At 37.2% G+C, this 72,089-nt stretch overlaps 2 protein-coding genes across 3 annotated transcripts; both read left to right on the forward strand.

The window, feature by feature from the left end:
• Nucleotides 1-2,413: 2,413 nt before the first annotated feature.
• Nucleotides 2,414-10,965, forward strand: Gngt1 (G protein subunit gamma transducin 1). 2 transcript variants are annotated; one of them, XM_090332347.1, is made up of 4 exons: nt 2,414-2,420; nt 4,784-4,818; nt 7,182-7,256; nt 10,837-10,965. In XM_090332347.1, the coding sequence occupies exons 1-4, from the start codon at nt 2,414-2,416 to the stop codon at nt 10,963-10,965; spliced, it is 246 nt and encodes an 81-aa protein (XP_090188473.1). The 2 variants fall into 2 exon arrangements, with proteins under 2 accessions (XP_090188473.1, XP_090188474.1); XM_090332348.1 differs by lacking the exons at nt 2,414-2,420; nt 4,784-4,818 and having other exon boundaries at nt 7,161-7,256.
• Nucleotides 10,966-17,029: 6,064 nt separating this feature from the next.
• On the forward strand, nt 17,030-21,350 carry Gng11 (G protein subunit gamma 11). Its single transcript, XM_090332349.1, has 2 exons — nt 17,030-17,553; nt 20,928-21,350. Exons 1-2 carry the CDS (start codon nt 17,458-17,460, stop codon nt 21,051-21,053), a joined length of 222 nt encoding a protein of 73 aa, XP_090188475.1. The 5' UTR covers nt 17,030-17,457; the 3' UTR covers nt 21,054-21,350.
• The last annotated feature ends 50,739 nt before the right edge of the window (nt 21,351-72,089 follow it).

Here is a 72,089-nt window from a genome sequence, read left to right on the forward strand (position 1 = left end):
TTCCTTCCTTCCTTCCTTCCTTCCTTCCTTCCTTCCTTCCTTGCTTCCTTCCTTCCTTCCTTCCTTCCTTCTTTCCTTCTTCCAATCCTGGAGCTTCAACTCAGGGCCTGGGTACAGTTCCTGAGCTTCTTTTGTCCAAGGTGGCACTCTACCACTTGAACCACTTCTGGCCTTTTCTTTTTATGTGGTATCAAGGAATGAAACCCAGAGTTTCATGCATGGTAGGTAAGCACTTTATCCTTAAGCTACACTCCCAGCCCCTTATCTTGTCATTTTCTTGTGCTCTTTTCTTACTTAAGAACTGAGTTCATAGAAATACCACAAGTTATCCCCAGAATTCTTTGGCCTCAGGAGATTAATCAGTATGTATTTACAGAATAAATACATACTTGCCTACTGATTCAATTCCTACGTGCCACATACATAGAAAAAGCCGGAAATGGTCCTGAGGCACAAGTGGTAGAGCTCTAGCCTTGAGAAAGCCCAAGGATAGCACTCAGAACTTGAGTTCAAGCCCCAGGACTAGCTAACTAGCTAAATAAATGAATAAATAAATTTTATCAGCAAAGTAGAAAAAAAGAAAGAGAAGCTATGCAGAGAGACATTGCGAGACAGTGTTCTCCAGAGACCGATAATCAATGCTCAAAATCTTGTAAACTCATATCACCATTTAATCCTTAGGACCGGAAGCTCAATCTTACTGGTTTGCTTCATCACTTCTCTCTACTGGTGTTTCAGAGTCTAGTGCTTTGTTCTCTTCACTGTTTTATTTGTCCTGATTGTCCCTTTCACATAAAGTCCTTCAGACTCCAGTAGACCATGTTTCTGACACCTGTGTTTATAATTAAAACGTTTTTTTTAACACTTCCTCTTTTTACTCCTTTTCTAATTTATTTTTTGCCTTTGTTATTATTCTACTTAAATATGATATGTTGCATTTCTATATTATCACTATCTCCCCTAGTAGAATGTAAGTTCCTAGAGGTATTTCTTTCATCCATTTTTTTTTGTCAGCCCTTGGACTTTCTCAAGGCTAGAGCTCTACCACTTGAGCTTCAGCACCACTTCTGGCTGTTTTCTATGTCTGTGCTACCAGGAAATCATATCCTGGTCTTTGTGCATGCCAGGCAAGCACTCCACCACTAGGCCAAACTCCCGGCCCACCTTCATCTATTTTTGTTTCTGTAACTCTCCCATAAAATATCTAGAAACATTGCTGGCAGATAATAAACACAGCACATATTTTCTAGGTGAATGAACAAAATGTTAGCTGCTGCACTTCTATTGTCCCAAGTAGAACATTAGCATATTATATAAAGAATAGTATAAAATAACTTTACAATCATAATAATTTCATCTTTGGTGTACATAATCCAGTGGATTTGTTTCTGAATAATCCTATCAAAAAGAATGTTAATAAATAAAATACAATTTAGAGTGCACTGGCAATATTTCTATTTCAAAGAAACTGATTATTCCATTGAATAAAACCATTGATTTTAGACAACAGCTTCAATAATTTCTCCCTAACTTAACCTTTCAGAACTTGAATATTTTATTTATTCAGTATCGTTACTTATTTACTATGGTAAAATGAACAGAAAACAGGCATCCCGTGAATATTAGAGTAGCTCATTTTAATTTGAAAATAAATTATCAGAAACTTAATGGAAATTTTGAAAAGAGATGAAGAGTAATCTAACCCACTCTACATAGTTTTATCTTCCCCAAATCTTTTTTTTGTCAGTCATGGGACTTAAAGTCTGGGCCTGGACACTATCCCTGTGCTCTTCAGCTCAAGGCTAGTGCTCTACCACTTGAGCCACAGTACCTGTTCTGGTTTTCTGGTTATTAATTGGAGATAAGAGTCTCACAGACTTTGAACAGAGATCCTCAGATTTCAGCCTCCTGAGTAGCTAGGATTACAGGCATGAGCCACCAGCATCTGGCTTCCAAAAATCTTTTGAAAAACACTAATGCATCGTAAAGCAAGGGAATTTCTCTTCCTTTCTGTCCACAGTTCCGGGGCCTTACTTTTGTTGCAAGGTAGATCTACCTTTCGTCGTTATGTTTTTACAACATAAACTTTTTCAAGAATTCTGAATAGGTTGAGATATAGTCATAAAAATATTTTGCATTTTTATAGAATTTGCCTTACTGACTAAAGTGTGCTTAACTCCAATTGTTCACAGGTTAGCCTTTTTCTTTGAATTCCTTTCAACAGATATCATTATTGTTGATCATGTTTAACTAGTAAAAGTTATCTTAATATTTAAGACCCGGGGAGTCAAAGAAATATGTATATGCTCCCCTTTTCTAGTTGTTATGACCTTGATTTATACCAAACTTCAGTCTGTTTGCATAAGGAATATTTTTAAAGGCCTATTTAAAGCCATTAGTATGGTTAGTGCCTATGTTATGTTTATAGAATACAAAAATAGAAAATTATAATGAATGATGATGGACTTCAATATGAAGTGGACAGATCACTTTAAAATGTTGAACTACCAAGAATGTAGCAGTGAACATAGACAAGAACATATACCACGCTCATGGGTAGATGCTGTGAGTGATACCATTTTCTGAAAGAATATATAATTGCTGCTGTTTGGTATAACTTTTCTTCAGAAAATATTTTTAAGATTATATTTTATAACATTATATATTTATAAGAATATATAAGAATATATATTTATAAGATTATATTTTAAGATATATTTTATGTTTATACTTAATATGAAGTTAGGCTCGATTGAAATAATTATGTTTTCTTGTCTATGTAAGTGCCAATATTATATATACCAGTTATACTGCATGTGGGACAACTTTTCTTTCATGTATTAAACTTCAGGTAAATGAAAAATATCTGATGTTCCTCATACACTGTTTTTAGTTATTTATTTTGTTTTTGGTTGTTTTTTTTCCCATCTGGTTTATTTCCTGTAGTCACAGTTTGATTTGAGTACCCTTTATCTTGTATATAGGTTTATCTGATTTGGGGAAGGGAAAGGGATCACAGAAAGAGTGAGATGAAATGTGAACCAATGCAACAGTGATACTCACTAGACAGTAAGTTGGAAACGAATCATAACTTGATAAGGAAGGGAAGGTGGGGAAGTGGGAAAATAATGAGTGAAGAGATAACACTGTTCAAAAAGGAATGTACTCATTACCTTACTTAACTGTGACTCCTCTGCACATCACCTTTACCATAAAATAAAATTTAAAAGATTATACAGTATGCCAGGCACCATGGGTCACGCCTGTAATCCTAGCTACTCAGGGGGCTGAGATCTGAGGATAGTGTTTCAAAGCCAGCCAGGGCACCAAAGTCCGTGAGACTCTTATCTCCACTTAATCACCAGAAAACCAGAAGAGGGGCTGTGGTTCAAGGGATAGGGTCATATGTGTGTATATATACATATATATGCAGGAAAAAAATAGAAAATTATAATAAGCAATTTAACCTTTTTTCAAGTGTCCCCTAGGGGTCAGTATCACCCTCACTGAAAACTACTCTCTGACTGGGGTAGAACTGTGATTCTTCCTTCTTCTCCCCTCCCCTTTCCTCCCCTCCCCTCCTCTCCCCTCCCCTCCCCTCTCCTCCTCTCCTCTCCCCTCCCCTCCCCTCCTCTCTCCTCCCCTCTCCTCCCCTCTCCTCTCCTCTCCTCTCCATTTCTTCTCTCTGTCTTCTCCCTCTTCCTCTCCTCTCCTCTTTTAATTTGAGATAGGAATAGACACTGGACCAATAAACACTTGCATTGGAAGCTCAGATTTGCTATCTTTTCTTGTGAGAGTGAACATTTGAACTCTCTGGACCACATTTATCTCACTTGCAAATAAGGTAGAAACCTTGACAAGATGAATTCTTTAAATCTTTGACTTTGATATTACTCTGAACATCTGGAATAGTCATTCAAACAACATATACTTTGTGTCTGGAGGTCCTTGATGGGGTGAAACTTGGATTCTCACTCTACACATTACAGAGATTTTCTTAAAAGATCCATATCATCAAATTTGCAAGTTACCTAGAATCTTTAAAAACACACTTCAGCAAAATGAAGTATTTTTCATGTTAAACATTACTCAATAAACCAGTCACAGATTCTTAGACTTGAGAAATCATTTGTTGATAACATGATGCTTGATAATTTGAAGTACTTCTATATCTAGGCAAATACTGATGACATAAATTAAGTAACGTTGGCATCACATGATGATTTTCTTCTATATACTCAGCAGTTGAAGGTATGTCCATCCTCTCTTGTGAAGGCCTTAATTGTACATTGTAGCTTGAGATCCTAGAGATAGAGCCCAAGGCTCCGACTTTTGTCCAAATCACTACTTTCATCTTTAAGATGTCTTAAAGGAATGAGAAAAAGTGGAATGAGATAAGAATAATAATTTAAAAAGACAAACATAGTTTCAGAAATCTAATATCATCTGAAGTTTCTGGAGTTCTGGAAGTTTCTCAATTACAACCAGAAATTTCAGCCCAGAGGTAAAATGTCTATATGTTGCTATGAATTCTGTCATTGACTTGCCACACATTTTTTTCTACAAGTTATCCTCAGAGGCCAGATGGGAGTTTAATATCTAGGTATCATAATCAGGCAAACTGTTTTCCATTAACAGCAAGCCAATTTGTATAGGTCTATCTATGATAGGCAATACTTGCTGCTGCCAAAGATTGGAAGAGGAGGTGGGTGAGACGATAATAGAATTGACTGTGTATCAGATAAAGGAATCTGAAAGAATCTATAAAGCCATCTATCAGAAGTGCCAAGTAAGAAATTGCAATCTAGAGGTTCAGAGGTACAGGAGTGAATGACGTCAGCTTTGTTATATAGTGCATCACATTGTTATATAGTTCTCATCTGCATTACTAGTCCTCCTTTTTTCTCAAATAAATCTGCAATAGAGATACTGCTATTGTTCTATTTTCCAAGAAATGAAGGCACATCTATGTTAGAAAACTTGGTCAGGGCCACACAATTAGGGAGTGTTGGTGAGAATTCATTTTGTACAAAATACTGTGGTAGGAGTCAGAGACTGGTGGCTCACACCTGTAATCCCAGTTTCCCACAAGGCTAAGGCACAGAAGATCATGATTTAAAGGCCTTGTAGGCAGAAAAGTCCAAAAGACATTACCCAGAAAAACAGCTAGCCTTGAGGTGTGGCTCTAGTACTAGCTGTTTTTACCCGCACTAAGCCTACTGGCAAGTGAAGTTTTCCAACGTGGACAAAAGTTGTCCAAAGGACAGTATCAACAGGTAAAGATCATCAGCAGAAATACTTGTAAAGGTATATATACATTCTGAAAGGGATAAAAAGTAAGCCAGACTTAAAGGAACATGGGCCCAATAGTCTCCCTCATTTGTCATAATCAGTAGAAACCTTTGGCTCTCCTAGCAGAGATTTACAATAGAACAAAACCTAGATACTTAAGGCCATATAGTATGATGCTAGATGAAAGGACCTCCAGGATATAGAAACAAAAGCCATATAACAAGTGATTGTTGTCCTTAATGTTATCTCTCATCTCTTTTACTGTTCCTTGGTTATCTCATATTGTTACAGTATTTTACCTTGTTATCTGCTATATTGTATACATGCTTATTTGGTTATTTGAAATAGGGTAGGGAAGGGGGAAAACAAGATGAGGGGTGGGGGTGGGGGGAGGGAAATGGAGACAAGACATGAGAAAGGGTATCAATGTTTGTGAAGTAATGCACCTTCTACCTAGTGAATATAATGTAACCCTTCTATTAATTACAATAAAAAATATATGAAAAAAATGAAATTGAAAATGGGTTTTCAAATAATAAACTATTACTGAATAGGAAAAAATAGTAAGAAATTGCTTTTTATAATCATGGTATATTGAAAAAAATAAAGAACAGAATAACAAAAACTAAAAATGTCAGAAACACTGGACTCAGATACTCATAGGCTGTTCTTTTCCTGAGCTCATCTGTGGAGACATTTGCCCTAAAAAAACAACAATAAACAAACCAAACTAAACCAAGGCAAAAACATAAATTGTGTCTTTCCAAGAGAATAATGTGACTTTATGAATTTCAGAAAGGAAACAATATTTCACTAGAAAATAAAAAGACTACATAAATACAAGGGCATGCAGGCACTTCTAGTTTTGATGTTGTCAGGAAGATCTGACATGTGATCTGATTAGGTCTGTATTCATAAAAATACTCATTTATAAAAATGAGCTGGAAAGATGGAAGAGAATAAAAGAGGAAGAGAAACGGAGAGACTGAAGTCATGAAGCCATTTGGCTACAATGATATATTTCCCAGGCAATTTCATGAAGTGCTACAGGCAACTGCACCATCTTCCCCAGAGATGTAACTAAAGAGAAAAACGATGACTCAGAAAGGGAAAGTTCATTCTCTTTTGGTGATTTCCTTTGGTAGCCCAGATTTCCTACACTTTTTGTACTGGCTACTCTATGTGCTCTGACCTATGAATTTCAGGTATTATTTGTAAAATACTGCTAAGAAATATGTTAGTGTGTTTTTTATTCTGAAGGTTGCTTATTTATTATATCTCTATCTCATTGGTTCATATTTCAATCTGTTACAATAAATTTGTAGTGATACTTTTTTGTTTAGCTCTCTGTTAATACCAGATTAAGTGCTCTATCAATTTAGGGGATTAATGGGAAGTCTCTAAGATAACCTTCAAGTGACATAAATAGCATAAATAGCATATGACAATGCTTTGACAATGGTGATGAAGGTTGAAGACTCAAAAGTCTGCACCACTCAAAAGACCAGTGGAAAGGAATAACAGGGGAAAGGAGGAGCTTTCCGATTCTATGCTCACTAAATTATATATTAACTGATCCCCCAAGCTCCTGGCAAGTATTGAGATTCAAATGCTTGGCATAATCACATTAATGAAGATTATGAAGAAGCTTTAAAACCCTGAGCCTAGTGTACAGGGCTAGAATTGCTCAGAGATAGAGACAGAGCTCAAAAGAAATTGATTATCAGAGAAAATTTAAAACAAGCCAGTCACAGTTTACCTAGTAAGTTAAGAGGAGAGGGAAGAGCTGGGTAAGATGGACTTCCATAGAGTCTAGCAATTCAAGTATATAATAGAGGCTGACATTCTACTTTTTCAGCAGGTAAAAGATGCCAGTGATCAATATTGAGGATCTGACAGAAAAGGACATACTGAAAATGCAAGTTGACCAGCTCAAGAAAGAAGTGACCTTGGAAAGAATGATGGTAAGTAGCTGAATTCCTGAATTTTTATTTTGATTGGCTCTGGGAGCACTTGATTGTAAAATACAGAACGATCTTTGTGATGTATTTTATTATCTAATGGAAAATGTACTTAAAACTGAACTGTTTACATAGAATTCACCAGAGGTTAAGAAAATTCATCAAAAAAACCCCAAAACAAAACAAAAAAAACAACCCACCACCACCACCACCACGAACAACAACAAAAATGGATTGGGAATTTGGCCTAGTGTTAGAGTCCTTCTCTAGCATGCACAGAGACTGGGTTTTATGCCAGAAATGGTGCTGTGGCTCAAGTGGTAGAGCTCTAGTCTTGAGAAACCCCAAGGACAGTGCCCAGGCCCTGACTTGAAGCCCCGGGAATGGCAAAATTAAAAAAAAAAAAGAAATAAAAAACCCCTAAATTTCTTGACTTAGAAAGGGTTGGAAAACTTTTCTTTAGGTCAAATCTAGCCATTTCCGTGTTTCTGATGTGATCAATAAAGCTAAGACATGTGTTTATATTTTTATAGAGAGGGGAGAGAAAAGGAAAGAGTGAGACATGCAAGACAAAGATCTTATTTTAGCCAAGCATTAAAATAAAATAGTCTATATAGGCCTTTTTGTCTCCCTTGTCAAATTGATAAACTTCTCCTTATTTGATGAGCTATTTGATGGTGCTGATATACATTAAACATGACCTTATCTTTTCCATTCTTACCAGGTCAATAGTAAATGCAGAGGTTCTATTCTTCGATTGCAAATAAAGATAAGGACAGGCACAAGATCTCACTGATTCTTGGTGAAAATATTTCACAGTTCTGTTAAAATATAGGCAGCTAAAATTACAAACCCTTTCTATCCAATGGAAAATGACTAAGATATGGAAAAGAGACATCTACTTTGGATCTCATTATTATAAGGAAAGAACAACAAAAGCTCCACTGCAAGTGATGGCATACATTTTTCAAAGATCTCTTTTGTTAAGTAAAATTAATTTTGTTTTCTTCTCACAGGATTCCCTCTATTAATCCTTAGGGCCTTCATGCACAGGAATGGTAAAATATGGTATCATTAAAGAAATTCTTGATTCATATGCGTGGTAAACAACTTGTAATGAGAGGTAAACACTGCTTATGTATACTGCACTTGAAACTGAGGCTGTAGAAATATAGGTCATATTATCTAAATGTAAAAAAAATTAAATTAAAAAATTTAAAATAATGTTTTTAAAATTAATGGCCAAAAACTGTGGTTTTCAAAAGGTGAGAAGTTTTGAGTGTCATAATAAAGCTAGAAGGAGGAAATGCAGTTGATACCCACTGGGTTGAAGCAAAGTATTGGGGACAAAGTAAAATAGGGAATTTGTATTCTTTTCATACTTTCCTAAACTCTTCTAGTCAAATTAGGATTTTTTAATTTCTCCTATCTTCATAATTGTCTCAAATTTTCCAGTTGCCCTTTCCACACAGTCAAAGCGTGTTGAGCTGTAGAGATAAAAATAAAACCCAGCACAAAAGCTTGCAACACACAGCAGACAAGTTGAAGTCTTTATCTTTATAATTTGGAAGAAATAAATTTTCAGAGTGAACGTTACTTTCATTCTTTGCTTGAAAGGTTCCAAAGCTGTTTCATTATTTTTACACTTCACAAGTCTTCCTTTTTGTCAGTTGTGGAGCTTGAACTCAAAGCCTGTGCACTGTCTCTGAGCCTCTTTTCCCTCAAGGCTAGCACTCTCCTACAGGGACCACAGTTCTACTTTCCATTTTGAGTGATTAATTGGGCTGGTTTCCAACCATGATCCTCATATCTCAGCCTCCTGAGTAGTCAGGATTACAGGCATGAGCTACCAGTGCCCACCTCCACATTGTTTCTTGATCAGCAGGGTAGCAGGCCTCACATGATTCTTTTCTGGAAGCTTCCTCTTGGGAATTTTCTTTGGGGTAAATATATACATCACAATTCACCTGGTGTTGGGAGTCATTCATTTCCCCTATCATTCAACATCTTGATCTTAGAATCCAAAGTAATTTAATATTAAACTTAAAATCTGTGCGTGTTTTTTATTATTCTAGATAGACATTTACATGTGGCTATAAACATGTACACCTATCCCTCCGGCATACATGGCCTACAAGCACACAGATATACATGTATTTTTGTAGTCTGTGTAGGTTATTATAACAGAATATCATTACAAACAATAGAAATTTATTTTGGTAAATGCATTTTTCTCATAGTTCTGGATCCTTGCTCCCTGTTCTCAAATAAGTTGACCTCACATGAAAGAGGTGAGAGGCCTCCCAGTAAAGATGCTAATACTTTCAGAAAGGCTCTGCCCTTGTGACCTAATTACCTTCCAAAGGCCCCACCCCTAGTATCATCTTGTCAAGGGAAAGGATTTCAACAAATGACTTTTAATAAATGTATATATATATAAGATATATAAATAAATATGTAATAATAGATATAAATATTATCATCAAATCAATTTATATTTATTAAATTCATTATCATTATTAGCATATTAAATACATTAATTATATTGCTATAGTATATATTAATAAATATATTTATTATTAAATGTTATTTTCCATGTAATAAGCTTACTATTTATAGATCAACCAATAATTATGGAAAAATTATATATTGCAATATATTATGGTGTAAGTCTTATGGTATAAATGTCAAGTAAAACTAAATTAGCTAAATAACTTACAAGAACAGTCACTGCCCAGAGGGAAGTTGTTTCTTCTGACTATCATGCAAGACATTAATTGAAAATGAAGTGAAGCACTGCTAAAAAGCATTAATAATTGAATTTGTGTGTGTGCATACGTACACCCATATTTATCTTTACATATAAAGAGAAAGTTGGCTTTCTCTGTCTTGGTCCATTAAAGAACTAAAGTTTGAGATTTCCCTAAGCCATTGCTATAATAGTATAAAGCAATAGGGAGCAAACTCCTAAACCAGAGGTATGATTCAATTCAGCCCTTGTTTAGTTACTATGCAAAATCAAGTGTAGGCCATGTTTCAGACACCCAGTACAGATTGAGCAAATCCACCAAAGTACCTGACTCCTTGGAGTCACATGGTATTTTTTTGCATTGTGGAGATCAATCACTGCACATGAGTTTGAAGTAAAATTGCATGTATAGACTCTTGGGAATCCAGGACTAGTGATTTTTCAAAAATTTATTCTCTTCTATCATTACCAGTCACATTGTTTTAGAATGAGGAAAAAGACTCTGTCAGTATTTATTCTGTTGGCCTTCTTGATTTGTGTTCCCAGCTGTGTCCCTGTCTCTGGAAGGGTCTCCTGGCTGAAGGAGCTAGACATTGGAAGCTCTAGGACATTACCCCTTAACTAGAGTGTGCGTAGTGGGGTGTAAAGAAAACCAAGCAGTCATGTCAGAGACAGCTCTTTCCATGTCCTTCCTGGGAAGTACATGCACATTAGCAGAAACAAAGTGCTATAAAAAGTGACAACAAGAAAAATTTATTGTGATTAATAAATTTTTTGAATCTGAAACATTGTGTTTCATATTAAATGAACCATTTCTCTCTCATCCCTCTTAAGGTATCCAAATGCTGTGAAGAAGTAAGGGATTACATCGAAGAAAGGTCTGGAGAGGATCCACTAGTAAAGGGTATCCCTGAGGATAAGAATCCCTTCAAGGAACTCAAAGGAGGCTGTGTTATTTCATAAAGAAAAAAAATCTTTGGGATATTTATCATTTTAATGACAATGCCATTTTTTCCTCATATATAATTAAGCATGTACATGAATGTTTAAACCTATAAATGTGAACTTGTACTAAAAACTGGGACATAATGAAATATAAGTGTATTTCTTTCAGACAGTATTTAGTACAAGGTTTAACACATAGCTGACAATAAATATTGATGGACCCTTTAAAAACAGTATATTTTATGAATGAGTCTCTAGTATTGTCGAGTGCCAGCACACAGTTAATGTTTCATATTTCCTCTTCCCCCTGTGTATGATCACACTGTTCTACCTAGAAATTTCACAGGCTTAATTTTTCTCCACTTTTTTGTTGCTTATGGAAAATCTGTGAGCTGGGAAGGTGGTTTAGCGGTTTGCCTAGCATGCCCGAAGCCCTGGGTTTGATTCCTCAGGACCTCATAAACAGAAAAAGCCCGAAGTGGCACTGTGGAGTGATAGCTTTGAGCAACTAGAAGCTCAGGGACAGTGTTCAGGCCCTAGGTTCAAGCCCCAGGACTAGAAAAAAAGAAAGAAAAAGAAGAAAATCTATTTGTGTGTGTTTGTATGTGTATGTATGTGTGCGAGTGCACATGAGAGTGTACAGATGCACTGGTAATAGGGCTCAAACTCAGGGCGTGTGCCCTATCCCTTCACTTTAAAACTCAAAGCCACAATTCTACTTCTTTAATGGTTGATTGAAATAAAAGTATCATATGTGTTTTTTTGTTCAGGCTGGCTTTGAATCATGATTCTCAGATCTCATTCTCCTGAGTAGCTAAGATTATAGGTGCGAGCCACTGGTGCCTGTCTAGAAAGTCTACTGTTTTTATTTTATTTATTTATTTATTTATTTATTTATTTATTTATTTATTTATTTATTGGTTGGTGGGGATTTGAACTCTATCACTTTGAGCACACCACTTCCAATTTTCTGGTGATTAATTGGAGATAAGAGTGTCACTGACTTTCCTGCCAGGGCTAGCTTCAAACTGTGATCCTCGGATCTTAGCCTCCGACTGCCTAGGTTTACAGGCAAGAGGCTCCAGTGCCAGGTTTAAGTTTATTGTTTGAGTAAAAAAATGATCTCTCTTGGCAGATTATGTGATGTCAATATTTCTGTTATTGAAGGTTTATTTTTGTTTGTTTCCCTTCTTTCCTCCTTTTAATCAATGATGATGGCTTTTACACAACCTCTTCCTACCCAGTTCTACTAACAAATTATAATGCAATAGTTTTCCCCTGAATGCACAGTGGATTAGGGATTTTGTCTGGGGTTACAGAGCACAGGGAATAAACTTTTTTTTAAAAAAAGTTTTGAGCACAAATTTAGGTGTCAGAGACTTCTGCTGCTTTACTGCCTAACTGACTTTGAATACATTTTGTGTAAGTCTTGTTTTTGTCTACTGGAGGATGAATATAATAATCCTCATATCCCCTACTTCCTGAAGTCTAAATAAAACTTTGTAATGGTTTAAAAGAGGACAACTATATCACTTAGTGTATTGCTTGGCTAGTAGTATTACTAGGAAAAGAACTAAATACAGTTTCCAGAATTCGTGAAGATACCTGCCATTTATTCAACTCCCTGAAAAGCTTCATTAGCAGTTTTTTCTATTGCAAGATGAAGTCAAATGATAGACAATTTGTGATTACTAAATTGCCTCTACTTCTATGGAAAATGGCAAATATAGTTAGCCCTTATCAGAAACTGTTTTTGTTCCTGGCATTTTCTTGTTGCTACTGCACATTTTAGTTGCTGTTTTGGAAGATCTCATCATCATCAGGATATTCAGACAAGCAAATTAATAGTTATCTGTTCAAAAATGAGATAAAAATGATCTATTTCTTGACCCAGAGAAGAGCCTGAAGATCATCCTGGTTTGGCTCCCAGATCAGTGCCCTCCCCATATGACCATCAGAAATATACTCATCACGTATCTAAGCACTTCAGTTTGGAATGAAGAAAATAAATGACTCAAAAGTAGGTTGTTAAATTTCTGAGTTCAAGTCTCTGGGTCACTGCCACATACTTCAGTGAAATATGCTTTGGGTCTTAAGAGGCTCCAGGATAAACTGGAATCTCTTATCTCTTGAATCCGAGGAGAAATTTTTTTCCTCCTACTTAAAATTGCAAAATCCTGCTGGGTTCTGGTGTCTCATGCTGGTAATCTTAGCAATTCAGGAGGCTAAGTGCTGGAGGACTGTGTAAAAACCAATCTCCAGTAGACAAGCCTGAGAGATTCTATGTCAGAAATAACAAGCAAAATGCCAGACCTGGAACTGTGACTCGAGTGGGAAGGCCGGCTATGAACAATAACACTCAAGATCCTGAGTTTAACGCACACACACACACACACACACACACAGAATTTCTCTGCACTCATCCTATGTTCCATCCCTTTTTGTTTCTCTAATTTCCACCATAGCATACACCATCATTAACCACACTATATATTTTATTCATTCATTTATTTATTTATTTAATCAGTTTTTATCTGCAAGTTAGTGCTTATTTAATGAAGTATTCCATATATCTTTTTTCTTATCAAATATATACTCTTTGCTATGCCATTCAGTAATCCATAAAACATATTCCTAACCAACATCTTTCCTATTTATTCTACCGCTGGATAGATGTTGAAGCCTGATAACACTTCAGTTAAAACTCCTGGCTCTTTCACTTTATTGAGAACTTTGGATATGCAATTTTAATTCTTTGAAACATTTTTCTTTCCATTTTCAATTATCATATCAGTTACTAGACTGGGCACTCATGGCTCAGGCCAGTAATCTAAGCTACTCAGGAAGCTGAGATCTAAGGATCTTGGTTTGAAGCCAACCCAGGCATAATAGTTCCCATGAAACTCTTATCTACAACAATTAACCACTCAAAAAACAAACAAAATATCTCAAACTGGAAGAGGCACTGTAGCTCAAATGGTAGAGCACTAGCCTTGAGTACAAAGAAGCTTAGGGATAGTGTCCAGGCCCTATATTCAAGCTCCACAAAAGATAAAAAAGAAAAACACACAAAAAAGTCCCATAGAGTTATTGGGATTGATCTTTACTTGGGTATTTATAATTCCTTAGAAGAGAGATAAATATACATGACGAAACCTAAATGAATGCCTTCTGGTATTGTAATCTTTGGAGACTCCTACACTGAAAAATAACAGGGCATCTTGTTTTCCAACTTGAAAATTATTCATACCGATCCCTCTATCTGTAAAGTCCCTCCAATATACCTCATCTCACTTTTTGAAATCTTCTTTTGAGCCTGACTTTTACTCTTCACAATACTTTTGTTTACCTAAGTCATTTATCATTGCATGTTCTTACTATTTGTAGAGTTTTCTTAATATAAATATTGCATGATAAATTTCACAAGCCTGAAGCTCTGTTCATCTTTGAGGTTGCTAATTCAACTGATCATTTGTCTCCACAACTTATTTTGTTATTGATTGATTTGGAAGTACTGGGGTTTGGATTTGGGGTCTCACACTTTCATACGCATGCTCTAACTCTTGAGTTATGCCCTCGAATCTTTTAGATTTACTAATTTTCCAGACACAGCCTCAAGTTTTTACCAAAGATTTCTTTAGGAAAGTGGAATATCACTTTCATTTGCTTGTTTGTTGAGATGGGGTGTCTCACTAACTCTTAGAGCTGACTTTTTTTGAAACATGATCTTCCTGATCTTTTCCTCTAAAGTAGTTGAGATTATAGGTTTGCATGATAACTCCTTGCCCTTGTCTGGCTTCATATTTAATTTAATTAAATGTAGGCAAAGAAAATACTTATGAAATGTTTATATTGGACATATTCAGAATTCTTATGGCTTAATAACACTAAAACAACATTAGCGTAAATTTATATTACTTAGAAACATAAGTTGTCCTGAGAATTTTGAATAAGGGGGAAATCAAAGGAAGGAAGCTTAGAGAAAGATGATCTGTGAAGGGAGAAATGAAATCATGACCTTCCTATGGGTGGCACAGCTATAGCTGACAGTGACTTTGTTCCCAGGTTACTATTTCAGGACCAGGGGGAAATGGCATTAGGAGTGATGTAAGAATCAACCTAGGGGGGCCGGGAGTTTGGCCTAGTGGTTAAAGTGCTTGCCTAGCATGCATGAAGACCTGGGTTCGAATCCTCGGTACCACATATAGAAAAAAAGCCAGAAGTGGTGCTGAGGTTCAAGTGGTAGAGCTCTAGCCTTGAGAAAGTCCGAGGACAGTGCTCAGGCCCTGAGCTCAAGCTCAGGACTGGCAAAAAAAAAAAAAAAAAAGAATCAACCTAGGAAACCAAAAGTAGGCTTTGAGCAATATTAACCTTAACCAAATTAACATTTGTTTCTTCAACAAAACTTTCTGATATTAGTAGCAAGGACTTGTCATATACTACAATATACCATGTGAGCTACTTGCAAGTTAAGGGTATTTTGTACACATAGGAGAGAAACACAAATGACTAACATTTCATCATGTTTAACATCCTGAGCCATTACAAAGTCAAATCAAACCATACTACAATTCCATCTCACCTCAATCAGAACAGTAGCCATCAAAGAAACAAACAACAAACAGTAGCCTGGATGCAGGGAAGAAAGAAAGTCTCATACACTGATGGTGGGAGTATAAATTAGAGATACCACTGTTGAAACTGCAAATAAAGAAACTGAAGCTCCTAAACATTTTCTTTGTGAATGATTTATCATACATAAATACAAAGATACAACATAAGAACTCATCTCTTTCCCTTCTTCTGCAGAGGTATTATGCTATTACAAAATAATACATAAAACTCATGGCTAATGGCAAATAGGACTCATTAAGTTTTGTTATTTTTTTCCTCCATCACGGGGCTTGTACTCTGTGCCCAGGTTCTGTTCCTGTGCTCTTCAGCTCAGGTTTAGTGCTCTTTCACTTTGAGCCACAATGCCATTTCCAGTTTTCTGGTGGTTAATTGGACCTAAGAATATTACTGGACTTTCTTTCCCTAGGCTGGCTTTGAACCACCATCCTCAGACCTTAGCCTCCTGAGTAGCGAGGATAACAGCTACCTGGACAATAAGTTGTTTCATATTCATTAAGGATCAGTGATGGAGTCTGGTATGAAACACTGAACAAAACAAAGCTTGTACTTATTGAACTGAACACCTTCCTGCGTGGCTAAGGTCAGGTATCTTTAGCTATCCAGTTTCACTCTTTACCTGAATTTAAATATTAACAAGTTGTCCCTTCAGAGAAGGGAAAAACCTTTATATTTTATTTTTCTTCTAGTCTGAGTGCTATTAATAAGATTTTCATTTATAGTCAAAGGGAAAATGTATACTCCATGTAAATCTTTCCCCACATGAGATATTTTTCCTGATTGCAGGATGCAACCGGCAGTGGGATAAATACTATACTATTTTCCAGAAGTTGGAGAAATCCATCCCAGATGGCTCTCCCGTCCACATCAAGAAGGGAATTGAGCCAGGAATTCAAATGCCTCCGTGTTTGTTCAAATGAGGAAAGGGATTGATCATAGGTAAACTAATAAAACCAAATATTTGGGTGTAGAGAGTGGAGAACACTTGCTGGTAGAAACTCTGAAGAATTCTATTCCTCCTCACATCCTCCACTAAAAAAACAGAGAGCAAAAATGCTTACTGAGGAGGCAGATGATTATATATTGGCAGAAAATATTCGTGCAAGTTACAGATATTGTTCACACCCATTGTCCCTCTTCCCCTGACCCCCAATGTATAAACTCCCTGTTAGGCCTTTTACAAACTGAAAGGCCATGCACTAGCAGAGAGTTCTGATGTGTTTTTCTAAGGCTACAGCTGACTTTCCTTTTCCCTTGGGCTTTTTCTCCAGCGTCTACATTTTCCAATACATATGCATGGAAAAGTTAGATACTGTGTATTTTTAAAACTTGGAGAGAGGTGAGGGGCCGTTATTTCCTGCTGTGTGGTGTCCTCCTTTTCCTGGCTTCACGAACAAAACCCGGATGTAACTTGGAAACCAGTTTAAAAAAAAAAAAAAAGGAACAAAAGTAAAACTTCTGTTGTCTCCAGTCCAGCTCCAGCGAGTCCGGGCAAGCAGTTGGGGCGTGGCGAGGTGCAGGGCCAGGGCTGCCTGCTGTGGATTCAACTGCGGAAAGCTGCTGGGTCAGGTCTCCAACCCAATTCTGTCTGAGCTCATCGGGCTGGCTTCCTGGGCTTGCAGAAGCTGGAGGAAAAGCAGAGGGCTTTGGGGATCCTGTCCACTGCACAGGCAGGGAGAGAGAGGGCTTCCTGGAGGAAGCCCATCCCCCCCCTGGGAACTGGGGATTGTAGGGCGTTTCCTGGCAGCCACGTCCTGTGGGGCAGGGTAGTGGTGGGGTGACCAGGGCCCCGCAGTTATTTGGGGAGTAGCTTTACTTCTCAGCACTTTCGGGGGCTCCACTGGGAAGGCCATCCTTGGGCCCAGTTCTGAGGCCAAAATGCCTGCCCTTCACATTGAAGATTTGCCAGAGAAGGAAAAGCTCAAGATGGAAGTTGAGCAACTTCGCAAAGAAGTTAAGTTGCAGAGACAGCAGGTAAGTTGTCTGTTCCCTGCTGAGAAATGAATGTGGGGAGATGGGCTCCATCTTCCCGGTTGGTTGCAGTCAAGCAGTTTGGGTTTCTTCTTGTAATGTTTTGGGCAAAGTTAGGGAGTGCCTGTAGCTGGCTGGTTTCGGTAGGAAAGTTTGAGCTGAAGGAGAGCAAAGATTGGGAGGTTCCCAGGCCCTGTGGTGTCAGGAGAGAGTTGCTATGAGGAAACCACAAGAAATCCTAAAACTCAAGTGTAAGGAAAAGGCTGGTGGCCATTTGGTTCTGGAAAGAATGGCATTTGAAAGAAATAGCATTCTCTAAAGCCACATTTCAAAGTGTTCAAACTACTTTATTTAGTTTTGAATGAATTTTACTTGGGTTCTTCAGTGCTATGCTAGGACAGTCAGGATCCTGGGACTGGGAACAAAGTATCGGAATTTCTATTTTTATGAATTTGTTTTTAACTTTCATGTCTTTGTAATTTCCAGCTTATGTTTGATAAGAATGCATGGTGAGGAAATACAGTCATATGAGTTGATATTTGCTTATAAGCAAACCATTACATGGAAGACCATCTCATTATAATTCAAAATTTTTACAAGTTGGGTGTGGTGGTATTTTTCTGTATCTCAGATGGAGGCAGGAAGAGCTAGGGTTTCAGGCCTGCATGGATCCCTTTTCTTACAGTGTCAATGAAAATATATGTCCTGTTATTCAGATGTCACTGGAACTGGAAGGAGGTTTTGAAATGTCTTACTTCAGTTTCTTACTGGCCATAGTATAGAAGCCTTCATTGAGACACTTTCTTTTTTCACTCAGTCACAGCAATCTTTACAGTATCTTCCACAGTAATAACAATTTAAACTCATGTATTTATCTTAACTTATGAGGGTAGGGCTGGGGATCAAACTCAGGACCCTGAGAATTCTAGGAGAACACTCCACAACTCCAATTCCTTTGACTTCATATATTTACAGTTTAGTACTTGAAATGATTAAAGAGATAAAAGGGGAATGATGTTAACATTAAATCTAGTGACATTAGTCTTACCAGTAGAAATTGTAGGAATGGGGAGATTTACTTCTCACAGGCCTTTTTCTCAAATTTGACCTTCACTTTGAAAATTCCAAATCCAAAACTGTGTAGCAAATACAAAAACAAAGAAAGAAAAAGAAAAAGAAAATTCCAAATTCATGTCCTTTCTAGATTCCACAACAAGATGTCCTTTTTATGTGGAGGGATTTAAAGCTTTAAAAGTAATGATAAAGGTAGTTAGGGATTGGTGCCTCAACTCTGTAGTCCTGACCCCTTGAGAGGCAGAGATGAGGAATGGCTGTCCAGACTAACCCCAGGCAAAAAGCAGTTCTGGAGAGTCCATTTCAACCAGAGGTTCTTGCTGTTATACAGCAGCCAAGGAGAAGCACTATAGCTGGGTGCAGTGGCACCTGCTTGCAACACAGGGAAACACAAACACAGCCTAACCATCTCAGCCATGGAGACCCTGCCTCAAAAGTGACCAATGCAAAAAAGGGTCTGGAGGGGTGGCTTAAGTGGTCCAACCCATGCCTAACAACTTTGAGACCCTGAGTTCAATTCCCAGTCCTATTTTTTTAAGTGTTTAATGGTATGAAATTTGATTCTTTATCTAATTAATAAGCTTATTTCTTAATAGAAGCTTGTTTCACTCATAACAAAACCCCTAGTATTTAGTGTTGATCACTTAGATTTGTTTTCACATTTTTTAAATAGCCTTGGGTTTTATATTAAACAGGGGTGCAAATCTGAAACAATTTATTGCTTGTGAAAAGTTGTAAGATCTCATTTGGTTGGTATTACTATGCAGAACTTACAGGGGGGGGGGAAAGGAGAGCAAATCCTCTAATTGTTTAGTTGTCAATTAGCTATTCAGGTTCTGGCTGCAACTGATCATAATGAAATGTAACATCATTCATTAGCAGGGTTTTCCCTCTCTACCAACCAGCCTGCCCATTACAACACAGTCCTGATGGATTTCCACCTCTGGAAGCTGGGTGAAGGAGAGAGAGAGCGGGAGAAGAGAAGGAGGGGCTGAGGGAGAGAGAGGAGGGAGAGAGGGATGGAGGAAGGGAGGAGGGAGAGGGAGAAAATGTCACAGTTTTTGGATTCAGGAAGAAAAATCTAAGCCCAATAAATCTATTTTTAAAACATCTAATAAAACTTGAGTTTGGTCTAGTGGTAGAATGCTTGCTTAGCATGCATGAAGACCCTGGCTCAATTCTTCAGAGCCACATTCAGAGAAAAAAGCTGGAAGTGATGCTGTGGCTCAATTTGGTAGAGCTCTAGCCTTGAGAAAGACCAAGGACGGTGCTCAGGCCCTGAGTTCATGCCCCAGAACTGGAAAAAACAAAAACAAAACCAAAACCTTTTTATTTTATTTTAAATGATATGAATTTACTTTGTCAGTGGAGCCTACATAACTTTGAAAAAATAGCTTATATGAGTATATAAGTGAACTAATGACGTAAATATTTTTGTTTAGTTTAAATCACATGATTTTTAATGACTAGTTATGCACTACAGTGCAACACTGTAGTATTTGCATTTAAATAATATATATATATATTGAGAATACTTATGTAAACATTTTAGTGCTACCTTCCAAAGGACTCTAGGCAGCTCAATGGAACACTTGTCCACTAGCTATAAATCTCCATTGCATTTTCTAGAACTTCTACAGTTCTTCTCATTTCTTCCTACTAAGGTAGGCCTTAATTAAGATATTAAACATTTTTTAGTTTCCCATTTATTCTTGTTTTTTTTAACTCATTGTTTTAACCTGTCACTTAAGAATAGACTTTTTGAATCAGCTATTCAATCCTTTCTCCATTGTAGAAAAAGTTTGAGCTGATTATACAAACACAAGAATCTCAGGTAAGTTTAAGGAGCCTCTGGTAAAGCATTTTATTTTGATTACTGCCTCCACAGAAAGAAGGAATGCTGAATATAGATAGATGGGCACCTTCACCCTTTTCAGAGGCAGGCTTTTCCCAATGTTACCATCACTGTGTGAAATTCAAGAACATAGTACATACTCTTAGGCAAGAATTGTGGTATCATATATTCCCAAATATTTGAGAATTATCTACCATTTCATTAACTCATTAAAATAGTTAAAAGTAGAGAATGTTCTAGTTCCCCCAAATAAGCATTTTTATATAGGTTATATCATACACACTGTAGATAGAATAGAATACTAGATTATTGTAGGTATTTGATGATTATATAATTTTCCAAAATATCTATTGCCTTGCAGTTTATTATAATTTTATTAAAAAGTAGTGATAATGTTTGACCATCTCTGACTGATTTCATTTTGTTTTTTTTCTTTTCTGGACTCCAGGTATCTAAATGTTCTGAAGAAATAAAGAACTATATTGAAGAACGTTCTGGAGAGGATCCCCTGGTGAAAGGAATCCCAGAAGACAAGAACCCCTTCAAAGAAAAAGGCAGCTGCATTATTTCATAAATAACTCTGGGGAGAAACTTTATCCTCAGTGGAAGAGAAATTTTTTTCTGTGTTATTTTCCCCCACATGCCTTTTAAAAGGAAGGAAAATATAACTTGACAGGAGACTCTTGAAAGCATTCTATTCATATCTATATTCTTATCTATAACAATATGTCTCCCTCTCATCTTTGTTCACTACATCCCCTCTGTAAGAGGACAGAACATCTGATCATGGAACTATGGACATTTCCTCTGCATGACTCATTTCTTCCAGTATATTGCTTGATGCTTCTAATAAAGTTTTGTCTTAAAAATAGTAATGTTGCTGACTTTAAAAAGTACTTTGCACACACTTTTGACCCTATCCAAATGCACATAGCTCTCATTAGTCTTTTATGTTTGGGGGATATGCTAAATTCTGACTTCTAAATGTTCTGATATAAGTACCAAACAATGAAGTCAGTAAAATTCTCTAGTAACCTGAACTTGAGTTAGATTGTCTGAGTCAGGAACCAGGCCAAGTATTTCATCACTTAGATTTGTGCGTGAGTGTGTGTGTGTGTGTGCGTGCATGCATGCGTGTGCATACATGTGTGCACGTGTGTGTGTGTGTGTGCGAGTGCCTGTGCATGTGCGTGTGTGCATGTGTGTGTGTGTGTGTGTGTGTGTGTGTGTGCATGCGCGTACCAGTATTAGGACTTGGATTCTGAGCCTGGCCTCTATCCCTTAGCTTTTCTTCCCAAGGCTAGTACCCTACCGAATGAGCACAGGTCCATTTCCAGCTTTTGGGATGGTTAATTCGAGATAAGAGTCTCATGGACTTACCTGATATGGGTTGGCTTCAAACCACAGTCCTCAAATCTCAGATACCTGAGTAGACATTAGCCACCATCAACAGTCATCGTTTAGATCTTGTTCAAAGTGTCTCTGCAATAGTAGTCTTGGGAAAGGGACCATGTTAGGATCAGGAAATAATTTTTCTGTGTAAAGCAACGGCTGCCCAGCCTTGGCTTTGAGGACTGCAACTTTTTGCTACACCCAACTGCATCTATACCATGCGTTCTCCATGCCTCTGGATTAACTCTTCATCATGCTATGAAATTGACACAGACACTTGGATCTTGGCTCCATTAAACCAAACTTTCCACCAGGCCCAGTGCAAAAATACCCTTTTCTGCTCTTCCACAAGAAACAGTAAATTTTGGTGAGCAATTTGAATGTTTCTTACTGATTTATATAAATACTTCATACATTGTTGGCCTTCAGCCTTCACTGTGATATATGTTGAAAATGGCATTTTTCACATCCTTTACACTGTGACCTTTGCCTTCTTGGTTTTAGCTGAAAAGAACAAACCAGGAGCAATATCTATTTAAGTTCCTTTTTTTTTCTTTTTGTGAGTCATAGGGCTTGAACTCAGCCTGGGTGCTGTCCCTGAGTTCTTCAGCTCAAGGCTACCACCCTACCCTTGAGCCAAGCCCCACTTCCAGTTTTCTAGGGGTTAATCAGAGATAAGAGTCTCAGGTCCTTTGGTGCCCAGGCTGGCTTAGAACCTTGATTCTCAGATCTCAGCTTCCTGAGTAGCTAGTATTTCAGGCGTGAGCCATCATGCCCAGCCTGTCTATTCAAGTTCTTTATGAAAGTATCCACAACCAAGACAACATGGAGAGGAACTATTCTTTGTCCTAGCTTGTTTTCCCTTTTCCCCTGTCTTTTAATTTGTGAAATGCTTGGATTGATGCCAAAGTAAGCAAAACCCTTTGCAAATCAGCTCTATCTCAAATACACTAACAGGAGATGCTGTAGCTCAAAGTGGTAGAACATTATGCTGAGCAAAAATGCACAGGAACAAAGCCTAAGCACTGAGATCAAGCCCCATAACCAGTCCTTCCAGTCCCCCCTGAAAAAGACAAACAAACAAACAAGCACACACACACACTTAGTCACCGAGTTACTACTTTGTCCTGGAATTTAAACTATGGCACCAGAAGCCCACATATTTCATGGATGAGACTTTTATTTCCTCTTAGATATGTAGGTGCAACATCCTTATCAAACCAGGTAGGTGATTGTGCCTGAAAGATCACTGAAGTAGATCAGCCTCCTTACACTGATGTTTCTTTCTTTTCCTTTTCCTCTAAAGGAAGTATCAAGACAATGAAATCTCCTGCTGTATGACTAAAATAAGCTAATTTTCTTTCTCTTCTTTCCTTCCTTTTTTTCCCCCTAAAAGAATAAGATACCTAGGCTTTGGCAAAGTAGTTACAACAAATCCGAAGCAAGGGCCATTTTCTCCAGGCATTTTTCCAAGTGACAACAATTGAGGTTTCTGAGTACTCAAGGCTATTTTTTTGTTATAGATTTATTTTTTATTAGTTTTACAAAGGGTTTCAATTCAACATGTCATCTTGTGAATACAATGAATCTTGCTCGATGTCACCCTTCTTCCCCATCTTTTCCAACCCTCTCATCCTATCAGTTTACTTAGTTTCAAAGCTAACTTGAGCTCAAAGTATGATCTGTTCCAAGAGAACACTTAAGAACTCAGGAGGTGCAATTCTTCCAAGCACTACTGAATGATTAGCACTTGGGTTGTGCCAGAATTATATAGTCATTAAACACTCTGTATGGCTTGTGGCTTTGTTATGTTGGTGTGTATAAGGTTTTTATTTTAAGTAGCAATATAATTTGTTTGCAGTTACCAATTTGTCTTCTGTAGTGTTAAGAGTTTCTGATAGCAAATAACAAAACCTGCTTTAAGGAGGGCCAGGACAGCACATTTATCCCTTCACTGCTTGAGAGCTATGTTTCCTAGGCTGCATTGTGATTCTCCAGGCATCACACATAACTGTCTGTCCACACAAACCCAGAGATTAGCTTTTGTTCTTCATGTTTCTTAGCCAGATGACACCAAGTTCTGGGGTTTTCTCATGAATATCCAGTTCGTAGGTGTTTCTTCTAATGTAAATCTGTGAATTTCCTCTTACTGTTTTATCATTGAAAGTCAGAAAACACAGCAGTTTTCTTGTTTTGCAGATGCACAGTACTAAAATCTTAACTTGGAGTGGAGCTATTATATGTGATGAGAGCACGGGCCTGGTGAATGCCAAGTGATGAGAGTGGAGAGTTTGAAGGAAAAAAAGACTCAACAGAAGTTAGAAATTTTTATATCTCAGGATATTCAAACCTAGTGTGGCAAAAGCTGACTGTACTAGGAGAAAATAACAGCCTCTCAAAAATGAACTTTACTAAATCACATGGGCTTTTTCATTTCTAGGAGGTAGCTAACTAAGAGATCTGATTATGGCCCCTTTTATGTATTATAGTGCAGAAAGAATTATATTGTGGTTATTTCTTTTCTCAGACAGCTAAATTCAGTAGCCCCAAAGTTTTGTTTCGATCCCCAACACTGACCAAAGTGAAGCTGAAGGTTATTAAAGGTCAATCCTGTCATTCAATCTTGTAAATTTCCTGTCAAAAAATATTGATGTATTGTTTGCCTTTCTGTCTTCTACTCTTCCCCAATTTAACCTTTGGGAAGCCTGCATTTCTTTTTTTTTTTTTTGCCAGTCCTGGGCTTGAGCTCAGGGCCTGAGCAATGTCCTTGGACTTTCTCAAGGCTAGAGGTCTACCACTTGAGCCTCAGCACCACTTCCTACTTTTTTCTATGTATGTGGTACCAAGGAATCGAACCCGGGTCTTCATGCATGCTAGGCAAGCCCTTTAACCACTAGGCCAAACTCCTGGCCCAGAAGCCTGCATTTCTTTCTAATATTTTCCACATAGTCAAAGAGGGAAGACAGGGATGCCCAGGGTATTCTAAATTTGCTATTTATCTATTCTCTACCAATCCAAACTTGTTCCTATTTCCATTCTTTTGATGCTGTGTCTGTATTTGGATTTTAGTAAAGACCTTATTAATATTTCTGTTTTGGAAGGCTTCCTTTCACCCTTGCAATAATACATTTCTCTTACTAAGGTTCAGCACTTTCTTCTTAAATGCTGACAAATATTCCTCAGTCTTCTGATTTTTTTTGCTACGCCACATAATTCCTCATGATATTTTGTTATAGCAAAAAAGTATGGGTTATCTGAAAGGAAAGAAGTTTGGTAATGCTTTTTGATTAATGAATAGCCCAGTTACAAGTTTTCAGGCATGCAAATCATGAGCTTAAAGCCTTACTTTAAGTCCTGCTGAATAGGTAGCTAATTCTGAAAATGAAAGATTCTTTTGAATTCTTGAGGATGCTATTTCAAAAATTGACTCTCCTTTGAATTATTATAACACATGAATTCTCACATTTAAAATATTATTATGCATATATACTTAAATATATATTTAAAATAAGTTATACATTTGTCATTGATGGAATGGATATGAGGGAATGTTATAAAAATATTCTCCAGGGATCATATATCATGGTACATTAGTTAGGGTTTCCAACTATTCCCCTATTTGGTCAAATAGTAAATACGTTAGTCTTTGAAAGTCTGCTAGTTCTGCAATAACTATTTTAATCTGAAACCAGTCACAGACAATGAGCTGTATAGACCAAGGAATGTTTTAATAAAACCATTTTCTATAAAAAAAAATAAAATAAAATTAGGAGCTAGCTGGGAGCTAGCTACTCAGGAGGCTGAGATCTGAGGATCAAGGTTCAAAGCCAGATGGGGCACTAAAGGTCCTGAGACTTTTATCTCCAACCAGTCACTAGAAAACCAGAAGTGGCACTGTGGCTCAAGAGGGTAGAGCTGTAGCCTTGAACTGAAGGGAAGTGGATGAATATAGAACGAATCATGTTGAGTGAGACAAGAGCAAAGGAATAAAAGGCGCATGGTATCCGTAATATGTGGCTATTAGATCCAAAGAGTACAAGAGCGAGGACTCAATATTTGCATACCCAATGCTATGGATATGGTATTGGAAATATAAACATAACTACATAGACATAAAAATTTATGACTCCATATAGTTCAGACAGTGCCATAGCCAGTTCTTAATTTTTGTGATAATGTACAAACATGACATCCTGGATATGTATTTTGATGACAACACAACAGTAAAATACAAATATATTTATATCAACTTAATAAAGATTAAAATGCAGATTTCTAAAAAAATGTATGACTCCATAAATATAAGTTTTATTAAATAGATTAATATGTATCTATGACATACAAATTTTAAGCCTAATTTTAATTAGGTTCTAAAATCTAAGTGCCAGTGATTGCATCTAGAGATTCCCTTCTTGAATACTTGTTTGTCAAATATGTCATTTGAAGTATGATGTAAAAATCAATGTCAATAAATTCTCTAATAAAATAGACTGTCTTGGAGAGAGACTTAGAGCAGAAAGTTCAGATTTTGGTAATGTATGGCAATGAAATTACCCTTGACCTAGGGTACCCTTGACCTTGATACTCCTGGGAAATACTCTCTAGCTATTTGAATGTCCTGCCTGAGAGCACGATTCCTTAGGGGATTTGAGCCATATCGTTAAGCCTGGCACTGAATATCAGTCTGCAATGGCTGAAGACCCAGTGAGGTTAACCCAGCAATTCTGGTATGGATACTGAACTATACAGCTTGGGACAAATTTGTGATTAGACATTTCATGGACTCTGCCCAATATATCTCTGCTAATTTTTAACCTGTATGTTTCAGCTTTAATGAACTGTGAATGTTTGTATAATAAATTTCTGTGAGTTCTAATGCATTTGTGACTCTAAGGGAATCTTGGGTAATGCTGAACTTGTAATTGGAAGTAAGAAGATTTGGGATTGTGTACCTTGTAACTTTGAAGACAGAACAGGAAACCAAGAGAGTGGCCTTTATAAAGGTTATGCAGCAAATTAGTGGCAAAGCCTCAGTGAGGATATCAGGTTTGCAGTCTCCATGTTTAAAAGATTCTTCCTGCTCTTATGTATCTTCCTGATGCTTGCCAACTTTCCTGAGGGCAACCGACTATGTGCAAATGGTTTGGTACACGTTGTCCTATTCTATCCCCACAAGAACCTGATACTCAACACAATATGTGCTAGAATAATCCTCTCTTATATAGTGATAAAACTAAGGCTTACCGAGCTTAAGGAAGTATCTCTGGATACAGATTTTAAAATGGTGAAACAGGAATCTAGATCCATTGATCCTGATTAAACCTCAGTTCTTATTTTTCCTGATTTCATTCCAGCTTTTAAAGAAGCAGAGTTTAAATTCTTTCATTTGAAACAACCTGGCTGTTTGAATTGCATTGTATACATCTTAGTACATGACATACTTAGCCCTCAGTAAGGAGAAATTGAACAACAAATGAGAGTGAAATAAGTGCAAAATGTGAAAGATGTGTCTTACTCTTCCTTGTTGTTTGGAAACATTTTGCTTCCCCATTTCTTTCTTTTCTTCCTCCCCTCTCTTCTCGTTTTCCCTCCCCTATTTCTCTTGTATTCTCTCATTTCATCCTTTATCTTCTTTATTACCAATATTATTACCAAAGCCCACTTATTAATCTCAGGCTCCTGTATTTTCTCAAAATTGAATTAAACCAAAGTTCTAAGAAGAGGATATTCTGTTGTGTTTTAGTTAAATAGGGTTTTGCCCTTATGCTTTCTCTGAGTGTTTTGCTGCTACATACTGCATAATACTCCACCAAAGTTATTTGTTTATTTTTCTTTCAGATACTTTACGGATATCCACTAGATGAAATTTAGAGTTAAGAAAAATGTAAAAATAGGCACGGCATAACTTCTGTGACTATCATTTCCTTAAATCTGAAATCAAAGGAATTTTTTTTTACCACATAGCTCATAATTTATAGCTTTTAACTTTTTGACAGTCAACTTCCTTTTGACCTTAATCCTTTTTATTTTCTTCCAGCCTTGATAATGGATTAGATTACAAATTACAGAGGGAGAACCTTGCCTTTCTTGCTCTTATTCATTTTATAGTGTAGAATGAGGTGGGATCACTGGAGATGAATAAACTAATAAGTGATAGGTAAAGCATAGCAGTAATTGTGGCTTTTCTTTGTGGGGTGTTTTGACTTTTTTTGTACATACACTCATATTAATTCACTTGACTCAGAGAAGTAGGCAGAGTGATGATTTCTGCCTACTTTGACTTCAAGTGATGACAATGACTCACTTTCTCCTCAGAGATCAGAAAATTAGGGCTTCCATTAAGGGATTTTCTAACTTCCAACTTCAAATGACATGAGTTACTCATCACATTATGGATATAAAACCTAGTATTTGTCTGTACTTTTTAGTCTGTGCTTCTCCTGGTTTGCTCATATTTCATATATGTATATTTCAAATACATTTCTATACAATAAGAATCCTTGTCTTATATTGTTCATTGATATGGCATGAGGAAAGGAGAGCTCAAAGTCTAGTAGGGATTGAAATAGCTGAAACTTGATTTGTATTCTTTCCTCCTTGATCCATTACTGTCTTTTATTTCTGAATTGTAGTCACATATTTGCTTCTTTCACCTTCCCTTCCTCTTTTCCTCTGCCACAGGCTTTTTGTTAAAATGATTCCAACTTCCACTTCCAAACTTGTGAATTCTCTAAGTTTCCATTTCTCTCTCCCTCTGTAAAACCTAGTATTTGTCTGCACTCTCTAATCTGTACTTCTCCCAGTTTTCTCCAATACACATATATATTTCAAATATACATTTCTACACAGTAAGAATCCTTATATTATGCATTGGTATATGTAAATTTCAGGACTCAAACTTAACATACTATTCCTGTCTTTTATTTCTGAAATATAATGTATAATAATGTGTATGATCTTTTCCCAATTCCTACATATATCCTTAAGAAAATCTAGTATTTTGTTGATCAGGTCAAAAAAGGTCTAACTTAAGAGGAAAAAATAAATGTGTGTCTTCCTTTCCCACCTGAGGGGAATTGCTTTAAGGCATTTAGTTTAGGCCACATTGCTGTTTCACTGTGCTGAACATGACAAAGAATTATTGCTCATGGTCTGTCTGTGTACCCTGTGCCAGGTAGCCCTCCTTCCGGGTCTCAGTAATCAGCCTTCCTCATCTCTCCAACCATTTTCTTCCTCCAGCTTTTCATTTTGTCGTAACCAAAAAGGCTACTGCTGCTTCTACTCCTTTTCCTTCATGGATTGAGAGCTCTTCACTCACCATTCTAGCCTTTACTAATGAACTTTTAAAGTTCATATTTTTGCTTTAAACATCTCACTCCTTGGATGCAACCACCAAAGAACTTTGCTGCTGCTGATGCTGCTGCTGCTTTGTCTTCTGCTGCTCCTTCTCCTGCTTTTTCCTCCTCTTTTGTTGCTGTCTTTTGACAGTACTTGGGTATGAGCTGAATGTCTTCCCTACTTGAGCAAGGCCCCTCATTTCTCACATTGTCCCTTGCTTGATGATATTGATCCCTATCTCAGACACCTCAGCTCCATCCTCTATCATTCCTGCTGTCCTCACGGTCTAAGATAATGGTCATTCTCACACTGATCTTAGAATTTTTTCAAACTTAGCTCCTTTTGTGTCTTTTCCATTATTATACTGTCCCGTGTCACTTTAAAGTAATCAAAATGCTAGTATTTTGTTGCTACGTTACCAATATGCAATATGTGATAGCCTTTTTTTTTTGCCAGTCCTGGGCTTGAGCTCAGGGCCTGAGCACTGTCCTTGGACTTTCTCAAGGCTAGAGCTCTACCACTTGAGCCTCAGCACCATTTCCAGCTTTTTTCTATGTATGTGGTACTGAGGAATTGAACCTGGGTCTTTGTGCATGCTAGGCAAGCACTCTACCACTAGGCCAAACTCTCAGCCCTGTGATAGCTTTTTTAAAGGTACAGTAGTGAATAATCAATTAATATGTTCATTTTAATGTAATAAGAATGATAGAATACATTAGCAAATTTTATGTTGAGTTCAGAGGTGAATAAAAATGTGAACAAAATGAATGAAATTTTAAAATGTGATAATAGTTTGTAGTGTTAGAGGCCATGATTGTCCGTGGTGTGTGGCCCTGAATGAAGAAGAAAGTGAATGGTTGCTGATATGTGGGTGAGGTTTTGGTGTCAGATGGGATCCCAGGCAACATGGTTGTGCTCCCTTCCTGAAAATGCCTTGTGCTGAGGTTTCGAATAGGTATACTTTCAATACCACTTACATGGAGTTGAGACCTCAAGTTTATCCTTTTTGTAATCACTAATAGTTTTCTTTGTTGTTTTAAATCTGATTTCCCTTGCTAATAGTGAGTTCAGAAAACTTTCTAACATTTTAGTGCTGTGTAATTCCCCAAAGCCAGGTGTCCTATGTAGACTTTTAAAATCTTTTTGAAAGGTATGGACTTCATGAAACATGAGTGGTTTTTGTGGTAGAGGAGCATGGGAATATAAAAAAGTGACAAAGGGTGGGAGGTCATAGCCTTGTGTCATTCCCACATTGTCTCTTTAGGCTGATTAAGGATGCATTTCACTCTCCTCCTCTTATTGGAAATCTGAAAATTGTCAGGGGTCTGACCCTGGGTACTCCTGAATGATTTATTTAAACCAGGACTTTAATTTTTTTATCAATCATCTGAGCCAGGAGGTCAAAGGCATCACAGGCTTAGACCCTGGGCCTTCTCTCAGTGGGAGCAGTACCTTGGGTAGAATGTATAATAAAATGACAACCACATCTTATTCTATTATACCTTATGAACTTAAAAATACCATTACTGTCTTCTATTTTCGTGTTGTAGGCACACACTATTTTCCTTCATTTTCCTTTCCTCTTTTCCTCTTCCAGTATATGCTTTGGTTAAAATTATTCCAACTTTTACTTTCAAACTTGTGAAATCTCTAAGTTTCCATCTCTCTCTCTTTCCCTCTGTAAAACTTAGTATCTCTAGTCTGTGCTTCTCCCAGTTTTAACCAAATTCTGCTTTTTTTTTCTGCCTGCATTAGTCTGCAGCAGGAAGTCAGCCATTTTCACATTGTACTGGCTTCACTACAGTATCAGAGAGCATCACACATCCTTTAGGATTTCTGGGATTGACTTTCTCTAGGTCACCTCTGGCTCCAAACTTTTCTCAACACTAACCTTACCTGTTCCTGCCTTATATTGTCTTTTGAATATTGTTTATTTCTCCCAAACCCATAAGGCATTTCTACACATTTCTGTCAGTAACAATATTGTTTACATCCCGAATACATACAAATTTATAAGATCAAGGAGGAAAGAATGCAAACAAAGTTTCAGCTATTCCAATCCCTGGTAGTATTGAGTCACCTTTGTTCATGTCATGCTACTAAGTTCTGGCCCAATATTTTTTCCCTTTTCATCTGTATTTTCTACCTTATTTCTCCTCTCCATTTAAATAAATTTCTGGTGTAAATCAGCCAATTAACTTGCTCTCTGTTTCTTCTTTTGGACACACAAGTTTTCATAGTCTCTTTCTATCCAAATCATGTTTCAGGTAATTTTTCTAAAGACAATTTCTTTTAATATGAAATCTTGTGCTCATTTTCCCCTTCTGATATAATTGCTACTTTTGTAAGAACACATACCACCTTTACTTATTTTCTTAAATTTCTACAACTTCTGAGGCAAAGTGTGAGGAATTCAGCACTGATACATTCATCTTTATGGAGTCTTAGTCTCATTATCGAAGCTAACTCTACTTTGCTTTATCCTCCTCCTCCTGAAGGGTATCTTTTTGTAACAGCAAATCCCTGCTACCACTCCCTTTTCTTTATTAGCCCTTGCTGCCAGATTTTATTTTGTCTAACAATATTTTATGCCTGGAAACATTTGCTCACTTCCATTTCCAGTTTTGTTTTCTCCCAGTCAGTCCAAGGCCAAGAATTGTTTGGGGTTTACTTTGCACAAACATATCTGCTCTCTTTCATTCTGTCAATCAAAATGTATTAGTCACAGACTAACTACCTTTCAGTTTTAAAGATACTGTTGTAAAGAAGTGCCTGTCTGTGGAAGATCCTAAGTAGGTAACTGCACATAACTAGAAGAGGATCTTCACTGGTTCTGAACAGCAGTATGCATTTTGTGTTTTTCTCGATAATGTAATTTTCTATATTATTCATAGTATCTATATACAGGTGAATATCTGTGCACATGGGCTATGTATTTGTTATTTCAACAAATCAAAGAAAAAAGTACAAATGAAGTAAACAGATTTTTCTCATCATTATTCCTAAGAAATTTAATACAGTTGTGATTTATGTAGCATTTGTGTTGCATTAGGTATCATAGGTAAACTAAACAGGGGTTAACATATATGATGAAACACATTACAATTGCTTAAAAATGGGAGAAGGCATATAAGAAACAGTAACACAGGGAGTGAATTTGATCAAAGTACATTTTGTGTATGGAGATAACACAATGAAATCCCTTTGCAGTACAAAATACACTAATAGAAATAAAAATGAAATATATGGTGTATGTATAGGTTGTGTACAGATACTATACCAATTCATGTTTAAGACATCTATGAATTTTGCAACCTGCTCATCCTGAGACAAATTTCCCATGGATATTGCCAAAAATCTTGCAGTGACCTTTATTTACTTCTTATTCAGGGGGCTGAGATCTGAAGATTATAGTTCAAGCTTAATTTGGGCAGCAATGTCCACTAGCCTCTTATGTCCTACCAACCACCAAAAAGACTGAATGTGGAGCTGTGAGCTAGGTGGTAGAATGTTAGCCTGAGTGCAAAAGTTCAGGAACAGTGTGCAGAAGACCAGTATATGCAAACAAACAGAAAGAATCCTATTCTCCTATTCAGTTCAAATAGGATATATGGAATTATCAAATGTCAGGGCAAAAAACTACTCAATCAACTCACATTTTCTAGTGTTATAATGTATAACACAGAGTATAATGTATAATACAGAGTAGATCCAAGACAGATGGCCTGTGGAGATGAATTCTGTTCCAGGCACCAAATAGCAGAGCTCACACTGACAGCGAATGATGAAACTTACTCTGTGGTGGATTTTACAATTGGGCCTTCGACATCTTTTCTGACTAGACAAACTCATGTTGTGATGGTCTAATTCAACATACTTTCTTGGGAATGAATTTTGAATAGTATGAGAAGCTTTCCTTAGGTGACATGAAAGATAAGTAACTGAACTTTAAGAGAGTTCAAGAGTGGATCTTCTAGAATTGCATAATTACCTATGTTTGAAGATAATCTGCTTTTGTCTGCTCAGATAGAACACAAGTATTTAGTTCTGGCATTAGTCAATTAGTGACATGACAGGGAGTTTAAGAAGAAAGGGACAAAGATCGATGTAGGAATCCATGGCCTTTCCATGATGAGAACATCCTTGTATTCATAGTCTTGAGTGTCATGCTTCCAGGATGTGGATGGACGCAGAGAAAACCTTACAAATCTTGATTGCACACTAGGGTTCTTTTGCTTCTCACTTGATTTCTTAAGTGCATCAGCGGTACATTTTCTCTTTTCTCCAAGGGTCTAGCCCTACTTCTGCCTCTTATCTTGCTGGTAGATGTCCTGTACTTGTACTTACAAAAGAGAAGTTGGAGAATGTCAGATGTATACATTTATGCTTTTTCTCCTTTCTATCCAAAAGTGTGTGAAATGTCCAGTTTGTCTTCGTTGTCTTTCTTATTTTTGGTAAGAAAAGCAAACTTTATTTTTTTCTGGGCCTATCATCTTGAAAGCTTGTGTCATTGATAGACTGAGGAATGCAAGTAATGTTTTCTTTCTGATTTTTCTATCTCTTGCTCTCAACTGGTAATCCGTGTCATTTTTTTTCCTGCCTAAAATGTTACCAGAATGTATTAAATTGATTAAAAAAAATAACTATATTGGGGCTGGGAGTTTGGCCTAGTGGTAGAGTGCTTGCCTAGCATGCACGAAGACCCGGGTTCGATTCCTCGGTACCACATACATAGCAAAAAAAAAAAAAAAAAGCCAGAAGTGATGCTGAGGCTCAAGTAGTAGAGTGCTAGCCTTGAGAAAGTCCAAGGACAGTGCTCAAGCCCTGAGCTCAAGCCCAGGACTGGCAAAAAAATAAAAAAATAAAAAAACTATATCAAGAAGACAAAAGGAGAAGCTTTCTCTTGTTATTGTTTCTTGTGAGAGCAATGTCTTTCATGTTTTCATGTAATTTCATACTTCGTAGAGCCTTGTCTATATCCTTTGTTTGCCCCATTCCTCACTAATTTCCCATCCTTTAAAATCTTGCCATCTGTTTCCTTACTAACTTTCTCACTAAGACTCCCCTTCTGCTCCAGTTCAGTGTATTTGAGTGTTCATTCAGATGTGGTCTTCACTAGCATAGCTGGTTTCCATTCATAGCACTTTCTTCCTTTAATATAGAAGATACACTGGTGGTAACCCTCTGGCCAGTGGAGTTTTCCCATTGTGGTTGATATTAGCTTGTTCTAGGCTCATATACACTGGAATAGCATGATTTTTTCTGATTTTTCCATTTGTTAGTCCTCTTTAGAGGAATCCCACTCACCACCATCCGGTAATGCTTACTCTTTTTCAACAATCTGTAGTTAACCTATCTTGTCACCAATATAGGAACAGAATGTTTTGTTTGCCTCTGTTGTTGCTCATAACACATTCTGAATTTACCATGTCAGATTTTTTTTCTCCCATTGCTTTTCTTCCTGTCTGTACCTCTCCAGGGACTGCTGGATAACACCCAAAGAAATCTTAAGCTTCTGTTCCTCCCTAGACACTGCAGTACTGTCTCCTCTGCCTGAAACTTTCTCTTCTGTGTCATTCCCTGTCTAGGTTTCCCAAAGAAGAATATGGACCACCTCCACAACTACGTTGGGATGACTGTAACAAGAAACTGCTCTAGTAGACAGGTTTTCTTGATGTAATATATTTAAACAAATTCATTACTTTGGTTCTCATCTTGTAAATGAGTTCTCAATTGTTCAGAAGAGAAATACACCTAAGTTTCATTCTCTCTATGCAAGTGTTCTACAATATAAAACACAAGTTGATGCCTCCCTTCTAGAAAATTCTAAAGTGATGGAAACATGTTCTATTTTTCAGAAGAAAATTAGACTGATGTTTTTCACTTTTTGTTTTATTTTCTTTCTCACTGTTTAGTTGACACATTTTGCTGTGTGCTGTAGTCCTGGACTCTGTTCTGGTGGGTGGTATGTCATGGACAGCAAAACCAACTCTGGATGGGTTTGGCTAACACATGAGGAAACATCTGTTCATTTTCTGATACTTATCAAGATAGAACTGTGTTTCCTTTCAAAACAGCTTCATATGAACAATGCATTACACTATAGCAGAGGAATTTTATAATGCCAGTATAGAAAACAAAAATGTGACTACTAAGTACAGAAATTAGTTTTGCAAGTGTTAATCAAAAAAATCAATTACAATGTTAAAATCTATAAGTGTTATATTCTTAAATAAGTTATATTTTTTAAAAATAACAGACCTTCTGAGGGGTGTTTCCTATAGTTTATTTCTATTTCCACTGTATTGGAAATTTGAAGTAATGGAAGAGTCCAGCTTTTATACTAACCATACTCTATCTTCTTCCTAGATTCATTGGTTGATGATTATACTACTTATGGGGATTGAGAACCATGGGGAATATTCTGTATAGTGACCCCTGGGTACTCTGCCTTGAATGCTTCTGAAGTACAGGGACACAGTTCACTTCCTGTCTTCTTGCTACCCCTCACTAAAAGTATACCTTTTAAAATATTTTATAGGCTGGGAATGTGTCTTAGCGGTAGAGTTCTTGCCTGGTATGCATGTATCCCTGGGTTCCATTACTCAGTACCACATAAACAGAAAAAGCTAGACGTAGCACCTTGCCTCAAGTAGTAATATGTTAGCCTTGAGCATAAGAAGCTCAGAAACAGTGCACAGGCTCAGAGTTCAAGCTCCAAGATTGCCAAAAAATTAAAATAAAATAAATATTTTATGTGTAGACAGACACCTTTTAAAATTCAGACTGTCTCCCTTCTTCTAAAAATAATATCAGAAAACCAATTCAGGATAATTGTGTAGGTTTAATTGAATATAAAGTCCAAAATGTATATTTACAAGCCAGTCTGAAGTGAACGTGGAAGGAAAGAATAAATAAAATACCTGAAACTTGAGAGGAACAAGTGGAGTCTCATTTTCCTATTTGAGAACTCAAATTCCAATAGTTCAAATCTTTTAGCTAACTAATCTTAAAGCATAGTGGCTTTGTCTGGCTCTTCCACTTTCATATAAGCCTATGATGGATATCAAAATGCTTCCTTTTTCTGACTTGTATATCAGAAAATTGAACTGAAGAACTTATAGTTATGGCTTCAGAGTTAGCAAATATATCAACCCTTTATGCTTGGCTCAAAGCAGACATTACTAATCAATCTCAAGGCCCTCTCCTGCTGAGCTAGAACGAGTTTCATAATCCTTTCCAATTGCACTGCAGGTTTCCTAATCAATTGAGTTGACATGACATATTAAATCCACTTGCTTTCCAATGTTTAGACTTTTCTGAATGTAACAGATAGAATAGTCATTTAAGCAAAACATGTGATTAGTCCTTTTCCAAAAGGGAAGTGAAAACTTATTTTGGCAGCTCTTTCTAGCTAAACTATGGCTATGTGTGTGTGTGTGTGTGTGTGTGTGTGTGTGTGTGTGTGTGTGTGTGTGTATGTGTGTGTGTATAACTGCATATGATCTGCTACATCTCTTATCTTTCTTTTTCAACAATGCCTACAAACATTCTATCATCCATTTGAATAGATTTCTGATCTTCCCAACCAATCTATACCAACCATTATGTAACTTTCCACCTCCAAGGACAAGATGGCCTTCCTTTATTCTATACTTTATCTTTCCCTGTCTCTTTAATTTCTCTAGTTTCTTCTTTCCCCCAAATGTGTATCACTTAGTCATTTTAGTCATTTCTGTTTGATGCTATATCTCCTATTTCCAGTAATTGCACCTCTACATTGAACGAAGTCGCTGTCAGTTTTCCTTTAGACTTAAATAAAAGCACAAACTTTTTAACAACTCCATTCTCAACTTATTCCAGCACTCAATAACTCTTTTCTTTTCCCTTTAGCCACAATATTTCTGAACAGAATTGACTCCTCCATCAATCTCTTCTTAATTCCTCAGGAAGATTTAAAAACACTTAGAATCTGCCAAATACTTTCCTCTCCTCTTGGCTTCTCAAAAGCATTCTGAACACGCTCCCTTCCCATGGCTTATCTGGTCCTGAACAAATTTAATGTCTTCTCTGCTTGTTCTCTTTATTTTTCCTTCTGCAACAGTTTATATCCCTCCAGGGGTCTTATCCCTTCTCCACAAACTTTTCTTTTGAAAATTCATCTTTGAAAATGTCAGCTATCTTTAGCCTTTTGACTTCCAAATTAACATGAGCATCACAGTTTTCTCTTTTAGATGCCAATTTTGTATTTTGAACTCCCTTCCTAAACTTTATGTTTAAGTTCAACTTCATGTTACTGATTGGTACACTGATACTGTTTTTTCTTTTCTTTTTATTTTTTTGATTAAGGGCATATGCCTGAAGTGTAATTTTTATTAATTAAGTAAATGGGTGTAAGGCATAGTCTTATGAATGTCTTTGGACAACCAAACAGCAGAAGTGTCATGGCAAAATTGTGCCATCCTATCTTCCTGCCTCAGTGGTACTGGAAGCTTCTGAACGTTCCATCTGCCATCTCAGTGGGCATGACGCTGTGCTGTAACAAGAAAAGAAATCGTTTGTGGCGATAAATCCCTAAGTTCTGAGGATTGTCATTGCTGGCTAATCTATTTTGAGTGGTAAAACTGTTATTTTCCAGATTCTCAGCACATATGTATCACATTTACCTGTTAAAATGTCATCATCATGTGTTTTTATAGCAGATCACTTTATTTCTTTATATTGTGAAGTAAGTGCAGTTACACAGCAGATACTGGATAGCAGAATAATGACAATGGGTCTTCATTTGGACATGTTTTCCACATTACACTGAAAAACACTACTGAAATCTGAGGATTGTGGTTCAAAGCTAGCCCAGGCACTAAAGACCTTGAGACTCATCTCCAATTAATCACTAGAAAATGGGAAGCTGGGCTGTGGCTCAAGGAGTAGTGCGGTAGCCTTGAACAGAAGCTCAGACCCAGAGTTCGAGCCCCAAGACCCACCAAAAATAAAAAAAATGTGTCCAAGGACAGTTCAAGTCCCAGAACCAGCCTAAAAAAAATTCATTTGGAAATTTGGAAAAACATTCTCAGCATAACCTCTAAGACATCAGTGGCATAAGAAAAGCATTTAGATTTGCCAACTCAAATTTAAACTCCAATATGGAAAAGAAACATACACAATATCTGAAATTAAGTAGTAGACAAAAATATGTTTGCAAAATATATGATAGAGGTCAACAGACCATATGATGAAATATCTCACACATTAATTATAGTATCAGTTGAAAAAGGAAAAACAGTATAAATACATGAGATACAAATGAAGAAATAAAAGAATCTGCAAGAATGAGAAGAAATATTCAAAACAACCAACTCCCAAAGGTGCCTTCCAAATTAGAAAGAAAATAATAACCCGTATGTTAATAGTCAAGTATATGTAAAACAGGCTTTTTCACACATAACTGATGACACCATATATCCACATTATTTATTTAGGCCAATTCTGATATTTATGTGAAAAGCCTAAGAAAAAGCACTGAGTGTGACTCCCCAAATATGACTAGTCTTACATTATCCTAGGGAAATATTAAATGTGTACAGTGTTATAATAATAATACTTATCACATAAAAATAGGAAAATAAAGTTTTCCGTTTATTTTCAAGATGGAGAGATTTTAGGCTGAATCTTAATTTGCTGCATGTCACACACACCAAATTCAATTGCTGTCTTTTGATGTGTTTTCTGGGTCCAGTTCTTTCTTCCAGTTTTCATTGCCATCTTCATTAAAGCTTTTATCACCCATAAACAAGAAGTTTAAACTAGTCATGTTCCAACTATGTACTCTAGCTTCCACGGTCTCTTTTCAGTATTTTTGCCTTTATACTTTTAAACTATATATATATAAATTTATATATATTTTATATATATATATATATATATATATATATACATTCTTGACTGCATCTCCCCTCACATCATTCACATCATTCATTGGTCTATTCTTCTTCCTCTGCACCCTCCTCCTTGGTCACTAACTTGGATGTACTCATTTCTTAGTGTTGATTTTGTGGGACTTTGACCTAGTATCTCTAAAAGATTATACTATTTGGACTTTCTATAGAGTCTATTATGTTTCAGTTAATTTATTTTAACCACTTGCATACAGCCTATCCCAATGTGTTTGTTTACTTCTGTGAATTCTAAGACTTGGAAATAAGAGGTTCTTATTATGTCCTGTGTCCAATTCTTTCTATGTTTTCTTTCTGTTCTAGTTTTTCTTTTTCCTTCTATATAAGCTTATCTGATCCATGGAAGTAAAGGGAATCACAGTCACAGCAGGACAACGGTGCACAATGATACTCATGAGACACTATGTTGGAAATGAAATTTGCAATCTGGAGGGGGAGGGGGGTGGGACTGGAAAACAGAAGAAAATGATAGAGGGGGTTACAGTGTTTTAAAAGAAATGTAAAGAAATAGCAAATGTCCACTTAATTTAAAAGTGATTTTCAATATATCCTTTCAGGTCTTTCTCAAGTGATATTTTGAAAACTACTTGTCTTGAATATATATTATAACCAATTTGAATGATAATAAGTGTAGATTTATTATCCTTTTTAATAAGTATATTATATTATATTCTTTCATATAAACACACCACTTTTAGAAAGCACAGTGATTATTACCTATATGCTATCATAATCAATTTATAAATATTAATCAAATCTTCATTACAAGTCTATAGATCATTTATCATAGTATAATGAAGGGAAATAAATTTGATTTGGGTCAATTAAAAAAAGAAATGTAAAAAAATGTACTCATTACCTTACTTATGTAACTGTTCATCATCATTCTAACAAGTTTTTTTTGTCAATCCTGGGCCTTGAACTCAGGGCCTGTGCACTGTCCTCAGACACATTTTTGCCCAAGGCTAGCATTCTGCTACTTGAACCACATTGCCACTTCTGCCTTTTTCTGAGTATGTGGTACTGAGGACTTCCTGCATGCTAGGCAAACACCCTACAACTAGGCTATGTTACCAGCCCTACAATAAATATTTTGAAGTAAAAAACTTGAATTTGTTGTTACATTCTATTTATCACAAATAAGGAAAAGCATGAAATTTTTGTTTCTCTGTGTCTCATTTACTTCACTTTACAGTTTTCATGTGTCTTTCCATTTCCTTAGGAATAATGCAATATCATTCTTTCAAATAGAGTAAAATTCCATTGTAAATTTATACCACATTTTCTTCTTTCTGATTCCGTATGTTGGCTATAGTGAATAGAGCTGCTTTGAACATGGTTGTGCTGATGGCTTTATTGCTTGTTTGTGTTCAATTGGATATATGCCAGGAGTGGGATTGCTGAGTCAAAGGTTAGTTCTTAAACCACTGTTTTAAAATCACATGTTCCATTTTGAAAACCATCATGTGATGGCTACTTTCTGATAAATAGGAGAATGGACTCCTGATACGACAGAGAAATTCTTCCCTGAGCCAGATGCAACCTACCTTCAAAGGTATGTTCATATCAAACTTTGAATTATCAATATTTTTCTGATTTTAAAATATTTTTGAATTTTTTTCATTTTGTTTATGTGCCTCTGTTTCATTACTTTCAATTTCTAAAATAAGTCCCTCTACTTTTGTACAGCATTCTTTAATGTTTGACTTAACTTTTAACATCCAAATCAAACAATTTCAGCATTTACCTTGAAGTAGATTTGTGGCCATATCCAAGTATGGCACTGACCAAGAAGCAATGAAAAGGGAGTCAGTCAAGGGAAATCTAATTGATGCCTGATAGAAACATGATGGTAGATAAAGCCACAGAATTGGAGGTCAAGCGCTGTGAAGATGTAAATGAGCAGAAAAGAGCCTAAAAGCCAGTAATAATCACCTTGCAAGAAGAAGAGAAATAGCTTGCAATGCAATCTGAGTATATATCCCCAAAGGGAAGAGAGAAAAGGAGAATTTGATATAACACAATTAAGAAAATGTTCCTGTTTTAATATAAATCAATCAAAAGAAATCAAATGAGATGAAAACTAAAAAAAGAGAAGTAGTTCTAGAGTGATAGGAAGAAATCAAAAGATGATGAAAAAGAGACAGAAAATATGCATAAAGAACTATGGTTAAAGTTTGCATCTATGAAAATAAAGTAATTAAACCCACTGGAATTGTTTTGGGAAGGGGATAAAGAAAGAGTGAAAGTGGGAATGCAAAAAGAATCTATTGTAAACACTTATAAACATGTAATAATGAAATGTCCTCCTGTAACTAATGGAAGCTAATTGAAAAATTGTTGGGAGCCAGAGTGGAATCAAACTGTACCTTGACTTGCATCAGACGATGGCTATATTGTCTTATTGCTTTCTGGCCCTATTCTATGTAAATGACCTGAGAATTACCATATGAATGTAACACCTGGAGGTTCCCTGGGAGAGGAGGAGGGAAGAAGGGGGAGTGGAAAATAAACGCAGCAGTCTCGGCAGTCTTTGCCTGGACTGCGGACATCCCGGACCCGGTGTGTCTGTCTCTCTTCTTTTTCTTCCTAGTCCTTGTCCCCTATTTCAGGAACCCCAATCTGCGAACCCTGGTTTGCTGCCGGTTGGCCCCGGCATCTGGCACCCGAACAGGGACCCTGAAAATCTGGGACGAAGGTGAAGGACCCCTCCCTGTGGTGAGTAACACATCGTAGGACTATTAAGAGAGTATAGTCAGGAGTAAAAATTATGGGTCAAGCTAATAGCCATGGGTTATTTCTACCGATCTTAACAGGCCTATTTGAAGCCCACGGAACGTGGGTGGAAAAAGGGGTGCTTCAGAGCTTCCTACAGTTTGTCGAGGAGGCATGCCCGAGGTCTATAGAGGAGGAATTCCAAAAAGCCTGGCAGCGGATAGGAAAAAGATTTCAAGATTATTATGATGTATATGGCCCCGAAAAGACCCCAATAGAGGCTGCTACTGTATGGAATTTAGTAAGTGAATACATAGATCCTCTACATGAAAATGCTGAACTTAATCTTGAATTAAGGGAACTTTATGAGTTAAAGGACCCTTCTGAAGAACCTGAGGCTGAGCCATATGCCGCAGCCCAAGAGAGTCTAAGTGAGATCTTGAAAAGGGAACAACAACCAGTAGATATTGAGTATCAGAATTCAGGTTTGAATACCAAGGAGGAAAGTTATGATGAGTCATTGGAGGGCCGGGTGGCTACGATAGAGAAGAAGTTAGAAGAAATGCTACATCTTCTATTGAAAATGGGGACAGAGCAGAGAGCCCCCCCAGAAGTAGGAAAGAAATATGACCCTCAGGCCACTATGGTGTCTGATTCTAAACCTTACCCCTCACACCCACCGCCTCCGGCTGCAGCCTTACGGCCTCAATCCCTTTCTCAAACTTTAGGCAAGCCTAAAGGCCCTAGCAACAAGTCCCTTTTAACAGGCACTACAACCAGGCACAGTGCATCGCAATTAAACCTGACTCAGGCTGCTAGAGAGAGGGAAGGTATTTCAGGGCCTCGATGCTTCCCTAGTTTAGTTGATCATGATGAACAAGTATACCATCAACCTGTTCCTGTTAAACTATTACAGGATTTAAAAAATGCCTGCTCCCAATATGGGCCAACTGCCCCTTTTACTCAAGTAATATTGGAGGCCGCATGTGCTGGTATTGCATGCCCAAATGACTGGAAGCGGCTTGCCAGAGCATGCCTTAGTGCAGGAGAGTACTTATTATGGGAGACAGAGTTCACTGCACAGTGTCGGGCTAAAATTGAAACAAATAGGTCTAAGAACCTGCCTTACACTGTTGATCAGTTGTTAGGAGAGGGAACCTATAAAAACACCGAAGATCAATTGGGTTATGCAAAGGAGGCCTATTTACAAATAAATGCTGCGGCGAGAGAGGCTTGGAAAAAGTTACGCAATTCCAATCGTACAAAAAATATAGTAGAAGTTAAACAGGGACCGAATGAACCTTATCTAGAATTTTTGTCTCGATTAATGGAGACTGCAGACTGCCTAGTACAAGATGAGAATGCAAGGAAGAGTATAGTTAGACACATAGCCTATGAAAATGCCAACGCCGCCTGTCAGGCGGCTATCAGACCCCATAGGAATAAGGGAGGAATCACGGACTTTATTTCACTGTGTGCTGATATTGGACCCTCCCATGTACAAGGCCTTACTTTAGCCGCCGCTCCTCAAGGAAAGACTGTTACTGAGTCTCTAAAATATAGAGGTCAGCGGCATTCTCGGGATGCTAGACCCCCAGGGCGTTGCTTTTCTTGTGGACAATTAGGACATTGGATGACGCAATGCCCATGCCAGGCCAGGCAAAAGAGAGAAAAATCACCTGGCACATGTCCACGCTGTGGTAAAGGGAAGCACTGGGCTAAAGATTGCAAGTCAGCAACAAATCGCAATGGCCGCCCGTATTTGGGAAACTGGAGAAGGGGCCAGCCCCTGGCCCCGCAAAACCATGGGGCAGTCCCTCCCTCTTCTCGGCCACAAGTGCATCTTCTAACAACCCCCCAAGATCAGTCTCCGGCCTCCTCCGTGCCACCCCAGGAAGTGCAGGATTGGACCTCTGTTCCTCCACCTGCTCAGTATTGACCCCAGAGATGGGGACACAAGCTCTCCCCACGGGGGTCTTCGGCCCCCTTCCCCCGGGAGTGGCTGGATTGCTGTTAGGGCGAAGTAGCTCAGCCCTTACAGGGATACAGATTACACCTGGCAAAATTGACCAGGATTTTACTGGAGAAATCAAAGTTATGGCCTCTGCCCCGAAACACGTGGTATCGATCCCAGCCGGTCAAAAATTAGCACAATTAATACTTGTGCCTTTACCTCCTGGGGAGACTGCTAATTCCCCATGTGGACAGAGAGGATTTAGATCTTCTGATATCTATTGGGTACAAAGCATAAAACAAGAGAGGCCTGAGATGACTATATTTATACAAGAAAAGCCCTTTAAAGGAATATTAGACACTGGAGCAGATGTGTCTGTGATATCTAAAAAACATTGGCCAGCCCAATGGCCCCTGACAACCTCTATGACTTCCCTACAGGGGGTTGGGCAAGCAACTGACCCACAGCAGAGCAGTGCGATCCTTGTTTGGAGAGATGAGGAAGGGCACTCTGGTCATTTTCAGCCATTTGTCTTGGATCATCTGCCAATTAATTTATGGGGTCGTGATATCATGGAAAAAATGGGAGTGTATATGTTTAGTCCTAGTGCTGCGGTCACTAAGCAGTTACTTGATCAAGGCCTCCTCCCCTTTAGGGGACTATGGCGAGCAACACAGGGGGAGCTAGAGCCACTCCAACCCCAGTCTCACCCTACGAGACAAGGATTGGGGTATCCCTTGACGGGAGCTGTCGTTTGCCCTCCCCCTCATGCTGATCCCATAAATTGGCTCTCTGAACAACCGGTATGGGTTGAACAGTGGCCTCTTTCTCTAGAAAAGATCATTGCAGTTCAGCAGCTGGTACAGGAACAGCTGGACTTGGGACATGTGGCCCCTTCTAACTTTCCATGGAATTCTCCAATTTTTGTTATAAAGAAAAAGTCAGGTAAATGGAGGCTGTTACAGTATTTGAGAAAGGTTAACGCGACAATGGAACTGATGGGGGCCCTACAGCCTGGCTTGCCTTCACCCATGGCAATCCCAAAGGATACTTATAAGATTATTATAGATTTGAAGGATTGTTTCTATACTATACCCCTGGCGCCTCAAGACTGTAAGCGCTTTGCCTTCAGCGTCCCCTCTGTTAATTTTAAAGAACCCATGAAGCGATGTCACTGGCTTGTGCTCCCACAGGGCATGGCAAATAGCCCAACTTTATGTCAAAGTTTTGTAGCTAGAGCCATTTCTTCCACTCGTGAAAAATTTTCTTCTGTTTATATTGTTCATTATATGGATGACATCTTGTTGGCTTCTTCTGACCCTATAGTCGTACGACAAGCCTTTGGACAACTAAAGCAAGATCTGAGCCTCTTTGGCCTTATAATAGCAGCTGAAAAGGTTCAGGAACACCCCCCTTTTACATATCTAGGCCATATATTAGGCCCACACTATTTTAAAAGCCAAAAAATACAATTAAAAACTTCACACTTAAGAACTCTTCATGATTTTCAGCAATTCTTAGGAGATATAAATTGCCTTCGGCCTTATCTAAAGCTCTCCACAGGAGAGTTAAAACCCCTTTTTGATCTCTTAAAAGGAGATACCAACCCTACATCCTTGCGCGAATTAAATCCTGACGCCAGGAGGGCCATCCAAATTGTAGAAAAGGCAATTTCCCAGCAACAAGTGACCTATTGTGACTATTCTAAACCATGGGGAGTTTACATTTTAGCTACTTCTCACTCCCCAACTGCTGTATTGTGGCAGGATGGCCCACTTTTATGGCTTTATCTACCATCAACACCCGGCAAAGTGCTGACCCCCTACTACGAATTGGTAGCTAATCTGATACATATGTGCCGAGTGGATTCCCGTAAATATTTAGGTCAGGAACCTCATTTTATCTGTGTCCCATATAATCTACAACAACAAGATTGGCTATTCGCCCATTGCGATTCTTGGGCCATTGCTTGGGCCAATTATACGGGGAAAATTTTGCATCACTACCCGTCTAACAAACTTCTCCAATTTGCTGCGTGTCATACGTTTCTATTTCCTTCCATAGTACAGGCCTCGCCTTTATCTTCTGCTGCTTTGGTATTTACAGATGGATCCTCTAATGGAAAGGCTGCTTTGACCATTAATGGGAAAACTCAATCTTGGGTTACGGGTTTTTCCTCCGCCCAAGAGGTGGAATTAGAGGCTGTTTTACAAGCACTCGTCCTGTTACAAGACGAGCCCTTTAACTTATACTCAGACAGTCAATATGTAATTCGTGCTCTTCAAGTCATAGAAACTGTTCCCTTTATTGGAACTACTAATTCCAATATTCAGACCCAATTTCGCCAAGTACAAACTTTGCTTTGTTCTCGCAACCACCCCTGTTTTTTTGGCTTTGTTCGAGCTCACACTAATCTTCCTGGCCCTTTAAGTGAGGGCAATGCAGTTACTGACTCCACCACCAGAGTTTACTTAACTCAGGTTGAACTTGCTAAGCAGTCACATGCCATCCATCATCAAAACAGTCAGCCTTGCGCGGACAGTTCAAATTATCTAGAGAAGCAGCACGACAAATAGTTAAGACTTGCTCCAACTGTGTCCCTTTTTTCACCAGCCCCCCATTTAGGCATAAATCCACGAGGACTGCTTTCTAATCACATTTGGCAGATGGATGTCACACATGTTCCATCATTTGGCCGATTAAAATATGTTCATGTTACTGTAGATACTTATTCTAATTTTATCTTGGCCACCCCCCTTGCTGGGGAAGCCACTAAACATTGTATCTCTCACTGCATTCGATGCTTTGCTGAGATGGGGATTCCCTCGCAAATAAAAACAGATAATGGCCCTGGCTATGCAAGCCGAGCATTTCAATCCTTCTGCCATTCCTATAATATCACTCATATTACAGGCATTCCTTACAATCCTCAAGGTCAAGGCATCGTGGAGAGAGCTAATGGATTATTAAAACATCAAATTGCTAAAATACAGAAAGGAGAGTCATATCCCGCTACCCCTGTGAATATACTTAATCATGCTTTATTTGTTTTAAATTTTTTGAATTTGGATTCAAATAATTTATCTGCTGCTCAGCGATTCTGGGAAAAAAGAGCGCAGCGTCCTTTTGCCTTAGTAAAATGGAAAGATCCCCTAACTGGTGCTTGGCATGGACCCGATCCTGTTCTAACCTGGGGTCGAGGGCATGTATGTGTTTTTTCACAAGGAGAAAATGACGCCCGCTGGCTGCCTGAACGCTGCGTTCGGATCGTGGAGAGTGACAGTGGCCATCCAAGCAGCGACTCACTGGGCCTACACCCCCAACCCTCCAGTGGTGCATCCTGCGACGTGGGAAGGACCTGAGTTATTTGTGCATGTCAATCGGGACTGCTACTGATCCACTTGTTCCACACATTCATATGAGCTGTGTTTCTCCTCCTTTTACTATTATGTAGGGACCTTTCAACATATTTATTGACTCTACACAATTTAATATGTGACATTATTTTGTCTTTACCAGCCCTCTTCTTAATAACCTTTTTTGTAAAAGATGCCCAGGTGAAAAGCAAAGGCCTCCAGAGGTAAGTAGAAGTCGGCCGACCCCCTTGTATGTCTGCGTTTTATTTTATTTTATTTTATTTTATTTTATTTTTGTTTGTTTGTTTGAAAAGGTGCACTGTGGGCCTAAAACAGAGGCCTGGGTGGTCAAGGGACGCCTTGACCCCCCCCTCCCCTTCTGAGTTTCTTGTCGATAACAAGGCATACCTGAGAGTCCCACCAGCAAGACATGTCTAAATCTAAAAATAACTGTTTGGTGAAAACATTCATTTGAGCTCATGTTTTTTGTGTTAAGTGTATCTGATTGAGTCCAATTTTCTTGTTATATGTCAATGTCTGATTATTTAAAAGTCTCCGTTTCTCTGTCTTGTTCGTGTTACGTATTTTTTCTTGTCCAGTTTTGTCTTTAAAATTGGTACCATTTCTAAGTATGGATCCTTATGGTTTTTCTGTGCGTACTCAAGCACACATCCTTGTTATTTATTTGAACATTTCTGGGCCTAGCATGGCCGCTCCCCCATGTCTGCAGTTGTGACAAGCCCTGGAAACATAAATTCCAGCTAAGTTGCCTTGCAAAAAGTTTTGTTTTGAACCTGGTTCTCACCTGTAAGAGTAAAATTGGCAAAACTCTCTTGACACAAACTTCCGGAAAACGAACGGCCAATATCAATTTTGCGCACTTTATGATCTTTGAGTATGAATGTGTGTGAATGAGTGAGTGAACATGTTCAAGGTTAAATTGTCAGCATGCTGTATAAAACAATGGTTGAACTCATTTGAAACAAAGGCAATTGGGTAAATCTAAGTCTAAACTTCAAGAAAATTATTATGCTTGAATGTTTCCTATGTCTTAAAAGTATTGTTGCATTGTTTTAAAGAAAAACTGGTAAAAAGTATTTTTCTAAAGATCCTGAAATCTGCATTTTAAAAAATCTGGTATTGCAATACATACAGCTGTTTACATTGTAAACATTGTATCCTGTTCAGCACAGAGGTGTTAGGGAATTTGGGATTTATTACTTTAAGTTAAAGTTTGGAAACATGTATTAGAAATTTAAATGTAAAATTGTTCATTAACGTCAGAAATTTTGCCTGTCCTTTCTTGCAAACTGACACTAGAAATCTGATGGTAAAATGTGGATAATGTGATTAGTATTTTAAAGGAATGTTTAAAGGTTTATCTCCATGCTATTGGGTGTATTTTAAAAAAGGAGAGGAAACTAAGTCCAGACTTAGACTTTTGGTGCACTGATGTCTATAGTTCTTGAATTAGGGAAAAACTGTTATTTGAGTTTAAACTGTTGTTGGAGTTCTAGACAGTAATCTAAACTGCAAAAGAGCCCTTTTTTCTAAAAGGCAAGAGGAGTGCCTTGAGCCTTAGAGGGCCTGGAGGCAAAGGGAATTCCTTTAGCCTTAAAGGTTTTTCAAATGCAAATAAAGACCAAAGTGTTAAGAGTTTAAGTTAAAAAGTGTAAAAGTTTTAAAGAAAATTAGAAATGATTTCTGAACAAAATTTAAAAGTAAAGTTGTCCTAAAGCTTTGTTTCAAAAAAAGAAACAAGGAAAATCAGGACTACCAAAATGGTTGCTTAATTGCTATTTCAGCTTACTCTTGTAAGTTACTTTATAGCAACCTCCAGAAGGCCCATGGAGAAGGACAGCAGATCCTCATTCAGATGTAAGTTTGGCCCTCACCAAGTTCCAGGAAAGATCATGCTTAGAGACTATTTCTGAATTGACCACCTTGTTGCTTCTAATTGGAGTAAAGTGGCTTTTTGTAGGACTCATTGATCTGAAAGCCACAGTTTTGAGCCTGCCCGGGCAAAGCAAAGTCCCTGTGAGACTGTGGTGTCTAATCTGCCAGCAGGATGCTGGGACAGAGTTGCTTTGGAGCTCGAAGTGGCAGAGTGCTAGCTCTGAGCTGAAAAGCTGGGGGGAAGCACTCAAGCACCAAGCTCGGGACTCACAGTGGCAGGGTGCTAGCCTTGAGCTGGAGAGCTGAGAGACAGCGCCCAGACCCTGAATTCAAATCCAGCAACCAACAAAGTGAAATGCCAATGGGATGTTTATCCCTGTGTGGAGAGACACTACTGGGACAGGAAAGCCTCTGCTTGGATGGCAGAGATGGTGTCAGATCTTAGAGTCACTTGTGCTTGGCCATTCAAATTAATCAGAGCCGGGAGGTCATAGAATAGTTTGTAAGCATGCCTTACTAATGCCCGTGCCTTTCATAACTGGGCAGGAACTTGTCAATCTTCTGTGATAGTGGGTAGTTTAAAGTCCTAATTGAGCGAATTTTTTTATTTTTGACACCAGCCACGAATTCAGGAAAAGTTTGTGGATCTGAGGCTTGTGTCTCTATTAATCTGTTTAGATCTGACAACTGAAGCATTGTTAAGGTTGCAGAAATTTAGTTCCCCAGACAATCAAGAAAAAGCCTTTGCAAATGGGTGCTAGGTAGGCTGCGCTGTTGTGGCCAAGGATGGTTTGTGCAGTTGTTGAATGTCAAGTATGATTTCTAGTTTGGAGTAGATTGTTGTTCCTGGTGTCTAATCCTTGCAACCCCTTGATAAAACAGGCTGGGCTTCTTAAGGTCCCTGGTCAAGCGTGGAGACGGCGCCCCTGAGTCAGCTTGAAGAAGTCACGGAAGTTGAATCTCCGCCCATCAAATCCCCGTTGGACCAAGGGACCAAAGTCATTTTTGGAAAATGTGACAGGATAAATTAGGGGTATAGAAAAGAGTAAAAATTGCACTTGTGTTTCTTTTAAAATAAAAAACGGGGGACATGTTGGGAGCCAGAGTGGAATCAAACTGTACCTTGACTTGCATCAGAGGATGGCTATATTGTCTTATTGCTTTCTGGCCCTATTCTATGTAAATGACCTGAGAATTACCATATGAATGTAACACCTGGAGGTTCCCTGGGAGAGGAGGAGGGAAGAAGGCAGTCTTTGCCTGGACTGCGGACATCCCGGACCCGGTGTGTCTGTCTCTCTTCTTTTTCTTCCTAGTCCTTGTCCCCTATTTCAGGAACCCCAATCTGCGAACCCTGGTTTGCTGCCGGTTGGCCCCGGCAAAAAATAAGAAAAATAGGCACAATGCCTTCTGACCAGTTTATTAAAACTGCAGGGAAATTAGTGAATCCATTTTTTCTTTGTGTGATATTGCTTAAAAACGATTGAAAACATTCAGATTTAAAGGAAAGCTTGGAGAAAGTATTGCAGGAAGGAAATGCATGTGTCTGTGAACATTTCTTGAAAAAGAAAGAACAGGCTCCAAAGCCCAGGTGTGAGGGAGCCCATAGTAAAGAGGAGGGCTTGCACCTCATTTGCAAAGAGAGAGTAAGGAGCAGAAAGGAAGCATGCATTCGGGGGTTAGAAATTGAAAGATATCCAGTGGGTGTCATCTATTTTCCTTAGGAGGTGATAGTCAGTGATTGACAACAAGGAAGAAGTAGAAAACAGGAACAATAGGTAGGAGAAGAAGACAATAAGAGAAGGTAAAAGTTTGGAAACTATTACTGCAGAGTATTGTGATTATAGAATAACATGAAAGCAAATGGTTGAAATGCTGGTAAAGAATACAGGAAAATAAGTATCAATAGTCATGCTTATTCAGAAAGAGTGTTTGGAAAGATCAGTGTGATCTATGTCATATGTACAGTTAGAATGTAGATAGATAAGCATGTTACCAGAATGTTGAGTAAGGAAACATGAATTCTTAAAGGGAAAGTGAAGAAGAAGAAGAAGGAGGAGGAGGAGAAGGAGAAGGAGGAGGAAGAGCAGAAGAAGAAGAAGAAGAAGAAGAAGAAGAAGAAGAAGAAGAAGAAGAAGAAGAAGAAGAAGAAAAAGAAGAAGAAGAAGAAGAAGAAAAAGAAGAAGAAGAAGAAGAAGAAGAAGAAGAAGAAGAAGAAGAAGAAGAAGAAGAAGAAGCAGCAGCAATAGAGAAAATGTAGGATTGCAAATGAATTAATAGATGAGATGAAATTCAAGATCAGTTGTAATCCTTTCATCTATCCTAACCTATCAATATTGCTTGAACTGTATTTCTATAGGGCACCCTGATTTTCTTAAATGAGCTTATATGAGCGCAATATGCCCATATGTCTGCTTAGCCTGGTTCAGTAACTATTGAATGAATGTATAGAGGAAGAGACAGAATGGACAAGAAACAAGCAATTCCTGTGTTCTAAATACTTCAGTTCCACGTCTGTTCAGAGGTTGTTCACACATAGTTTCCTGGTTCCATTTCTTTTTTCTGGATACTTTTAAGAGTTACAGGAAGTTAGTTTAGACTTTCATTGATCAAAAAGATTGAAACATTAGATTAGGTGACTCAAACTAGCAAAACAAATCTTTTTTCTGTTCATTAAGCACACATTTGTGCTTTCTTTTTATTCACAAAATGAGGCAGAAAATTGTGAAAATTTCCAGTAATTACCATTCAATTCAGAGCCAGCCAGGGAATGAGTCACCTGCCTGTCTGGACAGTGAGAAACCTTTATTTATGTGGCTGTGTCCTGTGGCTGTGCCTGTAGCTGACTGTGAGAGGTAGTAAATGTCTGCTTTTCCAATTTCTTTTTAATTTCCTTCACTAAGGAGAACAAAATTGGATAATAAGATGGAACTACCCAGAATATCATTATTAAGATCATGCTTTTCTAAGATTTTTCTCAGGATATGAATATGTTATGCTAGTTTTTGTAGTAGCTTGATAATTGTTGCCTTGATAATTGTTATACTTTATAAAATATGAATTTTTCCACTTTACCTCTGATCCTGTAAAGAATATGATCAAATCTGGCCACTTTGCTGTTTTTTATTATGTTAATATCTTCTGATCCAGTCTCCTTTGTAGAATTAAACTTTTTTCGGTCTCTTTTCTGTTCAAGGATATTTCATGCAGTGTTAAATTTAAAATTAAAAAAATTAAGAAGTAAAACAAGCCACTGTAAACTTTTATTTTGACTAGAGAGAGTAAAATTTTCATTTGCCCTGGATACATAGAAGATTTCTTTTGCTGACAATATCAAGTCTGCACACAGAAGATTAATGATGTAATTGTGGTAAACACCATCATGTCCCATGACTAGAAGTTTGGTCTTCTTTATTCTAGTACTAAGTATTCATGACAATAATAATTGCTCCAGTCATCACCTTCACTATCATCCCTATCATGGTCTTATCAGATACCTCAGGATCTGGCATCACCAGTAGCTGATGCTAATGTTTTCTTTCACTAGGAGATATTAGGATAGGACCCAAAGTCCCTTTAAGGGACAAATTTTCCCCTTTGCTTTCTTACTTTTTCATTCATGTTTTGCGAAACAGTTCTTGTATAGCAATATCTAAAAGAGAGGAGGAAATACTTTGATTTAGAATAGTATGCACTAGTTATTTTTGCATGATTTTAAACAGATTGCTGTGGTTTTTAAAGCCTCCATTTCCTTGTCTGTGAACCAGTAATACCACCTGCCGTACTTCATTCATTCAACATCTATTTTTCTGAAATCTTCATTGTGCTGGATAGTGGAAACAGGATAAAGTGTGGGTGGCTTTAATCTTATAATGAAGACATTTATTAGATAATTTTAATTTTCATGGGAGGAGTTGTAGTATGCTCAGTGGTTGAAAATCTGGAGCCTGCCTATCTGGGTTCAAAGCACAGCTCTGCTTTATGTAGCACAACAGCATATTGCATTGCCTACTCTCATTTTGACTCTGTCTCCCCTTCTATAAAATGGGCTTATGTTAAGATGGTGATGGTGATTAAATGACTAATTATGGATAGAGGTAGATTTAATTTTTCTTCTCCTGGGAAATTATAATGTTCAAGGAACTTAAATATGGAAGTGGGATCTATTAGTAGGATCTTTTATTTTTATTATTTATTTGTGTGTGTGTGTGTGTGTGTGTGTGTGTATGTGTGTGTGTGTGTGTGCTGGTTATGGAGTTTGAACTCAGGGCCTGAGCACTGTCTCTGAGCTTTTTTTGCACAAAGCTAGCTCTCTATTACTTGTGCCACAGCTTTACTTCTGTCTTTTCATTAGTTTTATTGAAGATAGAGCCCATAGATTTTTCTGCCCAGGCTAGCTTCAAACTACCATCTTCAGATCCCAGTCTCCTGAATAGCTAGAATTACCAGTGTGAGCCACTGGCAGGGACTAGCTCAAGACAGCATAGAGAAGTGGAGGGAATACTACAATTCTCTACATCAGCTCTTCGGTTTTAAGGTATATATTGGGAAGCATCACTGGGACACTAAGGCACAACTGGAACCACAGAGGCATCACCTAACTGCATGTTTCCATGCCATTTCATACTGCACAGAAAGACCATGTTTCATTCACACAGACATAGAAAACAGGAGATGAAAATAGGAAGCCAGAAGCAAGAAACAGCATGAATGAAGACTCATTAATCATTGATGGATTTTTATTTATTTTTGCACATCCTTTTGCAATTCTTACTTAGTGGCAGCACTAAGAACTCTATGCATAATGCTTTACAATTAAGTGGGAAGTTAGCTGTTAGCTTTTAATATACTCCTTTGATGAATATTAATATTTTCTCATCTACTGTTAACATTTATGAAAATTTTTGACATTACTGAGTACTAAATTTTTTCCAATCCTTTATCTTCACCCAATAAATGGAACGTGTAATATTTCCCATTGATTTTATTATCATGAATTGCATGGTTAATTGATTTTTCTATTGTCAATATTTCTGAAGTAAACCTCACTTGGTAATGATAGATTATCTTTTTCTATAATACTAGATTAAATTACTAATATTGTATTATAACTTTTTATAGATGAGTTCCTGAGGGATCTTAGTCTATAAATCTTTCTTTTTTTGTAGGATGCTTATCAAGATGCTTTCAGGGATTCATTGGCCCTCAAAAATGAGTTCAAAATTGTTCTGTTTCCATTTATTTTCTGAAAATGTTTGTGTAGTGTTTCTGGTATATCATCATCCTAGATGTTTATTAGAATTCATAAGTAGAAATATATGAAGTGTTATCATTTTTCTAATGATAAATTTTCTCTTTTTAGGTTGAAAACAGTTATTTTAATTTTTTTACTGAACAACTTGAAATGTTTTATCAAAGTTTTTTACTGATTAAAATAAAAAATATTATGTTTGAGATGAATAATTAAGTTTCATCTTATAAAATTTAGATAGTACGTAAATAAATTCATATGTAATAGACATAAGTGAAATGAATATATATGTGTAAGAATGGATTTATGGATGTATAGTAGGTAGGGAGGTTGATAGAGAGATGATAGATAGATTGTTTGATTGATAGATAGAACACTTGTTCTCATTATATAGAGACTGTAATATTTCAATTCCTAGGAATTTTTAGCACCTTTTAGTATAAAAGAAGGTAAATATTTTTTATGATAGGCTGTAGTAACTTGGCTATTTCACAGAACATCAAGTCTAATCCAAATCTAAATAGACTTCCACTGGGATTAATTTTTTCTACAAAGTTATACATAAATAATTTTTCCTACTCTATTTTGTTTATTAAATATACTTAATTATAACATAGATTTTAAGAAATGATTAACTGGTTGGCACACAAATTATTACATCAAGGCTTTATTGAAGTGCTGCCTTTTATTTTTTAAAAAGAATTTATTAACATTAATTTTTACATCATATTTCAAATGTCATGTTTAACAAATAAGTATTCAAGAAGGGAATCTCTATATACAATCACTGGCACTTAGATTTTAGAACATAATTAAACTGAGGGTTTGTATGACATAGGTATATATTAATGTGTGCAATAGAACATTATGTCTATAGAGTATATAGCCCATCATAGATTTTTATATCTATGTAGTTATGTTCTTGGAGGTAAATTTTCTTTAAAAATATGTCGGTACCTAAGTTTTAGTATGTATTATAATTTCTGGGTAAGCTTGGTGAGGCACATATGGTTAAGATCCTTTTGAAGACACTGTTGATCTAGATTAGTGTTTCTAGCAGGATCTCAGGAGATGCTATTTGTACTGTCTTCAGCCACATTGGATACCAGCGCATGAGTAATTCTGAAAGAGGATGTCATATCATTTGTGGTCATAGTTGACTCTGTCCTTCCAGGATGTAGGATGTTCTTCCTAATGACTAGTGCACAGCTCAGAAAGTTGAGTTTCTCTCCAGACCTCTTTTCTTCCCTGCCAGATGCCTTATAGTGCCATGATAGGGACTGGTGTGGAAATCACTGGGCCTAGTTTTGTTCACAAGAAGGATCTAGGGCAATAGAAAGGAGTGAATTTATGTGTATGATTGTTTGCTAAAGGTTAAGGGTTGCAATATGAGAAAATTTTGGAAAGGTTTGCTTCTCTAACAGGAAGAGCACTAGAGAAAAAGAGATCTTTCCAGTTTTGCATAAGATTGAGAAACAGAAACCAGAGTATGACTTCCCTAGTTGGCCCTGCATTTGCTAACCAAATGAAGCAAACACTGGGGTATCAACAGCAAAAGAATCCAGAAATTAGGTAGAAAGGGAAAACAAGATCTTGGTGGAAGGTATGTCATTCAGATACTGAGCTATTGCAGTAGGCCAGCCTTTGGTTTTTATTTCCTATTTGTCTGTTTCTTTGATTATTTTATTTCCTGGTTATGTCCAGATTTTCAAGCATGGAGCAGCACTCGTTGGATAGATCACCAAGAATGGGGTGCTTCAGTCTCCTTTCTGAGCTTTGCATTAATGACCAGGGAAGCAGCTCTACATTTTGGAAGGACAGTATCAACTTCATTATTCACTGTGTTCTGGATCAAAATGGGCTCATCAGCTTGAAAAAATGCCTCAGTTTTGATCATACTTAGGTGTTTGCATAAAAGTTATCAGGTATCACGTGAATCTTGATAACAGTCATAAAGTTTAGAGTTACGATTTGCACTATATACTTTAAAGTAACTAAAACAAAAAAATGTGTGTTGGCTCACACATTCTATATCAAATTCAATTCTATATCAAAGCATATGCATGCATATATATATCCAGTTTAAAATAAAACAGTTAAATAAAGATACATTCCCCATGTACTTTCTCTTTGTCTATTACTGCTTCTTGATGTCATTACTTGCCCCAGGCTAGAGATGTGGCTTATGTGGTAAAGAATCTGCCCAGGAAGAGCAAGGCACTGAGTTCAAATCCTAGAACTGCTGAAAGAAAGGCACACATAGCTGAATAAGTAAATAACAAATGTCCTAGAACCGGTCATCTCTTGGCAATGTCTTCTTTTTCAGGTTTTATGTACCATGTGCTATTTTTCTTGTTCCTTAGACTAGTTTCTTTGACAATTTATATCCAACTTATCAGCTCAGAGGCACAAGAGGAAGGAACACAACTTCCTATGCTCTTCCTGCAGGGCTGCATCCCATGTGTGGGGCCTATGAAGTGGAAGGCCCTGCATGAGGCTCTCTGAAGTGGGAACACTTACAAGGAAATACTCTCTGGAGAATGCAGAGAAAATTCCCATGGCAATTCTTTTGAAAAAGCACAAGTGAAAATTGTTTGAAAGGAAAAAGTATGATTTAAGTCTACCAGATATTGCATTTTACTGGAAGTGACTGTGGAGAGATTCCATTTAACTAGCAAAATAGAGGTTAGACATAACACATATTCTCTCCAAAATGGAACAAAATTGGAGCTACAATAAAGAATATCTAAAGACTGTGTATAGAAGGCAGTGTAGGATGGGATGATGCACTTGAGGCTATCAGTAAATGAAAATCATTTTATCTTTGTAGCATGGTTTCTAATACATAGACCTATGGGGGGAAAAAAGAGAGTGGAAAATTTGATTCTGTTTCGGGTTCTTATGTATTATCTCTAATAATACATTTTTGGTTCTAAACTTTCAATACATTTTAACCCCTGGTACTGTTATAGACTTCAGTCCCAAAGAATTAAATAGCTATTTTGAAAGACTTTTTAGCATTTTTCTGAATTTTACTGTTTGTTTGACATCTTTTAATTTCTAGGAGAGTTATATTTTTGATTCTTAATTCAAATGAGTTTTGCCACAGCTCTCAGCTTACTGATAAGATAATTATGCATTCTGCATTTTAGTGTGCTTTCTGGTGATAAATTGTATTATAATTGTTCCTGCCAGAGCTGCTTTAGTTAAGTGCCCAGTAGCATTTTCATTATACAAGTTCAATTTCCTTCCCAAAGGGTTGTAACTTTACCCTTCTAAATTCTGTTTTTATTATTCAGGCACTAATAGAATATGTATATCATATTAGAGAAAGGCCAGAACAGATATACCTTGTATTTAGACCTATTCTCACTGGAATTCACTGATCAAAACTGTTAGAAAAATAAGACAGAAATTCCTCTTCCTTTTGTTAAAACAAAAACAATGCAAATGTATTGGACCAATATTGTTGGTTTGGAAAACATGGTCAAGGGCAGAATTTATTCTGTGCTTCCTGTCTTATGCACATGGACATAAGTGTAAACTCAGCAGCTGGTTGTTTATGCAGTAGCTCAACAGAGCTACATAAAGGATGAAGAGAACTTGTTAGATGTTAATAGATGGGCTGCTCATCCAAACACGTTAGATTATGGACTGTCAGCCCTGGGTGATGAGAACATGACACAACTTCTGTTGGAAATGAAATTGAGTGCACCCAATGGAACTCAGAATAGTAGATGAGCTCCTGGCCTGATGTGACATAATACTTGAAAATGACAGATGCACATTTGTAGGGAAATTCTGTTTTATTTGATGTAACATATTGTGGCATAGCAGAATTAGGAGTAGAAAATTTGCAGAAACACATATGTACTAATATCTACAGGTAAGCACACACTGGCAGGTTGTTTCAAATTTTTAGTACTTTTTTGTCTGTAATGTGTAATTGTTGCCAGGTGACATGACACCATGAATCATCAGATCAATTATGGACTGTAGAATTAGACAAACGGGTTTGAATCCTTATTTTCTATGCAGCACAGTGAAATTACTTCTTTTCTTAGAACCTTAGTCTTCCTCTCCATGAAATGGATGTAATGTCTATTACACAGGGTTTGCTGAAACAATTTCATGTCAGTTATTTAATTTCTTGTACATAGTCTTTGCATAACAATTACTAGATTCTTTCCCTTTGAAGCATAACCACAATTGTAAATGGAGTGTTGTAGACTACACAATCTACTGTTTCAGGATCTGGAGAATAATATTTGGCAAAGGAGGGTGGAGGCTGTGTTTTTAGGAGATTTTTGCAATATTTGTGGTCATGGAGGCCGACAGGAGGGCATAGAATGACTAAGCTTTACTAGAACTAGGGTCACAAAGCCTGATTTTATTTGTAACTACTACAGATCACCAGAATATCAGATTTGAACTAAGATATAAAAAGTCAAAATATATTTCAAAGATAATAAATAGGACATCACTGATGATAAAACCAAGTCCATACATCAGTTAAAAACATCTACATTAAACATATTGGGAAATAACACAATGAAACATCTTTGAACAACTAATAGGCATTAGGCTGAGGGAATAGAGCACATGAATGGAAAAAGCTAAGCAAGAGCAGAGGCCCTGAGTTCAAACCCCAGTACTAGCACATGCGTGCCCAAGCACGCGCGCGCGCGCACAAACACACACACACACACACACACACACACACACACACACACACACACACGATACCAAAAGAGGTTATCAAAATGTTATTACCAATTTACTCACATGCATTCAATAACATTTGACTAAGTAAATTCTCTTTACAAAGTTTAAATATATTCATCTATGTTTTCATAAAACAACATCCTTTCTTTCACCCCTCTATAGCATTGACATACATAGTGCTTAATTAAGTCCCATTATTAAAACAAGATGTACAACTGGCAGAAATACTTTGAGAATAAACATTCAGACTCTTGATAAGTATCCAGACTCAATTAAAAAATAGATCTCTGCAGGAGAGCTCTCCCCATGCAGTGCAGCCTTCGTTGGGAGTTTGGTTAACAAGCTGCTGAGGAAATGGAACCTGACATTAAGCCATTTAAGTTGAGGTGTTTCTATGAGAGCTTTCCAATGCGTAAATTTTGGTGGTTGCATGAGAGAATAGTTGTGATAAGTGCTGTTGGATTATCTCTTCAGATAATGCTGTTATTGCCAGGTAATAATTACATGACCTTAGCCAACCTGTTCTAAACCATAGTATGTTTATAATGACATTGTTAGAAGGAGTAAAGCACTCAGAGCATCTCCTGCCATGAACTCTGTTTTCCAAAAGTGTTAGGGGTGATGATGATGACTATACTGTTGACCATGTTGAAGGTGACTATGTGTGGAAAGGAAGATGAGATGCAGTGTCACTTGGATTCTTCATAGCTTCATTTTTGTACTTATTACTGTAATGATGATTGTTATCTCTAGCAAATATGTACCCACTTTTTAAAGAGGTATCTAGTGTTTCAGGCACTTACCATCCTTATGCTTTCCCTAGGAATTAGAATTATCCTAAAGTAGAGGACCAAATACGTGGTTGATCTTCTACTGGAAGAAATAGAACACTTCAAATGTCACCAGCAGAGCCCCAAGACAAAAGTTCCTGCAGAGGAAAGAATAAGGAATTCATGAAATGTGACTCCTGCTCAATTTACTTAATTTCCTTTTATATACTGTGTCCTATGTGTATACAAGCCAAATACAATGACAATTGTAATCTGCTAATATGCTACCATATTTTAAGGGAATTTGATTTTTCTCATTATGTGGAAAAATCTACATAGTAAACCAGTATCCTGTTCTGTGTCAGGTTCTCAAATGCAGGCTTCTCTTCCTCTCTTCTCATTATGAATGCTGTGAATAGAGAAACAGACCTACATCTATGGTCTCCACTCAAATAAAAATATGTTATTGTCTCTTTTTTGAGCCTGTGAAAATGGCATACTGGCATATTGTGCACAGCATGTTCAAAATGCTGTGATTTTCATCTCTGGTTCTGTCTTGCCTTCTGTGCCAAGGTCATTTGTTCACACCATGTATCTAGGAACCAGCCTTGGCATTTAAGACTTCCTTACTCCTGCTATCCAAATGATTCTTGCACATCTATTGATATTTCTTTATTAAATGTACTCAAAAGTTTTATTTTTAAAAGTGGATATAATTTTTTTTCGAAGGCAGCATTAAAATACCCTAAATGAATTGCAAGAAAAACAAGAGACTACTGTTCATAGTGGTAGAGGTTAATGCTATGAAATGAGCTTTTGGAATAAAAATTTGAGATGGCCTTTGAAATACGGTTGCAACCTGGGGGGAAGCGCTATGAGGTACAGAGAGAGTAACTTCATCGAAGATAATACAGATATGGTAGAGCATCGAGAAATCTAGGTAGCACTGTAAAATAATACAGAATGATTAGGCTGAGTGAAGATTGAAATGAGCTACAAGATGGGTGACCAGAGAAATGCAGTGACCTTCGTGTGAACTGGGTCACCAGAGTTGGCATGATACTTAAATTGAAACCTGATCCACAGAGCAATTTGTAAGACTAAATGAAGAAGAGATCCAATGATGAAAATAAAGAAGAAATAGAACTTATATCAAGCATTTTTCATGAAATGATATTTGGAAAGAGTTTGAGGTGAAGCAAAAGAATGTTGACATGAGAATCATGACAATAAAATTAAGTTTACATGCAAGAAAGTGGGTAAAGTGAGTACAGTTGTGATTTTGGAAGAACATAGGATGGGTCCCTTCCAAGATCACAGTGAAATACAGACATGTGAATGACAAAAACCACATAAATTTGAGGCAAGAGAAATATATATTGAGGGAGCCCTTTCATCTGGCGCTGCTCAGCAGAAACCGGAAATGAGTTGCTTCCAACTTGATCAGACAGCTCTTCAGGACACCAAAGCTGAATTATATTTCCAGAAATTCTGATAAAAATGATCTTCTCTGGAGCTCATAGGTAGATAATTATCAATAGTTTCCAAGTGCTTTTAACATCCAACAGGGATGGGAATGTGGGCTAGAAAGAAAACTGGAGCGAACAAATTTAGAAGAGGCAGAGAAGGTATGAACATAAATGGAGATTAAAAAGAATCTTATTTGAATTGAAATAGGAAACAATCTGGAAACAAATGCAGATTTTTTGATATGATCTCCTCCTTATTTAGTTTATGTGCATTTCTTATATATTCCCACTAATTTTCTGCTGTGTTCCTAATCTCATTCTCTCTGATGGTTATGACAATCATTCCTTTATTTTTGTCATACATTTTTCTTACATTTTCATTACTCCATGATTTTCAACACTTCTAATTTTTCTGCTCATTAATTCCTTGCCTCTATCTCTTAGCAAAATAGCAAAAAATAACTTTGTCCAGGCAGAGACAGAAAGCCAGATAGTTTTGATTAATAACCCAGGCCTGAGCTCACTACAGGGCAGAGGAGGCTCATTCACCCAGGGTTGCCAAAGAAGATACCAGAAAGTTAAACTAAGACAAAACCAAGGACAGAGGCACATAAGTCGTTTGTTTAGCTCCAGAGGCATAATCACCTCAGACACTTTGGGCAAACTACAGTAATACCCTCTTTGGCAGGCAGTGCATGCCTTCTTGTGCCACTTGGTCTGACAGGAAGATAATCTTGGTTGAGCTTCTTAATTACATGTAAAAAGCATAAGACAGCAAAAATGGAAACTCAGTAAAACAGAAATGCTCAGAGGATTTCAAAGATAGGTAAAGACTAAGCCTGAGGACTAAAATATTCTCCAGACATTTGTCATATTTTAACACACAGGAGAAAGGATCCAATTGGCTTGACTGGAAACTGGAACCACCTTTTTTAAATTTTATTTTTTGGCAATATTGCAGATTGAGCTTAGGTCCTTTACACTGGCTAGGCAAGACTTTACCGCTTCAGTTGCTTTTTTTTTTTTTCTTTTCTTTTCTCCTCTCACCAGTCCCGAGGCTTGAACTCAGGGCCTAGGCACTGTCCTTGGACATTTTTTGCTTGAGACTAGCATTCTGCCACTTGAGTCACAGCATCACTTCTGGCTTTTTCTGTGTATGTGATACTGAGGAATCGAACCCAGGCTTTCATGCTTGCTGGGCAAGCACTCTAAGACTATACCACAGTCATGGCCCTTCGTTTGTGTTTTAGATATAGTCTTGCTTTTGATCAGGGTCAACCTTAGGCCATGATCCTTCTATTTCTGCATCCTGTGTGGTTATTACAGGTTGTCATATATATATAATATATATATATATATTATTTTTTTTGCTAGTCCCGGGCCTGAGATCAGTGTTTGAGTGCTGTCCTTGTTTTTTTTTTTTTTCTCAAGGCTTGAGCTTTACCACTAGAGCTACAGAACCACTTCCGGCTTTTTTTCTATGTATGTGGTACTGAGGAATCGAACCCAGATATTCGTGTATGTTAGGCAAACACTCTACCACTAGGCCAAACCCCCGGCCCCTATACTAAGATATTTGTTAATATATATGCTTAATATATCATATAGTATATCATATATCATATATACTCTATGCCATATATACTATATATAAATAATTAGCACATACATGTGTTATTACCATACTATTACTACACTTAGGTATATCTAAAATATTTGTAATGCTTATATGCATAAATATCCACACAAACAGCTTTTTACAATATTAAACTGGAAACAACCTTCGTATTTATCAACAGGAGAACAGGTTAATAGGAGGTAGCTTTCTACTTCTCCCTATTTAGAATGGCCGTTATCAAGGTAAGTAACAACAACAAATGCTGGCAAGGATGTGGCCAAAAGGGAACTTTGCTAAATTGTTGGTAAGGACTTAAATCATTAAACCACTTGGGAAAGCACTATGAAGGTTCATCAAAAGTCTGGAGTTTGACCTAGTGGTAGAATGCTTGGCTAACATGCACAAAGACCTGGGTTCAATTCCTCGGTACCACATACATTGAAAAAAAAGCTGGAAATGGGGCTGTGGCTCAAATAGCAGAATGCTAGTCTCAAGCACCTGATGGTTCTCAGGCCCTGAGTTCATACCCCAGGACTTGCAAAACCAACAGAAAATATTAAGAAAAAAGAACAGGCAAATAATGCAATAGAGTATATAACAATCCAATTCCATACTTTTTGGAATCCCTAAATAGTAAAGTGTGAAACAGAGATTCTCAAAGATTTCCCTTATTAAGGGGTAGTATAAAAATATGCACATAAGGTAAATTAATTATGAATGAATGCAGAGATGTTGAAACCAGGGCAAGTTTTTATTAACAAAAAGGGAGTAACCAAAGTAAAGTGAGAAGCACAAAGTGCACTGGTCTCAAAGATTTGAGATGAAAGTAGGCTTCAGTTTACTGATGAGCAATGGCTGACAAGTGTTCTCTTAGAATCATCTTATATAAATTGCTGTAATCTTAAAGAATGATGAAGATAAACTTTATCACAGAAATGCATCCATATATACATGACATGATATGCAATGCCTGGGCTGCTTATGGATGGTGAAGAAATTTCTTGTGGGAATTTTAGAAAGTCCTTGCAATGTGCTTATCTCACATAGGCAACCATGAGTCCTCTTCCACTATTTTTCTGCTCTAATATTGTCTGGGTTTGATAACAATAATTTAAGCTTTGTATCTACAACCTTTATAAAGCAAGAAATAATAGAAAATAAATACTTAAAGGGAACACTTTAGAGAACATTTATGAAATAAGAAGAGATCTAAATCTGCACAGTAAAATGCTGCTTTGAAGGAAAAAATGAGTATAAATAAGTGAAGCAAAATTATATTAAAAATTCAAATATCAACATTAAAGGTGAATTCCTTGGTCATTTAAGAACTGGATAGTAGAGTTTAAGAGGAAACATAAGAGAATGGACGTAGATTTCTCCACAAAACAAGATTCTTGCCAAAAGATAAGAGATTCTAAAGAGAAAAAAGTATGTTGAATCCAAGCTTTCATATGCAATTAAATTTTTCTGTAAGCCTAAAGGTTTGGATATGTGAGTTTTCAATCAATGAGAACTCAGACAGAAGGTGTGTTACTACAGTGTACTTATTTATTTTTATTTATTTTAATATTTAAGGAAATTGTTTTTCAGGAAAATAAACTTGGTAATTTGACTCTTTTTGTACCAAACAGTAATGAATATTGAATCCATTTAACTGTAGAACTAAGCTTAAAATAAATCAGTGAAACAAAAGGACAGAATATAAAGTAGAAAGGCAAATAGATGATTTAGCAATGTAGAAGCTTTGCTCATGTCAGCAGTGTGTGCAAGGTATTTTGATCTCTCTTTTGACATTTCCCATTTACTAGCTTTTTTTTTGGCAATACTGGAATGTGAATTATTAAGTCATTGTTCAGAGATAAATGACATTGAACACTGATAATCAAGTTGATATGAAAAGTAAAATTAATTCACATCCAAATAGAGAAGTTGGAATTAGAATAAAAAAAACAAGACTTTTGAAAAGAACTGAAGAAACAAACTGGAAAAAAGTAAAAATTATTTTTAGTAACCAATGAATTCTACTTAAGCTAAAAGTACATATGATCAAAGGAAAGGTTAAAAGAATTATAGAAAGCACATAAACTAGTTTTATCAACTCTACAAATCTGTTTTAAAATACAAGTAACATTTCATTTTCTATTGGGATAAAATAATCCTTTTAATTCTGAAAAGCTACATGTTAAAATAAGAAAATCCTTTATCAGCTTTTTTACTTTAATGAGTTCAAGGAAGAGAATTGTTTTTTTATCCTATTCACCTGAGAAATATAATTTAAGGAAAAATGTAAACTTTTATTGCATTTGATAAACCATTATTAGTGAGCAGTCTATTTGTAGAAATTAACCTATTCCAATTGTGTTACATTTCTATCAGTGAATCAAAAATTTCTCTAAAACATAGTGGCTTAAAGCTACCCACAATTATTATCTTACCTGTTATGGTGACCAGGAAGTTAGGAATGTAATTTCCTGCCATGGGTCATGAAATTGCAGTGACAATTATAGGAGGGGTTGCAGGTCCTGATGCCATAGGTTCATTGGGAAAACTATCTCTTAACCAGTCAGTCACATAGCACTTGGCAGGAGTCCTCAGTTTTCTGAGAGCTTTTGGCTAGAAATGTCAATTTTTTTTGAACATGCAAAACTTTTGAAAAGATTGCATGATCTTAGCAACAAAATCTGGCTTTCTTTCTCCCTCAAAGAAGGGGAAGAAAGAGAGACAGAGAGACAGAGAGAGAGAGAGACAAAGAGAGAGAGAGAGAGAGAGAGAGAGAGAGAGAGAGAGAGAGAGAGAGAGAGAGAGAGAGAGAGAGAGACAGAGAGAGAGACAGAGAGACAGAGAGAGACAGAGACAGAGACAGAGAGACAGAGAGAGACAGAGAGAGACAGAGAGAGAGAGAGTGTGTGAGAGATACAGATACAGAATAGGAAGAAGGAAACTAGCCTGCCTTTCACAATTTATCATGGAAACAATGCATAATTACTTCCATTATTTTCTAACAGTTGCATACCTCATCTTTTCCTACAGGGTTTAAGGGGAATATTTGTAAATTGCATAGCTTAAGAAAAACTATGACCCAGTAATTCCACTACTTGGCATTTATCCAATCATCCAGAAACAAAGACATACTAAATCCACTAGCACAACAATGTTCATTGCAGCACTATTTACCATAGCAAAGATATGGAACCAACCTGGATGTCCCTCAGTTGATGAATAGGTCAACAAGATGTGGTATTTGTACACAATGGAATTCTATGCTGCTGTCAGAAAGAACAACATCACCCCATTTGTTAGGAAATGGAAAGACTTAGAAAAAATCATATTAAGTGAACTAAGCCAGACTCAAAGGAACTTAGGCACAATGGTTTCCCTCATTTGTCATAATCAGTAGAAACCTTGGGCTCTCCTAGCAGAGATTTGCAATAGGGCAAAACCTTGATACATAAGGCCATATAATGACGCTAAATGAAAGGACCTCTAGGGTATAGAAACAAAAGCCATGCAATGAATGATTGTAGTCCTTAATGTACTATGTTAATTCTCATCTCTTTTGCTGTCCCTTGGTTATCTCATATTGTTACAGTATCTCACTTTGTTACCTGATATATCTGATATATTTGTATTTGGTTATTCGAAATTGGATAGGGAAGGGGGGGAAACAAGATGAGGGGTGGGAGTGGGGGGAAGGAAATGGGGATCAACACTTGTGAAAGGATATCAATGTATGTGAATTAATGCACCTCCTATCTGGCAAATAGCATGTAACCCTTCTATTAATTACAATAAAAATATGAAAAAAAGAAAATCTCTGTGCTCAAATGTGCAGAACCCCACTTTGTTGATACCATGTTAATTCTTAATAATCACTTATTTGAAGTTATGCTTTGTAAATAAAATCTAATGTGGCAATATCTTACTTCCTGGCCACCATGATATGGGCAGCTTTATCACTAGATATGTTGACCTTGGTATTGTGCCTCAACACAGGCTTAAAAGCAACTAAGATAAGTGATCATAGACTGAAACCTCTGAAACTGTGGACCCAAATAAACCTTTGCTCTTTTGAAGCTATTACTTTCAAATATTTTATCAAAGTAACAGAAAGATGATGAGCACATCAATACATTGATTCATTGGTTGTGGTTAACATATTTGGGTACCAAATATAATGAAGTTAGTGTGGTATACTCATAGAATGATTTTACATTTATTGCAGACACTAAGAACTTCCTCAGTATTTCTAATTACACTCCAAGATTACTAGACATATTTTAGAGATCACCCTTCTAATCTCCTTATTGAGTAGTTATGTGTTATTAGTGTTGTGCACAAGAGTTTTACAGAATCATGGAAACAATCATCGTCTTAATTCTGGGCTCCCCATACCATAGTTTTCCCCATACCATGTAGACTTCTAGGATTGTCTTTGAAAAGAGATTAAAATTAAATAACAATGACGAGAGAAACTTAGGATAATATGACATTATAAAGATTCCTTGTGTTTATTTTGATGCTTTCTTGATGTTTTTAGTTGTAGTTAAAAACCATGGCTAAGCCAAACAGACCAAATCTGAGGAGTCCAGGTTTTTCTTGTCTCATAAAACAATGATGGCGCTAAGTGGACAGATTTTGATAACTAATAGAATCTATAAAGTAATGATTAAACATGTAAGCTGCCAAAAAAGAAATGCAAATTGAGAATCTCCAGGCAGCAAGACAAATTTTCAAAATTCAAGCTTATTTTTACAAGCAGGTTCAAAGCTTTCATAGCTTCATACTAAAATAAACACTTATCTTTAAAAAATAAAGCTCATGTCAGGGCGCCCGAAGGAAACTTGGGAACTCCTTTGCCCTTCTTTTCTAGAGGTTTTCGATCGCTCCTTCCAGCTTGTTGTTGGGCGTTGCCCAGAAGCCGGCAACCAGAGTGCTGGTGGCATCACGTAATTTTGCAAATGATGCTACATTTGAAATTAAGAAATGTGACCTTCACCGCCTGGATGAAGGTCCTCCAGTCACGACTGTGCTCACCAGAGAGGATGGGCTCAAGTGCTATAGGATGATGCAGACTGTGCGCTGAATGGAGTTAAAAGCTGATCAGCTGTATAAACAGAAAATTATTCGTGGCTTCTGTCACTTGTGTGATGGTCAGGAAGCTTGCTGTGTGGGCCTCGAGGCCGGCCTAAACCCCACAGACCATCTCATCACAGCCTACCTCGCTCATGGCTTCACCTTCACTCGGGGTCAATGGGCTGTTTGTCTGCAACTGTAAGGAACTCAGTGCTCTCAACTTAAAGGAAGACTAATATCCGGAAAATGAACATCTAGGAGACTTTATGACTAAGTAGCACGTAAACTAAAGGGAGAATGAATGATGCATGCTGGTTGTACATTGTTGTATTAGATGAAGTTACTAAGTACTTCAATGTTTTGTGTGAATATTATAGAGATTTGGATTTGTATAGGTCTAAAACAGTTCTACCATGTTACACCCTGCCTCTTTTCTGGGAACATCGCTGTGTCTGCTGAGGCATGCTGAGATTTAATCATGGCCCACCTACAAAGGAGAGCAGCCACTCCAGTGATTTTTCCATAGTAAGTTGCAATATTTATTTTTATAACCAAAGTAAGAGGTGAAAATATTTACCATTGAAAAATAAGACTACAGTCATTTCAAAAGCAAAATAATTTAGTTCTGTCTCCATTTGTACAGTCAACATAAATAATACATTATTTTCACAAGTTACATTGCTAGTATTATACTAGCAAATAACTAGTACCCTAAAACAGAGATGTCCAGCTTGCTATTTAACCACACTTTGGTTTCTCTTTCCAGCAACTGCTTTAAGGTGTGCTGAGAATGAAATAAAATAATGAATGTAATGAAGTAAAATTATTTTTTTAAGAATTGCCTAATAATACTCTGAGATATCAAAACTAAGGCTCACTATTCACATTGCATACAGTTCTATAAATCTTTAAAACATTTATAAATAACAGGTTAAAACTTTTCACTGAACAACAGCGACTCTTCATTGTTTCTTGTATCAACTCCAAACTTAGGTATATGAACAGAAGCTTTAAACACAAACATGTATGGTACTGGCCTGCTCTTTCCTCAGTCAGGCTGGGCTGTCAGTGACTAAGCCTCATCTGCAGTGGTTGAGGTCTACTGAGCCTGTCTTCTATGCTGGGAGACCGCATGCCAAATCCTACAGAGGACACCACCACAAACAAGAGGAACAAACAAGAGTTAGCACGGGAAAACAGCTTCAAACCAACCACTCCAAACAATTCTGTAGAAGTTGTGCGGCAGAAGGCACAGTATCTCATTCCACACTTGCCATCTACTCCTCAAAACGCAATTTTGCTGGCATAGTGGTGTGCACTTGTAACCCCACCCGTGTGAGAAACTATGGCTCAGCCAGTAGAGCACTTGCCCAACAAGTGTAAAAGCTTTGAATTCAAACAACAATGTCTCTAAAGGAATGTAGGTTTTCTTCATGTGTGCAGGTGACACACCCACATGCTCCAGCAACGGTAGGACATGCTATTCAGGAATATTAGTGGCTCTGCATAGACCTGGCAATGTCAAATGCCTTGCGATTGAGCACAGGCTGCACTGTAGGAAGGTCTCCACTAGTACAGGAGGTGGCCTTTCCTAACGTGGAACCTGTCAGAATTTCAAGGTTTGCAAGGAGAACAAGTAGGGTGTTGTCCAACATAGGAAACTGCATTCATTTCAGACAGCCAAGAATGGGTGCGGGCACTTTTTATCTTGTACATCATCTTAAAGGATATTTCCAGGAAAAAAAAACTATTTTAAAGGTCTTACTGTAGTCTAAGGTATCTCAAGTCCTCCTTAGTAATATCATTAAGAATATGAGAAAGTGTATAATCCTCTTCAATAATCTGAAACCAAGATTAGGAAGGATATGTAAACAAGAGAGAAAACCTGTAAACAATATCATAGGAATAGTTTGGGGTTATAATTTTACCCTTTCGATTGTATTTGCATCCATTCCTTGTAGTTGCAATCAGTCAGTAAGCTCTTTATCTGTTCCCCACCTCTGAGGCGTCTCTGAATTGTCTGTGTTTACCTGTATTGATGAAAACATTGTTTTGTTTTAACCTGTAACCATAAAATGCTTCCAAAGTAAGGTTGTGATATACAAATGAGTTGAATTAAACTTGTATCATTCAACTGCTCTAATAAATGTTACACAACTAAAAAAAAAAGAAAACAAGAAAGCTCATGATACATTACCTAAAATTCAGAATATTGAGCTAATGGGTTTCCCACAGTTCACATCACAGCATATTTAATAACATTAGGAACATTGTGGCTAAGATAAAAACTGAATATATTGAATTATTAAAATCTTTCATGAGCCTTATATCCACTTCTATAAGAAACATTCACTTTTATATTGGAGGGGAAAATTCCTCTGCAATTGACTTAGTGTGGTATCATTAAAACAGTAACATCAAAATTTATTTCAAGTCAACACTGATTTGGTCAAATCCATGTTTAAGAGATCAAAAGCTTTTGTAAAAATTCAGTAGAAGGGGAAAAGAGGCAGCTAGGTAAGTATTTTCTGTCCTTGCCTTTTCAGAACAAAACAATGATATACGAGAAAAGAAACAAAAATAAGTGGACATTTTTGAAATCTCTTAGAACTTGAAGAGCAAGCTATGAAAACCTGATATACTATGTATTGTACTGATTTGTTTGTCCACTTTTTGTTTCTTATAGTAGAAGTTAAGTATTATTAACAGAGAACAGGTTTTTATTGGCTGCTTTAGCTGTACAATTTAGATGAGTGATGAAAATAGGGTAGCCACTTAAATCTTTGTTGAACAAAGTGATCTCTCCATTTGTTAAAAGACATTTTTTCAATTCAAGCTCCTTTGTCGATGGCCAAGAAAAGGCAGCATGAGGTTGTTTTCAGTAATGACAAGTTTCTTTTGGATCTCTGCTTGTTTGTGTTGCTGCAATGAGGATTTGCATTTTAAAGAATTTCTCAGCTTCACTGAAATTCTGTCAACACCCAGAACAATAACCCATTCCAGAAGTCACTCCTCTTGGCTGACTGATGGTAGATTGTGAACATTCTTGCATTGCCTCCTTCTCTCCATGCCTAAATGTGGATCCATGTATGTTGAGGAATTGCAGATTTGAAAAATCAGTTTCTAAAGAATAGGAAGAGCATGCAGTTAATAACTGCTTATTTTAGATTCACTATAACAAAACTTAATATTCAGTATTCCGTTTCCAAGGTGACAAATGAAGTGGTATTCACAGTGACAAAATCAAATGAACTTAACTTGCATTTCTTCATCTTTATCCTGATATATAACATTGGACATTATGATATAATTTATGTAACCATGAGTCATCCATGATAAGAAAGTAGTTATATTTACAAATGCTGTATCTGTGGCAGACATACTGTGCTACAGAGATGCCCTCTGTAGCTGGAATAAGCTTGAAAATTTGCAGAGCATCAACGATTCTAGAATGGAGCATGTATCTCTGAGTTTGGTGTCTGGAACAATTAATGCTCAGTCTCTGTACTTGTTATAGTTAAAAATATACTGTTTATTAATGAATATGTGTTAAAATATGGTAGTTTAAAAACTAAAAATAGGTTACTGAAACTGAACAGTTACCAAAACAATTTACAAATTAGCACATATTTTAGTCTGAAACAGTCTAAGTAATATAGCTCTTATGATCCTAAATATGATTTTTGAATGTGCTACCCTCTGGAAGGACACTGTAAAGGGAGTAGCTACCCACCTACAAAGAATGTGGAGCTCAATTAGGGAGCTGCAAGCAATGGTAAGTATTTCTCATTGATTGCTATCCTACTGTGGCAACAATTACCAATGGTCTTTGTGTTGCTACTGAATAAGAAAAAGGGTCATCCAGAAAATTAGGCATGATGCCTTTAATGACATATGCTCCCAAATATAGCCGTTTGTAGAAGGCTATCGATTTCCTTCTATCTTCATAATCACTGAAGAATGGACTTTCTTGTCTTCTAATTGACCTAAAGTGATCTGGTAGTCACAGTGCTGTACTGCAGTGGTAGATGGACTCGTAATACAGGGATATAACATGTTGTATACTATACCATACAACACAAGAGGATACCATATTGTGA

Source organism: Megascapheus bottae, chromosome 5 (genome assembly GCF_031878675.1).
Source record: "Megascapheus bottae isolate mThoBot1 chromosome 5, mThoBot2.hap1, whole genome shotgun sequence".
NCBI classification, from domain to species: Eukaryota; Metazoa; Chordata; class Mammalia; order Rodentia; family Geomyidae; genus Megascapheus; species Megascapheus bottae.

Excerpts from the sequence above, each read along its gene's own strand:
- Gng11 (XM_090332349.1), top strand. The coding sequence starts at position 17,458 with ATGCCTGCCCTTCACATTGAAGATTTGCCAGAGAAGGAAAAGCTCAAG. Across the intron at positions 17,554-20,927 it reads TTAAGTTGCAGAGACAGCAG|GTATCTAAATGTTCTGAAGA; the intron begins GTAAGTTGTCTG and ends TCTGGACTCCAG.
- Gngt1 (XM_090332347.1), top strand. Across the intron at positions 4,819-7,181 it reads TGCAATCTAGAGGTTCAGAG|GATCTGACAGAAAAGGACAT; the intron begins GTACAGGAGTGA and ends ATCAATATTGAG. Across the intron at positions 7,257-10,836 it reads TGACCTTGGAAAGAATGATG|GTATCCAAATGCTGTGAAGA; the intron begins GTAAGTAGCTGA and ends ATCCCTCTTAAG.